Here is a 72,089-nt window from a genome sequence, read left to right on the forward strand (position 1 = left end):
CTAACTGCTTCATCCAATTCAGGGTGGTGGGGGAGTTGGAACCTATCCCGTCGAGGAACAGGCGCAAGGCAGGGTATACCCTGGATAGGACAGACACCATTCCATCGCTGGGCAGACACAGACACAAACACACCCAGGGGCAATTTTCCAAGATGCCACAGTTGTTTATAATAGACCTTAATCATTTGGAGACATTTTATTGGGGGATTACACTTAATATGGGTATCATATTTCCATAGAAGGGCTAAATAAATAATACTCTAAAAATTAATAGTAAGGCACAACTACATGATGCCTAACACTGTTAAGTTTATTATTTCTCTTTTCCTTTTTGCTCCCCCCATCATGGTGACTAGGGAAATATGTTGCCACAGAGCCAAAAGCACTTTGCAGGCCATTCAAAGTTCAGGGAATTAGATTTAGAATTCTATGGAGAGATCATCAAAGAACCTAGACGTTTCATTCTATATTCAAGCATATTCAGACTGTTTATCTAAAAAAATAATAGGTTGTTTTATTCATATTTATGACATCTGAAATTTCTCCTGAGAACAGGTTCTCAGATAACAATGTAACAAAGCACAAAGATTTTTTTTCTCTCCTTAAACAGAAGCAAATACATTGAAGAGTACTTTTGGTACAGACCTGTATTCAGTCTCAAAAACTGTGCCATTTAAATGACAGAGCTTGTGTTTTTTTGGGTTGCCTACCTGTTGTATTATTCCCAGCCTATATAGTTTTGGAAAAAATATCAAGGCAAGGGTGTGTGATATAACCACATAACCTCTGCAACAAGAGGAGGTTAATTCTACACTAAAAAGTGAAAAAAAAAAAGAATCGGTATGCAGTTTTTCAACTGCAGCGTTTTCTCGGGTGCCTGAAGAGAGGGAGGAGGGGTGTGTGGGAGAACCCAAAACACAAAATGGCTGAAATCATATATTTTTATACTTCTGTACCACCAGCACACACATAGACCAGACAAGACAGTTATTTTACACAACATCCCATTCTATTACAGTCTATGAATCTACCCATGACACTGAATACTTGATATAAAACGTATCTCCAAGGGACATCATATGAACAACATGGACCCCAGTTACCCAAAAACTCAGTATCCCAAAGGAGCAGTCGAGCAGAAGAAATTCTGTGCATTTCTCCAGTGGCCTTAGGCATCTTCTTAACCCTGCTGGGTTGCCCAGCATCGAGTAGGGGAAGAGGAAGATGCTGTTGGAGCCTTCCTCTACTCCTCTCTTGGAGCCTTCCTCTACTCCCTCTGATATTCAAGTCCTCCCCTCACTGTAATGCTGCAGTCTGTCTCGCCCCAAATTCTTCTTTCTCTATGTCTGCTGTGTGAGTCCTCTGAGTCGTGCCTTACATCTTGGGTGTGGGGAGAGCTTAAGGCTCGGGGCTAAACTGTAAAGGTGCACTGTCTATTCTCCTCCTTACCTTTGAGCCCTCCGCTGGTCAGTACTGGCTCAGCACCACTACACACCTCAATGTACCTTCCCTTATAGTGTGGTAATTTAGTTATGTCTGAGCAAACAGTGTGTCCTTCAATCTTTGTCAATTGGCACATGCCCCACTGTCTGCTCTAGGAAGACCGCTGACATGGGGGGGAAGCTCAAAGAAGCAAAGGACAGAAACACATTAACCTTTATGGAGACACTGGCCTTTCTATGCAAACTTAAAGTCAATATAGTCTGCGACATCAGTTGTCCTACATAACAGATTTTTCACTCTGTGACATATCCTTCACACACGTTTAGCACAGCTTTCACCTCAGAGAAAAACAGGCCTTGAAAGGTCACGAAAGAGTATTGTCAAAAACTGCTGCTTTGCAGATTACTCTACGCATTTACTTGTGGTGTTATGATTAATCCACATCTAGAAGAGGTGGATTGAATGGCCTCTGAATCGCAAATTGTCTTGTCTCCAAAATAACAATGTTGGGGTGGTTGATTTTGTACAGGAGTAGGCCCTGTTGCGTCACCTTTATATGTCACTTGAAACTTGCCAAAACTACAAAATTGGTATCACTTTGTAAGAGAGATCACTTTGTGGGGAAAATATTACTAAGGAGACTTGCAGTTATGATGAGCTACCTTTCCAGGTTGATCAGTTCCTGTTCACACATATTAGCTTCTCAGCTTAGTCACAGTATCAAAGACCAAAACTAAAAGATACAAAAATTATCTTATCAGATCCCCTGAATAGATAGCAAATATGTGGGCATGCAGCAAAAATGCAACCAACCACAGTGTGTATCTGATCATTTGTAGGGTAGCAATAAGTGGTTACAGCAGGAGAGAAAAAAAAGGGAGGCTTCTGCTTTTCACTAATATGTCACGTCCTTCTCGCTGATACCCATCTTCTGGTACCAAAACTACTAATAGTGACGTAAATGCCACACGCACTACTTCATGCAAAAACTGAAGTTAAAAATCAAAATACAGAAATTAGATAAGTATTTACACGTGTTACTTCTTATCACAGAACTAAATGTGTTTTTCATATTGCTTTACCTGAAAGTAGTGGTTGAAATGGAAACTGTAACACCTCAGAAGCTGAGCAAAGCATGGCCAAATTTGAGATAGAAGTGCTCTTTAAAACGCAGTTTGTTGCTCTCATGACACTGGTGTAAAATTATGTAGTACTCTTCCCTCTGAACACGGATTTCTAAATGTAGTGCGACACTGTGCTGCCCTTCAGATGCAATGTTAGATTGAGGTCTCGACTACTTGGTCATTAAAGATTAGGACATGACCCTGATTGTAAGGTTAGGGATGTTGACCCTGGTGTCCTGGCTGGGTTGCCCTCAAGGGTTGCACAAGCTGGCCTTTCTACAGTTGCCAATTCAGTTGTGAGGCAGTTTCTCCCCGCTCCCCCTGATCTGCTGTACAGTAGTGTTTTCAGTGGTGGGTGAAGTGGGTCCCCTCTGATGTCTAAGTTCTATATAAATGCTGTTACGGTTGACATCCCCCCCCCCCCCAGAAGGCACTCCATTTTACTCCTGTCAGTAGTTCCCTGTGATCATTTGTATGTGTTCCAAGTGTACCTTGTTGTGTCTCCCACTATTTATTCTTAGCTCCACAAGGACTCAGGGCTCAACATTAGGGTACGGGTGTCGTGAGGCCCGGCTAGCACCAGGATACTCTACGTCCGTCTCCTGTGGGCATAGCCCTCATCCCCAACACCTCCCGTGTTCTGAGCCCGGGGTCTGGAGGACCTTGTCTCGTTATCCCGGGATCTCCATGTTGGTTATCTGTTCGTGTTCACCAAATTCCTGGGGATTTTAATCTTGTCACGTCTCAGGATGGATCTATGGTTTGTGGACTCTTGGACTGTGCCCTGACCCTCCTTCGGACCTGCTTGGATTTGGACAGCATTCTTTGTCTCCCCCACTCATTGTCTCACAGACTGTCACTGTTATTTTGTGCACCATTAAACCCCTGTGTGTTTTCCCATACCATGCCTCCTGTTTCCTCCAGCTCTTACCACATCGCATAGGGTCTACTACAAAATCCGACATGGACTGCAGACCCTGTCCGTAACAAACGCAAGGACGTTTTATAATTAGTAATTAGGTACAGTTATCAGATCTGATATAAATATTGTGAACTGTGTGTGAATGGAGGTATATAGATGTAAATTGGTGGCAATCGCAAGAAGAACACAAGAAATATTTCAAATGAGTAGCTATTAACTGACTGATCTTAGAATCAGGTCTTCTGTCTATCCATTTCTTAAAAGATCCCATGGAATTAAATTTAACTAAATCACTTGGTAGTGGGCTTCAAACTCCCCAGCCTCTGTTTTCTGTCTTGAATGTTCTTAAACTTAATTTCCTCTTGTATTCAGGGCCCTTATATTGCTACAGGAGCTGAAGGAACTACATACAGTAAGTTGAGTTAGTTAGTGCCTTACAGGATTTTGAATACATGTTACCTTCTTTATTCCACAATATAAGATTCAGTTCTCTTAGTTTGTCTGAGTGTGGTATACTCTATACACTCTTACCAGGCCATAGAATTGTACTACCCATAGAACAGGAATATCCTTCTTGTTACAATATATCCAATACTTTTTTTCATTTTTTTTTACTACTTCTCCTCGCTGACTAGGTGAAGAAAGTGATTGGCCTATATAAACTCCTAGATCCTTCTCGAATATGGCTTCTCCCAGTTGATTGAAGCTTGCCAAAATCCTCTAGTCCTCATGTGTGCTGATGTAAGGATGTTTGCAGCTTCCCCTCCTTTAGTATAACCTGCAGTTTTAGCGTGTTTTGGTCCTACAACCTATGCCTGTGGTATAGCAGTAAAGAATTCACACCAGTCTGAGTCAACTTGTCAATTATGAACTCCGGGGGTTATTAGCTTAAAGAAATCTAGTTGTTTAGGAGGTATTATCCACCTCTTCTAAATCATTAAGTTTCATTTACAGGCTCTTTTATTTTGGTACAAGATAATAGAAAACAATATTGGGTCATCATTGTTTTCCGTTACCTTAAAACTGTAAATGTAAGGTATGACTAATTGGTCTCTGCTTTGTCCCTTTTCAATGACTAGGTATTACATCACTAGATACAACACCTACTCCTAGAGTTATCTGAACTATCCCGGCAAGTGATCTGTGAATAATGTTATTTATTGTTTTGTCCACAAATGGATAAATATTGTCTGGTCCAGGAGATTGGTTTGTTTGACATTTGTTTGACAAACACTTCATCCTCTGATGTGCTGGAATCATTCAGAGGCGAATGAGAATGTCTTTTAACCTGTGGTGTGTTATGAATTTCCTTCTTTGTGACAGAAAACTTGCCATTTTCGGCCTGCTGCCTGTAATAGGCCCATTGGTATTTCTAAGATGTTTTATTTCTTCCCTTACTGATCCTTTGCTATTGTAATATTGAAAAAGCCCTTGGCATTCATTTTGGCTCCCATTCATCTTTTTGTCTCTCTTTCAGTTATTCTGACATCTTTCTTGGCTTGACTTGTGTTTGCAACTTAGTGTCCTCTCTCTGCTTCCCCTCATCTTATATTCTTGTATCTTCTGTATTAAGTTTTTGATCTTTTTAATGATCCATTTAGGACAACATTTTCTGGACACTATTTTATTAGCTTTTGATATGTTTTTTTCCTGTGCTTTTAGTATCACATTTTTGAATCATTGTCATGCTTTTGTAGCTGCTACCCTATCTACTCAACAATCTATGCTCTGTCTCATTCTCCTGAAGTATGCTTTTCTAAAATCATCTACTTCTTTAGATTAAGCTCATCTAGTTTTAAAATACATCTCAAAAGGGATCATACTCTGGCCAACTCCTCTCATGCTTCTTTTTGTCTTACCATATATGGATCACTCTGACTAATGCAAGCTCTATCTCTGGATTGAACTTAAGTCTGGCATTAAAAAAAAAAATCACTGTATCAAACATTTCAGTTTCAGCATTCTTGCTCTGAACTGGCCTATCCTGGCGTTGGTGAGAAAAACTAAAATTCCTGAGTAAAATTATCTCATCCTTCCTATGCACAGATCTGATCACACTGTTTCGTACAGCATTAAAACATCTAGATTGGGCGGTCTGTAACTCACTCCTCTCACTAAACCTCTTGAAGTTTTTAGCTTGATCCATAAAGATTCAGAAACACTCATTCAGCCCGATTTAAATTCTTCTTCTACGTGCTACTTCTTCAATCTTGTCTGGTTTTCCTGGGCTTTCTCTGCTACTAAGCCACTAATATGAAATTCTCCACCATGACTCTCTGTAAGCCAAGTTTCTGTAACTTCTATAATATCATAATTGCTTGCTAATACTTTTGCTTCTAAATTCAATACTGTATTCCTAATGCTCCTAGCATTGAGGTATAAGCCTCTAAGGATTTAGCTATTTGAGGTTTTTGGTTTCCTAAGTGTGTTTTGCCTGCTTGCTCTTGAACAGGTTCTCTCTTCATCAGCTACATTTCCAGTCCACACTGTCCTCCTTCAAAACTGACTGATATTACTTTCACCCTGGGCCATAGCTAACACAACTGGCTTTCCTTTACTGGGATCCCTTTATCCTTTATCCTGCACCTATGTGCATGTTCTCCATCGCGTTTCAGCTGTAGATTGTCCTGCTCTTACCAGTCCTGTCTGTTTCTAAGGCAAGCCCATTGCCTCACAAACATAAACCCCACATCTCTGCAACAGAAGTTCTACCAAAACTGGGCTCAGCAACAAACAGGGTGGGAGAGGAGGGGGTATGAGGGGGACATGAGGGGGTATGAGCATTGCCATGACTAAGAGGATGCCTCAGAACCAGTGAAGGACCACAGAGTTTCATCCCTTCCTTTGGTGTGGCAGAAGGAGGCAGATCAGGTCACCGATAGGAGCTGGATTTGGAAAACAATGCAGCTGGACTTTGCCTTTGGGATGTTAGTTTTGGTTACTGGAGTCCATGAAGTTCTGGAGCAGGTGTAGAACATGTGTCCCTTGAAGATACCTTTTGTGTCATGAATTTTGTGTGTTAGTTGACAGCATTTAATGTTGTAATTGTCAAAAAAAATTAAAAAGTAGGATGACTGTCCTGTCTGGTCTGTGGGTGCACTGGTAGTTCTGTGAGATATAAAGAACCTGTTGTGGGGAAATAGGGTCCTCAAATCCATTAAAGTTGATAGAGGTTGTAGTAATTTACAAATGCAAATGCATTTAGGGGTCACCATCCATGACATAAGAGCAATCTAAATAACCTCATGATTATTGGTGAGTATGCTACTAGTACACTGCTGAGGGCAACAGCAGACCTGGCTAATATGTCTTTTCAAAAAGCCTCTCAAGAAAAAAACTTGATTTAGGCAACAAAAATCTATTGGACTGCCATCTAGGTTTTATGTGTACCTGCATTAATTGATAAAGCTGTAATTGCTGCTGGACAAGGACCAGACTGTTGTAAAGTTACTCCCTATTTTGGGGGCAAAGTGAACATGTATAGTTTATTACTCTCCATCACTTTGGAATGCGATAAAATAATACCTGGTTATACAGTAGAAAATGTGCAGTACAGAATTAAGGAGTGGATTTCACTTGTAGTCATTTTATGTTGTAAAGAATTATGTAGTTTGCATGACATCCTAAGATGTGATGGTGTGTTAGTATTGATGGTGTAAAGTTATTTTTGGTTATTCAGAAGACTAAGGGTTGAATGCAGTCACAAAGATGATGTTATAGACTTCGCAGATCAATAGTCTATTCTGAAAAAAAGGTGTTGCTAACTCAAAAGTGTTCTCATTTGTTTATGACGGAATGTTATTCACTCCATAACTTTCTTGCATCAAACATAGAAGCTAGTGTGATTAATAAACAAGTTAATAAACACGTTCTAGGATGTTCTTAAGTTTGAATGAAAAATTAGAGATTCATTTCTGAACCAGCTTTACAAAAGGTAAAGTCAAAAACTGCTGCTTTGGATGTTAGATATTTTATTTTTGGTAATGGGTAAAAGGTGTTCATTTAATTTCAAGTGATGCTATGTATGAACAGAGTGTTAATCACCGACCTTATCTCCTCGACGTGCATGTACTATAGATCACCCGTTCGATTTCTATTCCTGTTTTTGTCATGTGAAACACTTCTGAGTTTAGTCACTCGCAGGCAAAACAAGGTAATGTACAATAAGTCATTTCAACGCCTGTGAAACAACTCTTTTCTCTGGTGTTATTGTACAGCTGAAGAAGCAGCTTTGTGCATTGAAGCAAAAGCTCCTTGACAAGAGCAATACTTTAGACAAAGCAAAAATCCCAACTCTGACAAAAAAGGTAGCCGATCTAAACTCCCACAACTGGTAATTAACAGCCAGCAATTAAAATATTAATTATCCTACTATTCATTAAGGCTGTTAAATGCTATTTACAGTTTTATTTGTGCTGCCATTTGGAGGTTTAACTGACAATCCTAATGGGGCCGCTTTTAAAAGATGGTAATTAGATATGACAATTCCATTTACTCTTCAGCCCATACACATAACCATTGCCTATCAATAATTAATTTAATTACTGATATTGAGGTGGAAGTCACTATCAGCTTGAGAGAGGAACATAATTATTTAATAATAAGCCTAAATAAATGCAGTTTCATATGCATTCTTTTTAAAATGTTAATGCCTTATTGCCACAGTTAGAAAAAAAAACACAGAAACAAAACATACTTCTTTGTTTTTGGTTGGTTAAATGTTTACATGCTAATAAAATCCAACAGGAATGTCTCTTTTATTTTGCCAGATGAACATGTTTTGCTGTTTAGCAATAAATGGATATGAGCTAAAACAAAATTATTACTTTAGTTGATTATACGATAGGCACAAGCAATCAGTCAGCTTTCTGTGCTTAATGATCTAAATAAGAATTCCCTAGCAACATTGCTGAATTGCAAAAAAAAATGGTTTTAGTGTGAAGAATCAAAGTGGAAATGTACTGAAAGACAGGAACAGATAAACACTGTGAATACACAAGAGATAAATTAAGCCCTCAGTAGCTAATATTTCAAATGCTTACCTTAACGTAAATTAACTTAATTCTGTGACTGTTAAAGAGCTTGTATGCTCTTTTTAGTTCTTGTGTGTTTAGGCTCTGAGGCAAGGCATTCTGTTATGCAAAGCAAGTTTGGAAGCTGTAATCTACAGTATAATGCGATATATATATATATGTATACTTGTTAGAGAATACTTTGGTTTCACCTCCTTTCAATATTTTTCATTTTTTCAGCTTCCCCTGGAAGAGAAAACCCAGTGGGATGACGTGGGCAGCACCAAGCGTTCTCACAGGCCTCCACTGTCAGGCGATCACGATGACCGTTTTCAAAGAGACATCAGAGTAGCACAGTCTGCTTAAAGAATGGATGCATGGACAGATTAATGACGCCTGGATAAGAACTTAAGAACTTTAGAAATGTTCCAAATGCCAGGAGGTCCTTCAGCCCATCAAGCATATGAAGCTAATTGATCCAAGACTCTAATCCAGCCGTTTCTTAAAAGAAACCTGGATAGCTTGTCTGACACTCCTGCAACCATTTGTGTAAAGAAGTGCCTCCTCTTCTCAGTTTTAAATGCATGTGAATACAGGTTCTACTGTGTGTTTCTCTGGTTCGTGTTTCACTGCTCATTCTTAAGAAGTCTGCTACTGTAGGTTGACTGTATTTGTTTTTGAGGATTTTGGATTCTGATCATCATCTTCTCTTTCCAAGACTAAATAAAAATGAACTGAACTTGAACTTGAACTTTATTGCCATATGTAACCGGTACATGCACTGGTGCAACGGAATTCTTACTTACAGAAAGTCTCTCGATTGTTAAAACAAGTGTTAAAACACAAAGTGCAGACAGTGCATCAAGACAATATACAAACAAACAGTCGACAATGTACAAGTAAACAGTTTAAATGTAAACAATGCAGATGTGTAAACAATGACTGGAGATGTCCAATAAATAAGAAATCATAATGAGGTAGATGGTGTAGGTGTGGTCCTAGGGAAATGGCTAAATGTGTTCGCCAATCGCACTGCTTGTGGATAGAAGCTATTGAAGAATCTAGTGGTCAGTGTCCGTATGCTCTTGATCTAGTGGTCAGCGTCCGTATGCTCTTGGAATAGTTCTGTTCCTCCTGCCTGTTGGCACAGGACATTATCTCGTTGCTCTTTTCTGGACTCATCTCAAAGCAGCAATATCTTTTCTATAATGAAACAATGTGGGGATAGATGTTCCTTGAGGTTTGAGGATTCTAATTTGGCACAGTACGACAGTTTGGAATGCAGGGTCACTTTAAAGATGAGTTCTTGTTTTTTTATATATAACCGTCTACCGTGACACTTACTGTACCTGGAATAAGTCACTTATTATCAAAATTATATCTCATCCTCAATACAAGGGTCAATACAAGGGACCCCCTCCCCTTGTAGAACTTCTTTTTATTAGTTTATTCCTTGATTTCATAAAAAAGAACACAGTCACAGTTGTATTTGTATTATTTTATTTGGAAAATCAATGCAATTGTAAGACCGGGCTAATAAACCTATTCATACCAGTACCTAGTTTGTATCACAAAATTGCCCCCCTAAGACAAATAAAACTAAAACTCTGCTCTTCCAGGGCCAACCCTCATCTCTGTGTAACGATCCATGAAGGGATTATTTAATTAGCCTTGACACAAAGGCTATTTGTACTTTGCTGTCTTACAGTATAATTGAAAAATAACATTTTTGGTCTGTATCGTCATAGTCTTTAGTTTTCTTACAGAATGAAACATAATCTAAAATCATTTGATAATTCATTTGATCCTTCATCAAATTTTAAAAAAGTGTTTGTCATCACATGTAAATAATAATAGTCAATTACATGTATATACAATATTTAATCCCAAAGGGAAACAAGAGATCCCACCCTCTACACCAGAGAAACGCAGGCTTTGTACACAGACATTCTGGTTGAATTAGGGGAGGACAAGCCCAGATTGCTATCTAGCCAGAACCTCTGGGTCCCAGCTATATATACACATGCATTTCCATCAATATTTGTATGAATTTTCCTTCTTTCCTTTTCCTACCTTGAATACAAACAGTTATTAACATTTTTAAATTAAAATTTTGAAAAAGGTTTTTAATTCTCAAATCACAGGTGGTAGGCATTGGGACCAGTGCTCTGTTTATTTATATCACTAATCTGGTTAATGAACTGGTCAAGTCTGCAGATGATAACAAAGGAGGTGAGTTTGCAAACACCATATAAGATGCAAAGAAAATTCAAAAAGATTTTCCTAAATGAATGAAGACAAGAACAGAGTTTTCCACGGGGGTATTAAAAATATAACCTATAAACCTAAAATAGGAGTCCATTCATACAGTACAGGGAATGCTGGCCAGAAAAGAGGAACCACTCTGAAAGAATGGAACAGAAGAACTATGAAAGTTTACAAGTGATAGAATGCCATTTGACCTTTCTGGCCTGTTTGGAACCTTTGAAGATTTGAAGATTACGAGGATACTTCTTCAGAATAAATGGTGAAACATGAACCAGAGGACGAAAATGGAAACTATGTGGAAGTGCATTTAAATCTGAAAACAGAGGCAATCTTTCCACAAAAGGTTGTGGGAGTATGGAACAAGCTACCAATCATTTTTGTTGAAGTCAATGTCCTTTCTAGAAACTTCTTGGATTCTTAGGTCCATAATACACCAATTAGCAAGGTGGCTAGCTGGGCCAGATGGGTTCCTCTCATTTGTAATCTTTATATTAACCTTTATGTTACAAACGAGATTGTAACATACGCTTTTTCTTTAAAGAAATCATCAACATTTAATGAATACAGGCCAAAAGCTAAAAGAGAAGGGTAGGGCACTCGGCATGCAGAGATTCCCAGTGTGCTCCAAGAGGATATTTGTCTTAGAGCCATGAGAGATTTCAAGAAATCTGGAAACCCGGACGTGGCAGTAATCCAGGAAGATCTCATGCTGCGACAAGCCGAGACTTGAGATCTGTGCACACGCACACACCCACAAGCACACAGCTGCGGTTTCTCCTCACTGCCACGCCCCATAGCCTGGGTCAGCGCTACAGCAACCTGATGTGTATCCTGGATTCACAGGGCAGAAGCAGAACTGCACACTTAACAGGTGGCCTGCCCATTACTGGGCACACAAGCTCATAGGGACAGCTCAGACATGCCAAGTAACCTAGCCAGCCTAGCCAGCATGCCTTTCAAAGCTCAGAAGAAACCGGATCAACAGGAGAATAGCCACAGGAACATGTGGAATGCACACAAACTCCACACACTCCCCGGAACTTCTTAAGCATTTTCCCAGAATGTGAGCAATAATTACATTATTTCCTTCTACTCCCAGAGTAGCACACACTGGTTTTCGCAATTGAAAACACCTATAGCACATAGCCGAAACACACCTACATCACTACATGACCTTCCCATCGTATCGTATACATTGTGTGCTCAGCTCAGCAAGCATCTTCATCTTCGTCAACAGGCATCCCATCAGTTTCTCTTGTTTTACCTGAGAATTATTTTTGTGAGCAGCCAGGCTGTCCTTATAAATTGGAGAGGGGGCAGGAAACCTCTAATCAGTGTACATTTTCACCGTCGAACAGTAACGAAAGCAGCAGCACAAATGGAAAGTAAGAGGCTGCACGTTTCAAACTTGAAGCAGGAGGCTCTTAACACAGAGGGTTCTGGGGTCAGGGAACAAAATGCCCGGCCTTGGTGTTGAAAGAGTGTCCTGGGGATACTGCAATACTATCAGCTGCAGCCACCAGAGGAGCATGCTTGGTCTAATGGCCTCTGCTTGTTTATAATGTTTGATATAGTTCTTATTCCTGTGTTAGAACGGACATCTTGCAATAGCTCCTAGGAGGATTTAAAGATATGAGATAAGCAAGCCCCATCATTTAATGATGTATTCTCCTGAAACATTTATTTCTGTAGTGATGTTAGAATATCACCACAATCCCTAAAAGTCTTTTGTTTTGCATTATTGCCATGTTTTGGTATTTACTTGCTTAGCTTGTTAGTTTTAGTTTAACAGTTCACAGTATACTGATATTTCCTATATATATACAATACCAAATTGTAATACCAAAGAGTTTTATTTTTGCAGGACCAAAAGTTTTACAACTATATAAACTGCACTGACATTGAAAAACAAAAAAAATCAAATCGTTTTTACTGCTGATGGGATCGGTCAGGAAATTGGTCAGTCGAGATCTCAAGGCAACAAACCTAAAAGTATGTTTTCCGACTGTGGGAGGAACTGGAGCACACGGAGGATGTAAATAGTTTACTATTTACTGGCATGCAAATGCAGGGAGAACTTACAAGCTCCACACAGACAGCACCCCAGGTCCAGAATTTAATTCAGCAATGCTAACCACTGCTCCACCACGCCGCCTATGCATTCCATTTATCTGGGTTACACATTGTGAAGAATGCCTCACACAGTGTTCTCATCATTTTACATTTCTTCTCTCCCGCTGCATGAACTTCTGCCCATTAGCTCCTCAGTGTGCGATGGAAATGCAATTGCATACAGACATGCTTCCGCTGTCGTTCTCATCTCAGCCTCAACTGGCTGACATTAGGCCACGATTCACTTGGCGATATTTCTGTATGATGTCTGCCACACTGAAGTGGCCTCCTCGCCATCACTGTGCATTGGTATTTGCAGGACTGGAATAAACAGAGGCAAAATGACAGAGTTTCAAATCTTGCAGAGAATCCCGTGTTTCCGAGCTCATGCACACGTGCGGTCGTTGATACGGAGGCAGTCTCAGGACAGTGCTGCCACTCGGGACAGACCACAGATAGGTTGCTTTCAGGGTTGTCAGAAAAAGGCAAAGCGCACGAGAAGGAGGTGATCAGAAACAAAGTGTTTCACACAATTCCTCTCGTTAGACCACACGGAGAGCACCGCGCACACTTCTGCCCTTTCCCGAGTTTGAAGGGGTCACGTAACTTTGAAATCTAGAGAAGAGCTAGAAGGCTCATACCAGGGCCTAAGGAGACGAGCTACAGATGTGAACAGAGCAAAGGAGTATAATCCCTTCCCTCTGAAAAAGATGGCTAAGAGAAGTCTTCAGAATTTTAAAGGGAATTAATAAGGCTGTTCCCAGCAATTATTTCAAGTTACATTCAGTGAACACAACACAGCTCTATTCTTCGTTTATCCTATTGCATAATTTGGGATGTTTATTATAGTCCCAGTGCACACACCTTAGAGATCAACTGATTTCATGATCAACAGGCTGGTAACTGGTGAAAGATTAACTATTTTACTGTAATGTACGGTATGAGTTTGTAGATATATATGTATTAAAAGGATGAGGCCTAATAAAAATATGATTTTGTGTATTTTGCCAAACAAAGTAATGGTTACTAATAATAATTGCATTCTGTAAGAAATAGTGGTATTTTTAAGAGCAGACATTGCTATGAATTTTGGCATATACAAATGTTATCTCTGATAGGTCGACAACGTTAGAAGACAAAAATGACTTCTAATTCTGCTTTGCATATATCTAGCCAAAGTGAGCAGCCACAGACTGCTGTTTCATCCTTATTAGGGCCCATCAGTATGGTTAAGCTCTCACAGGTAGCAGAATGAATATGAATCTTGTAAGAATCTCAGATCAGAAATATAGTGATATGTATGAGTGTAGTGCCTTGCAAAAGTATTAACTCCCTTTCAAAGATATCTACACGTTTTTAAAATAAAATAAAAATCAACAGTTTGAATGCTGAAACTGAATGCTGAAACTGTTTTTGGAAGAAAGCAGCTAAGTGTCAGCTAAAACTGCAAAGTAAAATCAAACCCTGAAACATGTCAGTACTTGGAGGTAGCACCTTTGGAGCAATTACAGACTTTTTGGAAATATTTCTACCAGAATGTGCACAGCAGGATGATGCAATGTGGGCCCAATCTTCTTTGCAGCCCTGCAAAACTTAAATAATCTTTACAAAAGTCCACTGTGGCTGTTGGGATTCTGACACGGAAACTGCTTCCTGATAACAGCAAATCTTTGCAAGTAATTCTTAAGCATTTTATAAAGCTTTTTTGCAACAGGCCATTCCAATTACTATTCCAAATCTTTGCCAAAATGTGCCTTTCTCTGATTGATAATTAAAAATGTAAAATCACTACAGAATTTTCGTTCAGTCAGGGCTTCTTTATCTCAAGGCATGATTATGTGAAATCCAAGTTCATTTTAGTGCATTTTATAGATTCATCTGTCCGCCTTTGACTTGGGGAAAAATGTTCTCTTGGTGCGGACTGGGAAGAAACTGTGATGATGTGCAAAAAGCACTTTAACATTCCTGGCTGTCCTACGATCTGTATTGCTGCACCTGCCTGGGTGTCATGTTAACTGCTGTGTTACATCCTTTCCCGGCCTTCATTTGAAATGGATGCCAGCTCGTACCGCTTTTTCTCTCCCAGCACCACTTCGGAGTTGGTTTCTCCGTTTGAAAGAACAGATGCGTGGGAATTTGCTGCAGTTATGGCAAGGCGTCAGCTGGCATTTAAGCAAACAAGTTGGAGTGCCTGTGGCATTCCTCTAGGATATGTGCGTTCTGACTCACCTGACAGGGGCATGGGGATGTGTTTTATCAGCTCCACACTCCCCACAGAAGAGACGACTTGCTCACAGAGTGATGACATATGGCCGACCCCGCACATGTGAAGTCTGTTGACAGATGTGAGTTGTATCGTGCTCACCCATCTTGAAAATTTCTCCTCATTCATTACCACCAAAATCCTGGAGGGACAGTATGAAGGTGGATCAGTTTAGCACTGAACAGGTATGAACGGTTCTTAGGTGATATGGACTCCAAGAACCCTTTTGAAATGAACATAAGAGCACAAGAAAGCCTGTTTTGCTTTAGTGATTGTTAGCAGTTTGTAGATCTACGGCTCTTGTCAAAGACCCCCAAGGCTCAGCTTCCACAACATGATTGTGTTGTTTGATCTAAACACATAGCTAATGACTGCCCTGCTTTGTCTGGGACAGTCCTCTTTTAAGATGACATATCTTGGTGTCTCTGCAACTTTTGGGAAAAGATAATTTTGTCCTGCTTTGCAGTTGCTGTCCCATTTGTCCTACTTTTCTTGAATATCTGTGTTTAATTTCTGGCTAGATAGCAATGAGACACCACTACAGTGCAAGTAGCATGCTCAGTGTACGCTCTGTGCTCTTTACTAGTACAGATACTAATGCAATGACAGAGACAGCCTGAGACCCCCCTGTATTCATGACCTCCCACTGTGACTTGTCCTAGATTAAGGCTCCTGAAATGTAATAGTCTTAACACCCACAACTCTTTACGTAAAGATATGCCGTTATTTTATATCCTAAATAGACTGTAAAAACATCCATGTAATATATCCATTTTGTTATCTGGTCCTGATTCTTCTTTAATGGAAAAATCCCTTTTTTCATTCCTGAGTCTCATTCTCAGTTCACTTTCCCTTTATCTCCCTCATCAGCTTGAAATGTCTGACCACTTAATCAAATAATTTTATAATTAATAAGTTTTGTTTTTTCCAAAACCACAGCAGAATGTGTGGGGCTGGGGTTAGTAAGCTAGGGCTGCCAGCCACTTGCAAGCTGGCAGCGATGTCACCAAAAGATGCGTCACTCCTTACGCTGAGTTTTAAAACAGCTGGTGAATCTAAATAGGCTGAGATTTCAATACAAAAATAGTCATTCAAAATTGAAAAAAAAACATGACTGGAGTTCTCTAATATACATTTGCACCTAAACATGTTTTCTAACCTTGGTGTAAGAATGCACATATTTGTACATTGTCTACCGTTTGTTTGTATATTGTCTTGATGCACTGTCTGCACTTTGTGTTTTTACACTTGTTTTAACAATCGAGAGACTTTCTGTAAGTAAGAATTCCATTGTACCAGTGCATGTACCGGTTACATATGGCAATAAAGTTCAAGTTCAAGTTCAAGTTAATGTCTTCTTTTTTGAACTGGACCTATCTTCAGGACCTATCTTCTCACTAAAAGAGAGGTTTTGTGTACTTTGTTAACTCTTCAGACAGTACAACAACACAACCCCAGAAGTTTTCCTAATCCTTGAAGAGCAGAAAGCAAAGGTGATCAATGTCGCAGTGCTCAAAACATTTTGTGACAGGGTAGACATGACCAACACACATCTCCCTCCTGTGCAGAGTGCTGTATATCTCTGAAGCAAAGCACGGTTTACATCTACAGACTTCGGACAAGAGTGACTGCCACTACTGCACACACAGACACAAAGAAGCCCTGCCTTGTGACCTCTTCTGATTGACTCCAGAAAGTGGCTGCATGACTCCATCCTCACATAAACTAGAGGTGAGAGCTGAGGTGATGTGTTCGCCAGCGAGAAGCCCTGGCCTTTGCTGGCAGATAAAATGAAAACTGTAAAAGCAGAGGATAACACAGAAATCAAATCATAAGTGGTTCAACATCTGAAGTGAATACAAATGTGTGTTCAGAGGAGTAATCAATAATTTAGGGCCCGCTGAAGAACTGTTTGGAGTGTACTTGAGGAGGAGAGCAGTTATTGTGTTTCATGGTTAATTCTGTGTCAATTAGTTGACTGCTACCTTCCCTCCAGCTAAATCTTGTTCAGCGCAGAGAACAGAAGCCCACAGAATTCCAGCTTTAACAGGCCCAGTGTTCAATCATTTATCTCAGGCCTCAGGCATCGAATCAGTGTCAACAGACATTCCATTGAAATCATATCAGGGCTTCTTTCTTGCTCTCTCTCTTGCTCTCTCCTCCTATCATATTTTTACCAGGGTTTTCATCCTTTAGTTATCACACTTAAGGAAGCAGAACGTGTTCAGCCCTAGATGTGTACTTTGTTAACCATTCCTCTATGCCTTATCCTCAGCTCACTCTGCAACATAAAACTGCCCGATTTCAACTTGGAGTGGATCTGTGAGACCTCCTTGTACATCACCCACCCCATGAACAAACAATATACTCGTTTTTTTCTCTTTTTGGAAGCTTTCATTAGTCAATAGCTTCTGAATTCCTGTACTCATAGGACTAGTGCCAAATATCTGATTTGCATTTTGTGTATTTTACTGTCTTCATTTGTTGTCTACGCCCTGCGCAAAGTAATGATTTGGTTTTATATGGTTGCAAAGAACAAATTGTAGGAAAGAGATACCAGATAGTTTCATCCCTCTCCAAGATTTGGATAGAACCAGCTATTCAATTCATCATCCATCCATTTTCTAACTGCTTTATCCAATTCAGAGTCACAGGGGAGCTGGAGCCTATCCCTCCAAGCAACAGCAGCAAGGCGCGGTACGACCAAATATTCCAGAATTAACCTCACACATTTTGGTTTTGGACTGTGAGACTCTAAAGCCTTGAGAATACAGGGTGAACATACCAACCCCACACAGATAGCACCCCAGTGTCACGATCGCAAACCCCTGCCCTTAAGGGCGCTCCAACCCTTCCTTGTTTGCCTCATTCCCCACACCTGTTCCTTGTGCCAGCCCCTTTTCAGTTCCCCCTTATAAGCCAGACGCAGACGCCAATCCGGGCTCTACATTGGTTACCGTATCATGCGAGCCCGGGTCCTGGATGCGTCTGGCTCCGTCATGGTTTTAAGTTTCTGTTCCTGTTCCCGTTCCCCCTGCCGGTCCCGACCCGGTTCTGGTTTTTAATCTGCTGGCTTGGATGGATCTCCTGTTCATGGACTTTTGCCTTGTTTTTGGACTTCTCTTTGGACTTGTCCCCGGATTGTTTGTCTCGCTACACCTTCCCTGACCACCAGCATTCCTTGGACACACCCCCCTGTTTTTATTCCCATAACCTGCATGACTTTTTCCCAGTATTTCCTCACTCAACCCCGGATTGTGTCGTCCACGTAGGGTCCGGAAAGAACACTTTCGTGACATCCAAGTCCAAACTGAAGGGATCCAGTACCCTGGGTTCACAATTGTTCAATTGGTACAATTGATTGGTGTAGACTTTGAAACAAAAATAAGGCAGGGGTGCACAACCAGGCTGAAGGTTCTTTGAGCAACAAAAATATAAATAACAAAATTTAAATATTAAATGTGAAGGGATGCAGGTACACTGCCAGTGGAGGCAGCAGACTGCTGGCAAGAGAAGAGAAGTCAGATCAGGGGAATTTTAGTACGTCAGGCCAGGAGACTTTCTGTGACAGAATCACGTCTGCTTGAGACACACCCTTGACCATACATGTGCTCATTCTGTAACACAAATACACACACAAAATGTCGCACAAGTAGATCTTTCTCAATTATAATTTACATGACTTACTTCTAATGATCCATCTGTGAAGTCCAAAAGACAGAGTAAAACCACAAAAAAGTCCCAGGTGAATCTACTCTTTTGCAGAGATACAAAATCCACATACAAACTCAATGCACACAACTTTGGTTCAGTTGTGCAAAGTCAGCCTAGTGGACTTTTCCAGAACACACAGTAAAACGCACCACAGGACACAACTGGTGGCTATGAGAAGGTGCATTTAAAAGTGCAGACAGGAGGCACTTCTTTAGTCAAAGGGATGTGGGATTCTGGAATGAGGCACATGGCCACGATTGTGACACCAATACCCTGGTTTCTTTCAAACAAACAACTGGATGAGATGCTCTGATCAATTAGCTACTAATTATTAAATGGACTAAATGAACTGAATGGCTACCTCTCAATGGTAACCTTTATTAAGTCCTAAATATTTGTACGTGAGCAATATGTATTGCTAAATACTAAACATTTTAATGTACCACTCAATTCTGCAACTTTCATTTGTGTGTGAAGAGAGCATGTAAAGAAAGATAAGACAGTGCACCAAAACCCAGTTCAGCAATCAATTCCATGTTTTGACATTGGTCCTGAAATCAGGACTGCAGAAAAACTCAAGGAAACATTTGGAGAAGAAGAAAGTAGGCTTATATAAAGGTAATGGTAAAGCCCAGAAAAAGCCCACGAGACCATGGGTGGTTCACAGAAATAAAAACCAATGGAGACAGTCCACATAAACTGTCACATGAAGACAGTGCCTAACAGTAACAGGCTGCCATGAGATTCATAGAAGTCTTGCCTGACCTATGGCCCAAACACCTGACTCCTTTTTGAAGGGAAGAATTCCATGCTGTCTGGGCTCTTTAAGATTTTCTGTGGTGCTTTTTCTGGCTGAAAACCCCAAGGGGCAATTAAGTCACCTCTGTCTGGGTGGAAACTAATAAATAAATTCATTAAGTTAATTATTAAAACCCCCTGCAACCAAGCAGTTGTCTTAAAAAATGTAGACTTTGAGGCACAGAACCTTTTTATCTATTAACACCGTAGAGCGTTCATTTGTCTAAACTTGTTTTTCAATTGTTTATTTTGCCTGAAGTGGACCAGAAACTCAGGGAGAGAAAAAAATACAGAAAGAAAGGTTGTCTGTGTGTAAGAAAAGGATGTTTTTTTAAAGGAAAACGAAGGGTCACCACCATGGCATGGTAATAAGACATTTAACATATCCTATGACATTGTCTTCATCTTTATTTTCAGCCATTGTCAGTGACCCCTTCTGCTGGAAGACAGAGTTTCATGCTCACCTCTTCAATGAATTCCTTGTGGAGTTTGCACGGCATTGATAGAAAACAAGAAAGGTACTTCCATGACTCTGCTTTGGTCAGTGTGGACGCCCTGTTCTTTATCCATGCTTTCTGTCTCATCTCAGTCTTCTCTGTTTGTCTCAACTTGTCATTGCTCACAGTCCAAATTGCCACCCCTATTCCACTTTGAATTGACACAGGTCCCACCCCATAAAACAAACCCTTCACAGGCTGTTATCATGAATCACTGGTGAAAGACCATAGCTTATAGATTATTTATATTGTACACTTCTCCTCTTCACCTAATGTTTCCTCTAATTTTCTGGCTGCAGACAGGGAAATTATCCACCTATCCATTTTCTAATTGCTTTATTCAATTCAGGGTTGCAGTGGGCATGAGCACCAGCCCATCACCGGACACACACACCAGGGTCAATTTTCCCAGAAGCCAAATTACTCTACCACTACCTTTGGACTGTGGGAGGAAACCAAACCAAATCACCTGGACAAAAACCCATGTGAACACAGGGAGAACATTTAAACTCCACACAGACAGCACCCCCAGGTCTGGAATTGAACCTAGGACCCCAGTGCTGTGAGGCAGCAATTATAACCACTGCACTACCCTACAAGAAAATTAAATGTGCTAGAAAATCATTGTTTTTCTAAAGAGGGTATAAGACGTATTTCAGCATGCATTGTAAAAAAATTAATGTAATTCTGTATTCTTTGTATTTTCTCTGTGGATAATCCCTTGAAGGGTACCTAGCAGTGAACGAGCTCAAACAGCAGATTTTCTGGCACATCATCCATGTTTGTGTTGCCAGAGTCTGATCGTTTGTATTTACCACTGAAAGACACATGGCTAGCCCCATCTTGACAATTTAATTATCTTTTATTGTGATGTAATCATTTTGGCCTTCACACAAAATGACTAGAAAATATTTTAATCATAAGTATTTCACAGCCAATGGAACTATATACAAATAACTGCATTGTGTGCAACTGTTCAAAATATCCAAAGAGTGCTTTATGTATAGAAGATTTACCACTGAAGTTCGCCCCACCAGGGTGACATATTGCACAGCCGCCATTTGGCACCAGCAACTTCATGGCATAGTTAGTCCTATCCTAACAAAGGCGGGAGTCAATTCCCAGAACAATTAGTTTGGGCATCCTGCTTTTTATTCTTTTGTTGACATGAAATTTACTGATTATAGATCTTTTACAATGAAAAGTATCCACTAAACATCCTTGACTTTTGGCACCATAAAGGTCCTGCCGTGCTTCATTTGAGTTTATCATGGCTTCTTCAGTTGTTCTGTGTACACTGTACATATCATCTTCTTGAAATGTTTCTTTCTGATGATCTGATTTAAATGTCGTTTTGATTCTCTATAAAAAGGCTGATATATTTCATGAATGCGTCCTAATTGTTTACTGAAAACTGATGTGGGCAATAATGCACATATTGCAAAGGAAGGAAAAAGTCATGACATGAATATAAATATATATACAAATACATTTTGCTCCTGACATGGTTTGAATAGGATTCCTTCTGCTTTAAGTGGCATCTGTTAGCATATTCATGTTTTTTTTGTGTTTTCCACAGAGTTTTAAGGCAACAGGTTTAATGGACTCTGGGCAACAGTACAGTACATTTATATGTATATACTGTAAATATAGAGTATGCGGTTTTAATGAGGCTGTAGTTCTAATAAAAAGGTTTACTCTGAACTTGAACTTGCAAACTGACCTAATGTACCTAGTGAACAAAGTTCGCGAAGACCTAGGTTTTAAGCAGCAGAGAAACATTGCTTTTACCTCACTAGCTATTTAATGGTGAGACAAAAAGAAAGCTGGACTAAAGTAAGGCAGGCTTTTAGTCTTTGAAGTATGCTAACATGAAAAATAAACCGCACTCTGCCAACCTCCTGGTTAAATAGAGAAGTGTGATGTCCTTTTCCTTAATGCAGCACTCGTGTTTTGTGCCAATGGCCTCCCCTGCCTTGTCTCTTGCTGTAACATGATCTATTATTTTGGACTGCTTTCGGAAGAGTGTGCATCAAAGCATTAGGAGACAAAGGCACAGCAAAAGGACCTCAGGCTCCACTCTAGGCATCTGTGAGTCTCCAAAGGGGCCGTGTAGGCACAGGATATCAGTTCTACATTACAACCTACATACGGCCTTTAAGATCTTGATCTGTTTTTTAAAAAAGTACATTAATATTTAAAATAATTACAGTCTGCCTGAAGGTATACAGGTAAATCATTGATAGTGTTGGAAGTGAAGTACCCAGGGAGACCAGGACACTATGTGCACAGGAAAGCTCTTTTCGGAGAGATGACAGCAATATTGAGGAGAAACTCTCTTCCCCACTTGGATATGAAGGCATGGGTTGAATGAGGTGCTTAATTTGCAGGTCACTGCTGCCCCAAAAACTCAGTTAATTATTACTGGAACTAACATTTGGAGATAGAACATAAGGAAATGCCTCCCCTGAAAAAGCTGGACAGAAGACTGGAGACAGTTCTGTAAGATGGTGAGAAGTTGCAGTGCTGTTTCAGTAGATATCACAGGAATGCTGGGGTCACAGAAGCTGATTCCGCTCAGGAATGCTTGAGGGGGATCAAACTGTACCCTCGTCAGTGAATTTCAAACATGAATTTGAAACTAAATAACAGCCTACATACATTTTGCATTTATTAAGTACCTTCACTCTGTTATTCAATTTGAGTTATGGCTCTGGATTAGAAAAAAGCAAGCCTTTTTATCATTTTTTAACATTTTAAGCAAGTGAATATACTTATTTGCAACAAAAACAATCACACTCGTATTTTAATAAGTGACTTCTAAACAAGCGATAATGGTATGTAAATCTAGTAGTCAGTGGGTTTTTTTTGCTGCATCTTCATATCAGAATATTCTGCGCTCATATCAAGAGTTTCAGAGAATCATTATTATTGCTATGAAGTCATGAAGGCAGTATGGAATATGTGGAACATTTTTTGAAAATGAAAAAGACTCCATTGAGAATTTGCTTTCATAAATGTTTTTGGAAATTTTTCAGAATTGTATCTCATAGCTTTTTTTTATCCAAGTTAAATAGCAATACGATTTGAAAGCAGGCCCATGAAGGGCTTCATTCTGCATACACAGACAAAAAGAGAGAGGAAAGGATGATAAAAGCATTCTGGAATGTTACGGCCACAGAACTGTGTTCCTTATAAACATATTTAGAAGCATGGCTTTGGATTAAACCAAAATATCCTCCCATTCATCGGCCGCCCTAGAATTCAAAGCCATTGCAAGTTTCTGTTTGCCTGAAGCAAAGATCCATGGACAAATCTGCTGCTGGGCAATGCATTTCTTATTTGGCAAGTTGGGAGAAGTTTCATTTTAATCTGGGTTGTAATCTATGAAAAATCTGATATTACTCCTGGCCAATTTAATGGGCCACTTTATCTAAATTTAAAACATGACATGGACAAACTTTATAATGAAGTTAGATAATCTGAACCTTTTAATTGACAGAGCCAATATAGTCATGTCATCTACCTTGTTATATGTTAAAATACCAATAATTACTTTCAGAATAGGTTTTTCATGTTACTCTAGTAATTCTACAAAAATAGATAGCAAAGTCCTGCAGAGACATCACTTGTAATTAATTGACCTCTTTCTTGTTTAAAGAAATCCTCTCAAATTTATTTTTGCTACAGCGTGAAAAAAAACTAAAGATCTTTTTTTCCTAGCTCAGTAGGATTCGGTGCCAGTGTCAATTGAGTGTTAATTGCTTTAACCAGCTAATTAGCCAAAGAACAAATGACTTGTGCAGTGAGTTTGCCACCTAATTATCAGGATAACATATCAAAGTAGAGACAGTTCTACACATGGTGAAACAATGGCTCACTATTAAAGCTTCTACAGGTAGAGTAATGAGTGTATTTTTTTTTTTAAATGGAGTTTTTAATGAAAGTTCGGGAGGAATGAAGGCAGCCGCGCTTATTCAACACAGCTGCTGCAATTCTCACTAATCCCGACGTAAGCAACCGGTCTCCATAAATATCAAACGTCACCCTCTCCTCTTCCTCGTTCGTTTTCTGCATCCCTCCTCCACCCCCTCTCCACCTTTGCAGCTACCCCATTGGTCGCATGGGGGTCCTATCCTCCCCGTCCAACGGCCGGGAGGTTGGCCCTCAGCCAAGCGGGTTACGCCAAATCTCCACATCACAATAAACGATTCAAAATTCTCCCAAGCTTTCAGCTGCTGTCATTCCTCGTGAAATTACATTTTACTGCGGAGTGAGTTATCATTATCTTCAGTTATGGATTTTTACATTGCTGGCTGAGGTGCTTGGCATTCCTATTTGAAATCACCTCCTGATGACCATCAAACAGGATCTTACAAATTAAAGGAATTACTTTTCATGGGTTCAGGAGATGGTATCACCTAGGTGGTGAACAGGCAGAAAGTTCCAGCACCATTTAAAGACGTCTTCCAGGTTACAGCAGCTGCTTCTGATCTTATTTGTGCCATATTCTTCTTATTTACAGCCTTGCCCAGCAGTGTACTGCTTCAGTGGTTTCAGTCAGCACCCTGGACAGGGAATGTTAGCTGAACCTTGTGACATGCCCCTTACTGTTTTCTCAGCATGATCTCCCTTTGCTTAAAACACACAAGGCAGTCTAGGAAAGTAGTGTAACATATCTTTGTGTTGTGTGTTTGTTTTTAGGTGTTTCCTGGGAGGAGAGAGCAGAATGGAATATTCATTCTCACGTTGAAGTTCAAGAGGAACTGCACTCCCAATTTCTGTGAATGGTTATTCAATCTTGGTAACAAAATAAATAAATTGATGGGATCGCAACATTTTCCAAATGTCAAAATAAGCACAAAATCACGAACTTTTGTCGCAAACCCCTGGCCTCTCCACGGGCAAGAGCAAGACTTCGTGCATTTCGCCTCTCACCCTGGTACTGTTCAGAGTACAGTACATGTGATTGAGGACAAAACCCAAAACTTTCCAGAAGTGATGCCAAGTTGATCTAAACAAATTCTCTGTGTGATAAGCGATGGTCCAGTATAGAGCTCATGAATGACCTTGCTGTTATTATGAGTACAATGGTATTCTCACAACAAGATACATCAACGAAGGCTCATGGTCAAAAACATTAGAGGTCCTGGGCTGACCTCTCCCCCAGCCCCACAAAGAAGCAGCCTTGCATCTGTCTTAAACATAATAGGATGATCAGCTGATTTGGATACTAAAGAGTGCTTAATTAAGTGGAATAAACCCAAAGAAACAACAACTATACTGTTTCTTGTGAACATTTTTTTATTTTCATTTTCTTAAACTCAACAATATACAGTACAAAATGGAACAGCCATTCCTCGCCCCACATCCACTCAGTGGTTTTCCCCACCACATGTTCACTTTCCATTAACAAAAGCAAATGGGTTCTGAAGTAATTTATCAATTTAATCTACAGAAGCTGCCAGTTATTGAAAACCACTCATATTGAAAACAAACTTGTATTGAAGCCTTCTCTTGACAATGGAAAGTTCTGGTCAGATAATCCTTGGTCAGGTAAACTTGGGCTAACAAAGATCAGTCCTGTCAGGTATCCATCAGACTGTGCGTGGACTGATCTGTATATAGGAGCTGGTGCGAGTCTTTCTCGTTAGCATACCCAGAGATGAATACAGGCAAGTGCTGTTGAATTTGGACACAAGCACACATACACAAGAGGGCTCAAGCTCAGTCAAATAATAAGATTTAATAAGATAACAAGAACAACTAAGAATAATTTGGAATTTTGTCTTGTACTTTTCACGTGGAGGGCTTATCCTAATCAGCCCATTGTGCTGTGCCACCATTCATACAGTACATCTTTTTCAACCTGATCTCAATGAGCAATCAGTTCATTTGGAAACTGTTTGCCAATAATCAAAGGCATAGTCTTCAAAGGCAGAGCAATATTAAAATAATTAGAATTATATACTCACTTCGTCCTATCTTTTCATTATTAGTTTGAGTGCCAGGGCATCTTTTAATGGTAAGGGTGCACATAACAGAACACACAGAAGCCTGGAGCCAGTGGAACGATTTCTTAGTTCTTCGGCACTGGGCTGATTGGGAAGGCAAACAGCATCAAACCAAAGCGAAGAGCCTGGCTCTGTTTGTGAAGCTCTAGCTGACTTTGTCTGACATTGAAGAATTTTGCCAGCACAAGAATAATAACCTTTATTTATAAAGCACCTTTAAAGGTGGCTTCTCAAAGCGCTTTACAGAATGACAACAACAACAACAAAAACTAAAAATAAACAATAAAAAATACACAAGATAAACACAATGAGAATATGCAGAGGAGACAGTAGATGGTGATACGAAATACAGTAGGAGCAGAGGGGTAAAGAATGGAACCAGTTAAGTAAAGGCTCTTCTAAAGAAGAAGGTTTTGAGTCTGGATTTCATGGAGTTTAGAGAAGCTGACTCTCTAATATCCTTGGGGAGAGACTTCCAGAGTTTAGGGGCTTAACAGGAGAAGGCCCTGTCACCCATAGAGTGTAGACGGGCTTGGGGTACAGTTAAGAGACCAGAATTAGAGGAGCGAAGGTTGCGAGGGGGATAGGGCGATAACAGATCAGACAGGTACTGAGGTGCCAAGCCATGCAGAGACCTATACTGTAGGTGAGCATGAAGATTTTGAAGTCGACGCAAAAATTGACAGGAAGCCAGTAAAAGGACTCCAGTATAGTAATAATGTGATCACTTGCACTAGACCTGGTCAGGATTCTGGCTCATGAATTTTGGATTTTGTTCAGTGTGGATTTAGATAATCCAGAGAGTAGAGCATTCCAGTAGTCAATTCAGGAGAAGACAAATGTGTTGATTAGCTTTTCATCCACAGTTAGTGATAACACAGGGCATAGTCGATTTTTCTGAGGTGAAAGAAAGATGTTTTAACAATATCTTGCACATGTGGGTCGAATGTTAAGCCTGAATCAAATATCACCATCATCAAGGTTTTTCAATTTAGACTCAAGCTCAAGTACAGCACCATCCACAGACAGGGTTAAAGGATTGGCTTAACAAAGGTGCCATGCCAACAAGTGTTAAGGCATTACTCTAAATTAGAGTCTTCCTCCATACAATGGTAAATCATCCAAAACAGCTGCTATTGTTCTCATGAAAGTCCTCATTTCTCTCTCCCCAGCTCCTTGCCCCAGTCCCAACACCCACACCTCAGCTTTTGTTGAAAATGAATTGAATTGCCCCCACACTGTGTCACTATAGATGACGTCATTTACTGACAGTATTTTTACATTTTTTTAATGTTACAGAGGAATTTCCTCACACAGCTTCCAACGATCACAGTGTTTGAAGATAGGAAAATATAAAAAATTGAAGTAGTTTACTATACTTTAGTGTCAGGTCTTTGTTATAAAGTTACAAACTTTATATGCTCCGAACTGTTACCTAATATACCATAAAGCAGATTTGCTGGTTGTTCCTATACCTTAGATTGCAAGGGGCAAACTCCACTCCTGTTGACATCAGAAATACTGACACTTTCAGTTCTTTTAACTTATTGCATTTGCTTTTACATAAATATTGTACATATAATATATAACTATAATATAAATATAACTAAAACCTGCTTAATTGACCTTAGATTGAAAGATCTTATATGGGTTTGGCTGCCAATTGTGTTGTTGGTCCAGAATTGCCAAACCAACGCCCCAGTATGTTAACAGGGGACACTGTCCGATTGAAGGCTCATCTCTTGGGATTAGACATTCATTTCATGTCTTGGCTACTTGGTCATTACAAAATCTCATGCAATCAGCTCCTCTCTTGTGCTTTCTGTCCATCCTAAACTTGCAGTTACTCACTTCTCCACCTGTACTCCTGTACACTGGGGCTCCCGGAGTACAAAGCACATCACCCAGGTTGATGCAGCACTTCAGTGGTACCTAAAGTAGCTCCTGCCTAGCGTAAAGCACTTTGAGATCCCTTTAAGACGGAAGTGTGAAATACAAAAAAAAAATACTATTACAGAAAAAAAATTGAGTTGGATTGTATTTTGTGAAATGTCTTTCCCCCTACAACATCAGAAACACTTCCAGTGCTCATTCATTAAATAAACCCCTGCATGATCACATAGCTCTTGTGTGTCAGTGCATAGGGACATATTGCCTGACTATTTTACTGTATGATGCTCATCCCATGATTTATGTGCTGTTTATGCACTGCTGGCTTTATTGCCTCCCAGGACCTCATTGAAAATGAGACGTTTTCATCTCTGGGGATTTGCTTGTCATTTTTTAAAAAAAATAAACACAGTAAATACATCTGATTTATACATACCTTCATCAGCTGGCTCCCACTTTCAGGAGGAATTCGAGAATTATTGCAGTTTGATGAAACATTTGAACAGTGCTCCCCAGTGGAATCAGCCCACTATGGGAGAGAAAGCCTACAACACAAAAGGCGTCTTAAAGATTTCGTCTCCTGCTCACAAGGTAGGATTCCTAACACAACTGGTTTCCTATGAAAGGCAGAAGGATCACTGGAACATTTTCCTAGCTTTTAACTCTTAGAGCAAAGGGAGAAAATCTGGAGAGAGCTAACAGAAGTATTCAAATACACTAATAAAATGAATGTATTTACAGTATATATGTATTCTATTCAAACTTTGTTTTGGAAAGTCATTTGGAGTTTAATTAGAGCAGGGAAAAGCTGAGTACAATTTTTGACAAAGCAAAAACCTTTTCAGGATGTTAGTGTTTTACAATCTCTCAGCTGGAAATATAACTGGAAAACCTCAACTTTTTACATGCCACTAAATCCATACATTTTGGCAGGTTAATATCAGTTTTATCTGGACTTACACAAATGTATATATATATTGTATAGAGATGATCAAAGATTTCTGTTATAAAACAGTATTGAGAGTCCCAGATTTCAATATACTACAGGAAGCAGAGGTTTGCTAAGTCATTAAAAGTAAGTAAACAACAGTTTGTTTTCACACAAACAAGATGTAAATGTGCTGCAGCAGGAGTGTTATAATAATGTTTGGAAAAGGTATTTGCAGCTCATCACCAGTACAAATATCCAGATTTGTCTGATTGCTAGTAGCTAATTCATCTAAGGGTCTTATCAAACTATTTCAATTTGTTGTACATATGGTAACAGAACCCTGTAACCTTGTAAATTCCTGTCACATGGGAGTGTGCAATTCTGCTAGAAGGAAGTCACAGAAGCAGTGTTGCATGGGAAGTCTTTAAAACTGCCTACTGGATTCTGCTGAGGAGATATAAGGCACCTGGTCAGAAAGAGTATATATCGGTTTATGCATAATTCTTTTGCATAGCTCAGCTTTGGCAGAGCTGTCAACATAATGAAGCTTTCCTGTAGAGCTGGGGCAGCTCAGAATTGGAGGTAAGAGTGAACAGTGGTCACCATGAAAAGTTTTGGCAATGGGCTTCTGAAGAAAACAGTTCACTGCCCCTCTGTGACAAAATATAAAGTCTAGTTTGCTATTTTAATATCCTTTTAATAAAATGACAATTGAGCATTACTTTACCTCAGTCAATTCTGCTGTTCATTGAAAGTCACCTCTATGCCTAACCAAACATTTGATGCAACAAAAGTTAAGACTACACATTTTTAATAATGAAAAAGCATGTCTATTTTCCAGACACCAACAAGCTTGTTTTAAGATGCCATTTTATTTTTTTAAATTCCCACTTAAATGATGAACCGCAGCAATCAAATTTCAAAAAGCTATTTCAATGTCCGAAAAGAAGAGTGTGAGTATGCTTGCTTTGAGACCAGGGCAGCAGTCATTTCCATTTCAATATTAGTTCTTTTAGTTCTCTTCTGGGATCTTGTGTGGTGCGCAGTCTGAGCATTGTATCAGAAGTGCTGTGAATAACACAAGCAATGAATGAACTAGGAACCGAACTCTGTGCCAGCTGGCAAAGTAGCCAGAGAGAATCTTTTCTTTTTGGCCAGGCTTACTTGGAAACCAGCCCAATCCAATCCAAACCCACTCCAATAATGAATTAATCAGTCAATGGCATTTTTGCATACCACAGTTACAAAACAGCATTTACACACCTGATCAGAAATACTACACAGACGTGTCATGGATATTCAAGGAATTACAGAATTCACAGAAAGTTCTTCCCCCTGTCCAGTGCAAACTCACTCAGCCAATGTCTGTTGACTGAAACACTAGCTAAACCTCTGAACAATGCAATGCTGTCCTATGTTTGTGAGTTCATCTTTCATGAAAACATATTTTGAACTTCTGGACTTTCATCTATAGTTTCAGAAGGTGAAAAAAAGATAGTTTTAATAGGTGTTTGCTTTAAGCATTTTAATACTGCCTGAGCTCTCCACATTTTTTATTTTCTAGGCCACCAAGCTAAGAATAGTTTTGTATAAATCAGGAGGATTGAAAACTTCCCTATCTCTCGCATAAGATGGCTGGGTGAGACTGATGCTAAAAACATAAACACAAGCATTTACATTTAGAATGACAAGTTTCACATTGAGTTTACAGAGTTCTGGTATTTGTCGTAACTCTTTCAATATGCAGCTAAAGCCTCAAACACCATCTGATAATTAGAACTTTGTTTTATTCTTGTTCTGAAATACTTAAAAATACAGGAATGGATCAAGACATAAAAATTTGACTGAACAAAGGTATTATGCCACAGAGATTCAGAGCCATATGGCAATAATAATAATAATAATAATAATAATAATAATAATAATAATAATAATAATAATAATAATAATAATAGACTAGAAACATTCCACTGGAAGAAGAGACATTCTAATGACATTGGTTCATAAACAATCAAGTAGTGAAACAGTATCCACATTAAATCATAAACATGAACATTAGTGTAAACTGCATACAAATCAACTAATATTTTCTCAACCCTTACTTAATCACCTAATACTTAATGAAAATCACTACAAAACTTGTATTCATGCTTTGGTGAGTCAAGTTTATGTCCTGCCAGAGAAATGTTTGGGTCAAAATCTGTTAACTTTGAGAGTATATTCTTCTTCATTTTGCATTAATTTATTTATAAGATTCACAAAGATTCCTCAGTGTACCACATAAGAAAAATCAAATATATTTTATTACCATTGATCCTGTGGCTCTATCAACGTATGTGTCTATATCCATCCTGTGGCAATATCTGGTAATACAAAATTAGAATTAAGTGGAAAAGCAGAAAATCGTGGAAACTAAACATGTGGAATATTAACGGATGTCTTCAGGGGCGGTAATGGGGATTTATTCAATGTTATTTTTTCAGACTCCACAGTCTGCATAATTAAGGATACTGTTAACACTATTCCTGATAAAGTCCTGCTAGCCCAATAAACCTTTTTGCCTAATATCATAAAAAAGTTACATACATCAATATTGATACTCACATTTTATGTTACGTGTCTATTTTCTAACCACTTTATCTAATGCAGGGTCACAGGGGAGCCAGAGCCCATCCCAGCAAGCAACAGGTGCAAGACAGGATACACCCTGGACAAGATGCCAGTCCCTCACAGGGCACACACAGATCCAAACATACACTCACTCACACCAGGGCCAATTTTCCCAGAAACCAGTTAACCTACCAGTTAACCTACCAGTATGTCATGAAGGAAACCCAAGCAAATACGTACAATTTCCATTCAGACTACAGCCCAGGTCTGCAAATTGAACTCAGGGCTACAGGGCTGCTCATAAAAATCGTTATTACTCAGAAGTATGAGTAATTATGTAGAAGTAGATGGGTCTGCAGAAATAAGCAAGTATAGTTTATTTACTCATGGCTTATGTCAGTATCATAAGTATAAATTATTAATAATTACATATTTCACTCAATAAAGTAATGGATAATATTTTAAAGTAAACTGCAGTCAGCAGATGAAAGACTTAAAAACAGAAGGAAGTTTTTCTTGATATACACGATGATTAAAAAAAGAATTTGTTTCAGGTAAAAGTCTTTTCCCTAGACTTCAATGCTTTTTCAGTAGGAAACTTCCTGCAATGAATGATTTTTTTCTGTTGAAGCCTCGTGTAAAAACGTCCCTTTATTTGTCAGTGATGAGCAATGTCTTTGGGGATGGAGGGTATCTTTGCTCATGTCGACAACAATAAACTGCAAATAGCAGACAGATCACAAGCAGAACACTCAAAGTCAATTTGAAATTACGAGTCAGCATACATTAATATTTTGCCTAATTTTTAGGAGGTTGCTATCGTTTGAGTAAAAACAAGCACTGAACAGTCAAAAAATCTGTTTTTGAACTAGACACCAACCTGCATTTCTGCACAGTCATTGTGAAAGAAAGAAAAAAACCACAAGTTGGCAAAACTCATAATATCTAGAAAGAGTAATGACTAAGAGAACATGTATTTAAAACCCGGTGAAAGCAGTCTCACACCTACTGATTTTAATTATATCCTTAGAGATTTTGCTATATTTGTAAACAAGTCTAAATATTAGGAGTAAAATATTTATACTAAAGTCTCTTAAAAATATATATTACCATTTCTTTAGTGTTATCATCACTACAAAAGGAAAGGTGTGAGGTAGTGAAGGATATTTTTGAATGTTTTGGGACACCACATACAAAATACCCAACATTCTTCTTATTGCTATTACTGCTAATAATTATGTCACTAACAAAAAAAATCATCTAAAAATATATTTGATAACACTGATGCAAATATGAAAGATTGTTGTGCCAGGTACTGCTTTATGCAATAAAAGTGTGAATATAAAATAGGAGGAGAAAGATACTTGAATAGGTCTTCCATGTTTTCTTTTTGCAACTATTCAATTCAATTCAATGAAGAAAATGGTGTTAGGCATGCTATATTCCGGATCATACAAGGTCAGTGAAAATCATCATGGTGGGCTACTGTCCGCAATCTTCCCACTGGCTGCTGCTGCAATTTGACATTTGAAGCATGTGTGTAGGACCTTGTGAATCTGAATATTTGGTACATAGTCTCCTTTACAATGGCACTTGCATATAACCATCCTTCAATTAGAAAGGGTATAAATATTGGGCCAGATTGGAATGTGGAGACACAAAGCCTCGATTTGGCAACCCTCCAACGATTGCTCATTTCTGTTGGAAAGACTCCAAGGTTATTCTGTCAATCTGCACGGTGACTTCTGCTTCCTCCCTCCATTAACTCTTGAATCTCCAGTAAAACACTTCCTGATCTTCCTTTGAAAAGGTTTTGCTGCTGCATTTCGCCTGCTGTTTTTAGAACTGCTTTCAGGTGAATGTCTGTTTGTGGACTGCACTTGAGTGTTATACAATATAGAAGAAAGTACACTTGGATAGGCATTAGGCAAACAGAAATGACTCATGCTTCCTGACAAGGGCTGTTTCATTAACCTTGTTTTAGTAGAACTGGTACGATATCTCAAGAAAGACAGTGCACATTTTTCAGCCGAGTAAACTGCTTATATGGAGAAAGCACGTGTAGCATGCTAAGCGACTTGTCTTTGCCAAGCAAATGTGTGAAGATGAATTCTGTGGTAGTGCAATAAAAATGATGGGAAAGGTCAGAGAAAAATTGTACCCCAGACTTTGAAAACAATTTTGGTTGTCACTTAGATAGCGTGTCCTCTATGTCTCTGACAGTCTGCAGGAAACACTGCTGGTAGCTTTAATCTCATTACCCTAAACAGAGGCGTTCCTATAAATGTGGTCTCAACACCCTAGCTGTGTATCAGAAAAAAAAAACTTCTTCCTTACTGTAGCAGTCAGCAACACAGTTAGAAATTACAACTCAATATGCTTCCCAAAGTGAAGCGTCTTAAGTGTCTAAAATATTACTGTTCAGAATGTATTAGGCTGTTTTTGCACCTTCTATTCAATAATTATAACATATTTTAAAATGCCTTATCTAGAAAGCAATAGTTTATTTTTGATTTGACGAGACTTACAGTTACTAGGGCTCAAAGCTGTGAAGAGGTTAGTGACATACAGTAAAAGGCATTTTGAATTTGTTCGTTTTATGTGTGGGTAATGTTTTTTAAAATATAATATATATATATATCACAGCACAAAAATATGTAGCTGGGAGGATACACCAAATTTATTATACAGCCCAAGGCAATACAGAGATAAACATTACATACTAAAGTTCACCTGATAATGCTCATTACAGAAATATCTTTGTATATCCAGAATAACTAAAACAAAGTCCCTTGCTGTTTTTGTAAGTTTCACAAAAGGTGTCCACCTTAGACAAACCTTAACTAAAGTACTGTAGAGTGATGAATAAGTTTGAAAAAACGAATTTAATGAATTTTGGTTTAAAAAAGAGTGCTGTAATATACAAAACAGGCTTCACGGGCTCATAACGAATCTTATTTTTCAAAGATGAATTATTTTTTATATGTGCTAATAAAAAAAAAACGTTTTCACATAATGAAAACACAATCTTACATTTTGTCTCCGTGCAGAATTTCTAAATTAAAAAGTGTATGTGGTGGGATTTCTTCAGAGCAATCACAGTAGATATTACAATTACAGTGCTTATGCGTTTTTTCCAGCAAACGGCTATTTAGCGTTTTGTTTTCATTCTCTCTTATTCAGCAATATAGAGTAAAACTGCCTGAACAGCACAATATCGTTATACATTGGACTTCATTCGGGTTTAAGAGTATTATTTGTTTATTATCTACAGTTGTGAAAGTAGTCAGGAAATTTAGTGTCCTACTTGCATTTCTGTATAGAATACCAAGGAAGTATGATCAAAATATTTGTCAAAATCCTGAATTTTCTTTCTTGGATTAAATCTGTATTCCTAGGGTTTGAAGATTTAAACATAATCTGTGCTCATGTACTTTGGTTGATCAATCGAGTTTTATTAAATCTCATTTTTCAAAATGCAGGCAGGGGGGGAAGAACAACTATCATTTGCTCCTGAGGTTATAAAGTATCGGCAGGAAGCCCTTCTCACCTTGGGGAGTAGACTTGAATAAAATAAGCATGTTAAAAGATAAATGATGCGGTCGGCATCCTATACCACTGAGGGTGTTCTCTGTCCTGCTTTAGTATGAATTAGTAACTGTGTTGTATAAGTCTGATGAGCAAAGTACCTCAATAAAGAATGTCCACAGAAAATTGTGGAAACCCAGGCGAGCATTTCATTAAAGCCATGCTTTTGACCCATTTCAAGAAATTTTGCTGGGACATAATAATGACACATCATTTGACAAGTTTTTGGGTGAAGCATACTGTCAGAATTTCCGATATACACCCATTTTGTAATGAGCACTGAACACCGAAGATAGTATGTCATTTAGATATTGCAAAGCAAGCCCTACTTATTCATTTGCTTATTTTCACTGTGAATGCAAAACTGATCTGCTGGCAGATCCTGTATTATTCAATTTCTCGTGCTGAATTTGGAAGGGTCTGGGTAATGACCTCTTTATTTGTCCTGGGTCTGCTGCCTTTGAAACAAAAACATTTCTATGCACTTCATACAAAACTACAAGCCAAATCCTAATCGTAAACCAAAATGCATTAGACGACACATTGTTTTTGTTTTTCGTGCAATCATGTTAAAATATTACAGTACCCTCTTTTTATACATGGTTTACGGAATGTAAAAACACATCGTGAAATGTGACAACATGAATTTCAAGGAACAATCAAAGCACCACGTCGGTGCATCTCTTTCACAAGGCCTCACTATGATTTTAATTCGGTATGTGATGAGTGCTGGTTAACTAGAAATAGAGCACTTTCTGAGTGATGTCAGGGGGAAAACAGCCAGGTTTTCTGTTGTTCCAGTCATCACAGGGCTTCTTTCATCAACACAGAGAGGCTCCGTACTTCACAGATGTGAGGTTGCTGCCGTGAGGAGTGTAAAGTCTGTCACTCTAGCCATGCAGATTTGGCTACACTCTATCAGTCTGCTTAATTTCTTGTGAGATTAAACAGCAATTGCTATTTCAACAGTAATGTTTAATTATATAATATAGAGGGGCTTTTTCTAGACATCTGTAGGCGTGTGTGTGTGTTGGGGGAATGGGAGAGGGTTACAGAAAAGCATTAATATTGTTCTCTTAGATCAGAGGCAATAATTCAGTTTACTGCTGCTGATAATCATTTGTTATCTGGCTACAGTGAGATATAGCTTTGTGCTACAGCTAAGGGATAATTACTTCAGAACCACACTGTGGGAGATATAACCAGTGGTATTTTGCTCCTGGCAAGCACCACATAAGTATTTTAATGTAATGCAGTCATGCTAGCCACCATCACTGCTAAGAAAAGACAAAAAGACAATGATTATGAATGCAGTTTTCCACATAAAATGAATTTCTGCTATTAGTCAAAACAACTGGATACAGATGTTAAAACGTAAGATGATGCACATATATAATTTCCTTTCCTGGCAAAAGAAATGGAATTTAATGATATTGTTCACTCCTCAGAATCCTGTATTTTTATTTAATCCTCTTAACAACAACAATAACAACACACAACAGTAATACAAGAATGGTTTTAAAAGCAACGCTTATTTTTAATTAGTCTAACCTGACATTTAAAAAAAATGTATAAAAAATGCCCCCTACACACACATACACCCACAAAAAATATTAAATCTCCTTCATGAAAAGCAGATGCATATTTAAATGTTTTCTCACCAATCAATGATTTAGTAGCGGACCTGAATTTCCCCAATGCAATAAATATTAGAAAAAAAATAAAAGCATTTGAAAGTCAACACCTGGCCTTGTAGTTGTCTTATACATATTTTACTGCATGGAATTGTGCTAATTCACATTACAACTGATTCTTGTCTTGGTATATATTAATATGATAAACACCATCCCCCTCATCGTAAAATAAACAGTTCTATGTTTGATTTGATGTAAAACGTTGAGGTGCTCCTTTGCCTCGGCCCAAGTTTTATCTTGTCATCTTCCGAGATTTCCCACACCTTCCAAATCACAATCCTCTCCAAGATGTGACACTTAAAAGAAATTCTCAGAGCCTCCGCTTTCTTCATCAAAGTAATGGAAAGCTTAAGAGCTGAGCGCAGGCTGGAAGACATGTATCAACAATGAGGCCAAGAAAGCCTTAATCCCTGCTTGTCTGCACACTGGCTGTGAAAGGGAATATGTCAGTCATTAAAGACTGTGGCTGAGCCTTCTTCGACACTCGTTTGCAGATATATCTTGATCAGGCTTTGGGGTGGGTGAATCAGACATGTCCATTTAGAGGCTGGATAACCCTTTTTATGTTTCAGATACTTCATCAATACTTTTCGAGATGCAAACATTTGAATGATTTGATCGTCTTCATAAAATCCGATGGAAAATAAGATTTTGTGCAGGAGATCTATTCAATAATAGGTCAAACTTTAGTTCAAATTCCATTTATAAATTCTTTGCAACCTGTAAGATAGCATTGCAACACTTGAGTGTTAATAACCTACTGTAGTAGCAACTGATCCATACCAATCAATAACACACTTTATAACAAACACAGGTTGTTCTTGAATTCAAATGTTTTATTGAGTGGTTTTCAACTGTTAATAGTTTGTGTATTATGTCTGTATAAAATATCATTTGCATCCTTTAAACTTGGATGTAACTGAATAAATCCATCCTTCTATTTCACAGCTACTTTATACAATTCAGGGTCGTGCCTGAACCATCTCAGCAATGAACAGGCACAAGGCAGTATGCACCCTGGCTGAGTCCATAGCAGTGATACTGAATAAAATGCAGAGAAAATAAATTAAAGCATGCTGAAGTTCACAACATTACAGAAATAGAAAACCCTTCTGTTGAATTGCTGTTTTTAGAAAAGTAAATATGTTCAAATTGCCTTATGTCAATTTTAAATCCAAAAAGAATACACTTCCTCTGGTCTCTTCTTAAACCATACTCTTTTTCAGCTGAGCCTTTATTATAACAGCTTCACCTCTTACCCCCATCAAGGTTATTTATGTATGTGCAAGATGTAAAAAAATCTTGCAATGTACCTGGTTAATAACTGCTTTCTGCTCACCTCTTCTTTATAAAGAGAATAATGTAAATGTATGAAAAACAGTCATTATAACAGAAGCTTTCAGCCTTATAAATCCCTATATTGCACCCATCCAAGGAGAGGAAGGAATCTCTTGTTTTTATAAGCTCATAGTTGCAGTGTGGTTCCCCTGTTGAGGAAAGAGACAGGGCCTGAGCTGAAGAGAGGTGTCACATACAGTGTGTTGCTTCAGTAAAGCAGATGCACAGGAAATTACAGTGGTGCAAAAGATACTTAAAAGGAACACCAGAGCAGGGACAGTAGAAAGGGATTTATTTTAATTTGTCATCTATGTACTTATTTTTGTAGTTTTAATGGTAAGGATCAGGGTATGCAATTTCTACAAGAAAATAGTGCTTTTCCATTTATAAAAAACATTGCCTGCACTCACCATAGGATCAAGCATTTATACTGTGAACAGCCCAAAAGGTGACGGAATTATTCATTTTCTCTTGAACAGGCTCAGGTGTTGCACCTTATCCGGTAGGTAGAAGTGTTAAAGCTGACAGCTCTTTTATGAAGGTTTCTTCTTTTGAATGGCCACAGGAGACACAGCACAACAATGCCATTCCAAGTTTTTTTTTTTTGTTTTCTTGCCATGAATTTAGAAAAGGGTACTTCAGGACAACTTTCATGACCAACAAAACAAAGCACAGTCACAGTGCAATCTGTGTAGGTTTCACAAAAGCAAAAGCCAGGAAAGCATATTTAAAATATTTCCAATCTGGTTTACCACAATGTCATTTTACACCCCTTCCCCCAACACACAAACAAGCCTCTTTTATCTTGTCACACTTCTCCATTAAATCTGTTTCTAGTAAATTTCAGAAAAGGGGAAAGCCATTTTTGAAAATGGAACATGCATGTATTTGTGGATTTGATTAATAAACCACACATTGAATTCAATACTTCTCACTTGTTCTGTGATTTTTCTCACAGCAGTTAACTACAAGGACTTTTTTCATCTGCTCAGTGTTGCATTTGTGTTTTCTGGGGGGGAAATGTGTTCCATAGGTGACAATCATCATTCACTGTGAGCTGGGAGTCTTTAACCCTTTAAAGCTCTCACGGAAATAAATCAAAACAACTCCCAAGTATTCACCATTTCTGAGTGCTGTCCCTTCATTTGGAAAAAGACATAAAAACAACAATTTTATAATAATGTTCTTATACCGCATTTTGAGAAACTGAATAATACGTTTCAATAAGCCAGGTGAGCAGATAGACAACGGGTTAATTGTTGGAGCTCATCACTTTCACATCTGGAACATTGATGCACATCAGCTTAAGACAAAACACAAAGTGTCAGACATACCATTGGTATATTTTTATTTCTTTTTTTTTCCTATTCTGTCTTAAGATGTTGTACTATTTTTCTCTCCAGAAATAATCGCTTTTATACAGAAAGCAAAGCTTGTAAGTAACAATTGGCAATTCAATGGAATTCAATGAATAGCACCTGAATGTTGCATCCATTTCTCTGGAGTTCGATTTTAAACACATGAATTTAATAGTAAAACCCCTCTCTCCACAGTATCATTGTCAAAAGAGAGATATTAATGAGAAACTCATGAATCCTGTCTTACTAAATCAACACTTTTATAGCAGTAATCCATCCATTCATTTTTAAACTGTTTTATCCAATTCAGAGTCATAGAGGAGCCGGACCCTATCCTGGCAAGCCCCGGGCACAAGTAGGGATACACCCTGGAAGGGACACCAGTCCATCGCAGGGCACACACAGACACAAACAAACACAGACACTCACAAAAGGGCCATCTTTCCCAAAAGTCAATTCACCTACCTGTACCACCTTGTGTTTGGACTGTGGGAGGAAACTGGAGTGCCTGAAGAAATCTACTCAAACACAAGGAATTGAACCCAGGGCCCCAGCACTGCTAGACAACAATGCAGACCACTGCACCACTGTGCTGCCCCGTAGCAGTTATTTTAAAGCAATAAAAATCATTGTAAACTGAATGAGAGAAACGGATTGACAAGCACACAACTTCACTGATGGGAATCTTTGAAAAGGTCTAGTCTGTTTCTCCTGCATGCAGATATAACCTGATTTATAGAATTTATTTAATGAGCTCTGTTTTTGCTTTGTTTGTGCAGAGAGGTTAATAGAAAAGGAAAGACATAATTTCAGAGGAAATAACCATGTTTGCATCCATACACAGCTGTCTTGACACATACAGTATGTGACACAGTTGTCACAAAATGCCAGACATGAAAGAGAGGAGACACAAACACCTTTGGCCTTCCAAACCCTGCAGGACCGTACCTTTGTAATATAGGCATAGGAGTCCTGTGATCATTCACAGTTCTTGATTCAAATTTCCTGTTTTTGCTTTCAATTATTTGTCTAACCCAACAGGACTTTGTGGGCCATGACAAGAGTACAACGGATTGCAGAAATTAAGAAATTAAAATCCCTTAAATCATGTATTTAGAGGGAAACGTTTCTATTATAACTGGATTTAGTTTTCCAAGAGCATTTTAAGCTAGCTTTAAGAGCAAGGAAGCATGGATGTTAAGATGAGCTTTGCTAATGTTGCACAAATATATGTAACAAGGTGGCAGAGTGTTAGAGAGGTCTGTGACAGTGATCACTGCTAACAGGGAGTCCTTTGCCCTCCAGCAATACAGACTGGTCAAGCACACACCAGGAAAAATGCTCTTGGCCATAAACACTTGTTTCTGTGTGTGTGTTTGGTTAACACTTTAGCTCAGATGAAGCAAGTAGAGCTTTGTCTGAAGATACTCCTAAGAGGGAGAGTATTTGTAAAAGAGTATTGTTTAATACTGCAAAATGATTTTTGACCAGATAAATTAAATGTCAAGAGAACTCAAGATGGAAATATTTTCTCCTCTTTCTTCTCAGACAAAAACAGTTGTGCTGTATTTTTGCTGTATTAATTTAAAAATGATCATTTCTGAACAACAAGTGAATTATTCTATTGTAGTGGTGTGTGGCCAATGTTCGGTTTTTTAATAAACATGAAAAAATGAAGCAAACACCTTTGTTGTAGAGCGCCGAAGTATGATAACCTGCAAATTGATTATATTTTGTTTTCTTTAAATTCTGTGGATTTATATTTAAGAGACCAGTAAAAAAGAAATAATTATAATCATTATTTTTAATTTGTATGTTTTGTTACACTGTGCTTATGTTTGATAAAACTCCACCCTTTCACTCCAAGCAAAAATGCAGGGGAGGATAAACTACTGATATTCTGTAAAAATACTGTATATATATTTTGAAGTTCTTACAGTACTTGCTTTAAAGGCAAGTCAACAAAGAAAACTTGAAAGAGAAGTACGCTACAGAAAGGGGGAAGACATTATTAATCACTCCTGTAGTGTACCTCTCCAGGCAACATCTTCAGCAGAGCTGCCTTTAATTGTGAGAAAATTGCCACAAATTATAAAACGGATCTTGGTTGCGAGTCATATAATTTACCATTGCTTAGAGATAACTGTTTTGTAAGCGGTTAAAGTACTTGAATCAAAAGAAGAAACAGATTTCTCAGGGAGAGTTTACAGCAGTGCAGAACATGTTTTGATTTCTATCCTAAAGGATGAGAGATAACAAATGCTAGTGGAAGATCTTGACTCAGTTAAGGCCAGTACTGTTACAATATGACTATGGAGGGAAGGATTAATAATAAGGTCTTTCCAGACAAGAAACAGTAGAATCCAAAAAGAAGTGCTCTTATCTTGAGCTAGTTCCCATCTCTGGTCAAATGTTTTCTTCAGTTTTTACTCCCTATATGGTGTCCCCGACATTTTATCTACTTTTGTTTTACTTTGGCATTTTCAACAAGCCCTGTTTTTGAAAATGTGCTTAAAAATGTTTTATTTTCCCTCTTTCCTTAGTTTCCTTGCTTCTTTAGAACTACTATGGAATCCAATAGCTTTTGCTGTCTCCACTGGCTCTTCTATCAAGCTTGGAGCCAGACAGGTCAATCAGCAATTAGAGCAAAATTGTATACTAGCTTGATTTTTGAACATATTTAATGTTTTTTTTTAAACATCGAAGTCCCTTTGGAACATGCAACAAAGTGGGATTTGTGTGGGGCAACAGGCATATACCTTGTTTGTTCTTTCTAGCTGTTTTTTTAAATGGAAGCTCTCCTGTAATAAAATTCAAGGCATGCAAGTTTTAAAGGGATACTACAAGTTTTCCACTTCTAGTGGTAAACACTTAAATGCTTAATAAGATGTAACAGCAGATAAGACCCCCTAATATGATATAAATACACATTCAGTGACCGAAGGGGATAATTTTGCACGATTAGGCATGCATTAACATGAATTACTTTCTAATTATAATTAAATAACTCATTAATAACTTTGTGGAAAGCCACTGTAAGCTATGTGTGAACCACAAATTAATAAATTATTACAAGCTGAAGTGTTTATTCAACTGTTAGAGTACACAGAAACTGTTTTGGTCCTTTGCAGAAGAAGAAGAGGTTTATGGGTTGAGTGGATCTAAGGTTAAGTGAGCCTCTCTTTTTCTCACTTCTCTCTGTAGAGTTGGGTACATTGTTATACTGTGCTTACGTTTGCTTTACCTGAGCACTGCACAGTTTATATACTGACATCTATGCTTTTTAAAAGGTATGAGCCAAAGACATCACTAAATATCACATCTCCTGGGTTGCAAATATTACTAGTTCATGCTAACTAGCAAGCAGCTGAAGTTTCACATTCACAATTGTGTGTTTTTAATTAAATTCAACATTGTATTTTATTAGGTTAGATAGTAAGAGAAAACCAAATTTAAAAAAATGTTCTAATGTGAGACTGTTGTAATAATAAAGTATATCATTTTTGGTTCTGTAATTTCTTGTGTCAAAAATTAAATAACCAAAAGGAGGAGGTCTCATTTTGCTGAAGATTTATTTTATGTTGAGGTTTACCTGTAAAGGACAAAAAGGACAATAATGAGAGGAGAAGAACAGAACTTTCAAAGCTGTCTGGAAGTAGTTCTAACATTGTGGATCTCTGACAGGTGGAGTTGCGTGAGGCTCAGAAAATATTTAATGTCTTTCAGACTATAATGGTGCAGTAACTTTGAAGTGGCCTAGGATTATATATTTTAAAACATAAATAACTAAAAGCTCTCTCTGGTGATGGATGTGCTGCCTTCTGAATATAATTCCCAAACATTATGCACTTTATTGATTTTTATTGTGGGCCATTAGGGTCAAAAACAGGCCGTAGGTTCTGCACCCTCACAGCAGCCCCCTCTGCTCTGTAGCTGGGTGGTAAACACACACGATTTATCAGTGAGAGAAATCCTGAGCTCCGCGCAGTGATGAGGGTTTGACCTTTATTATGGTAACAGACAAAGAAAAATGTTTGGAGGAGGTGGAAAAGACATGCCAGCTCACTGCATACATCTCTCTCACTGCACGATAAACACACACACACACACAAAACATTTAGAAAAAAACTTTTAAAGGCTGATACTTGTATGTCAGGAGAGGTGTTCCACATTGCAAACACCAGGCTAAGTCAACTTTCTCCTAGAGATGGGGGTGCACATCAGTGTGGGGTGAATGTGTCCAATATTATGCATCGTGCTTTCAGATTCATTATCATTCATTAGCTCGGCTTCCTTCCTGAAATCTCAGTGTGCGTCGCGTCAGTGAAATGCAGGAGCTGCTTTAAAAAGCATGACCTGATGGGGTTCCCATTTCATACTCATACTCTGTCTTACCGATCTGCTCCGTCAGTTTCTGAGCTTGATCGTGTCTCTTGGCATGTGTTCGGTTTTTTTTATTCCTTAATTTAACCAGTTAGGTCAGTTGAAAACTAATTCTCATTTCCAGTAACGACTTGGAGACCTACTGGGACAGCAGGGTATTTAAAGGTATAGTGAAGTAACGTGCCCAAGGGTACATCAGAGGCACCTCACCTGGGATTTGAACCTGTGACTCCCCAGGAGCTCCTACCACACCTCCACACTGCTGCCATCAGGTATAATAACCGTTTCCTGTTATTGAAGTTAAAAAGATGCAATTTGCCTGAATCCACTAACTTTATTTTGCTTTCTCGTTGAAAAGGAATAAAATCATCCTCCACCTTCAGTTCTAGTTTTTGTTTTAGGAGTGGGGGCAGCATTATGTAAAACACCATTTCAGGCATCTTGGTTTTCTGTGGGAATGAATTTCAGCAGAAAAATAACTTTTTATGCCCTCACCCTGACGCTGAAACAGCACATGTTTATCTATGGCCACCATGGCACCTTCTCACTAAGACGCCAGCCCAACCTGGAGTAAGACTGTCATTAAATATTTTGAGTCACAAAGTCTTCCAGGCGCCCCAACTGGTTTGGGAATAGACGGACTGGAATGTGAGATGAGAAACAGAATTCCCACCTCTGCTCTTGTCGTGGATGGTTAGGGAGATCCATCATGTTACTTTAAAGGTCACGGGTCTCCTGTGTTTGGTATACACTCTGCAAATTGCAACGCTCTCTGTAATCATTAAATGTAGTTTACATTGGGGAATGTGATTCACAGAATCAAGCCCTGAATGTAACAGTGTGACATTATTTGTAGGCAATGGAGTTTTTAATTTTCGCTCTTTTGTTTTGGAGGGCAGTGTTCTGACATGATATTAAAACAATATATACCTCAACGAAAATCCTTAACGTGACTGCAACATACCAGTATCAGTTTTGGTAGTCCAAGCTCCCCTAGGCATATGGAAAATCCCTTCATTTTGCTTTTTTTGCCATGTTTACAAAGTGTTTAAAAGTAATAAAGAAAATAACAACTTACTCATATGTAGGATCAGTTATTGCCACAACTAGCTTCTGCTCTGCCTCTGCTTCATTCCTGTTGAAGCTGTCAAGAGAGAGACACATTTCACACAGGCATTACGCCAACATAAATAAGGTTACTCCATTACAAACTGGGGGCAAAATCTACAAGGCATTTACATATGAATTTACCACTAGTCTAAGTGAACACGCTATAGAACACCTGCAATTAAACTAGGCTGATGATTCAGTGTCTGTGGATATTTTTCCTTGCTAATACTCTACAGTAACAACAAGATATTAATATACAGTACAACTATGTGACAATTGCTCTACCAGACAATTTGAATGTGACACATTTTTATAGCTGTAATGGGTATGAAAAATGATATAATTGATAAGTACTTTTTGAAAGAAAGTTGCATAAATGATCTAAAACAAAAACTTTTAGGAGAAGTTGCCTGAGTATACAAAGTCTCCCTTTAATAAAATTAATGTTCTCACCAAATAGCTAAATAATTAATGACTCTTTTAATTGGTCTGTACATTTTAAGCAAGGTTAAACATTTACATGTACATTTTGGTTTCATGGTGCTATTTAAAGTCTTCAAAAAAATCCCTTCTCTACTTCCAGGGGCAAAACATATTACAGAATTCTTATGGAAATATTTTCCTGAATACTATTAACTTGTAATTTAATCGATTTAGTATTAAGGAGATTGATTTTGTTTTACACTTCTTGGACATTTGCAAAGATGCCTTTTACCCAGTTTTGACCCTAGTTTTTTCACCGACTTGAACTGGCAGCCAGTGAAAGAAGTTTAGAGCCTCTCTCCTACTTTTACTTTCAAAATGACTTTTAACAGGCTGGCAGGCTCCCCATTTTGTACTTTTTACAATGTCAGTTTAATACCCTAAATCAGATATTTCCATTGCCTCTTAATCCCATTTGATCTTTTTAAGTTCTACCTTTTTGAGTGCTGTTTTCTGACTTTACCGGATGACTGTTGTCAGAGTGGTGATTTATACTTAAAGACCAGCTACATGTTCTATAATTATCTGGAGTAAAGAGAGAAGAAGGACAGCCCACAGGCATCATTCCCAAGGTAGTTTCCAGATACATGATTTGGTTTTCAAATACAATAAGCATTTGGCATTGCAGTGGTGCTTCTTCTCACACTGCTCTTAATTCATGGATGGTCTGTGATTTGATCTCTCCTTTTCAATTTATTTTTTCTGAGTCAATGACCCTTCAGACCCCGGAAGAAGCTTGCTGAGGTGTGCAAGTTCATCACCAAAAAAAAGTCAAACAAAAACTTCACAGGTGAATAACGGCATGCTTAAAAGAATACTCCCTTATTTTAATGTCTTATTCATGAGTACGTATGCTGCAGAGCACCACTTAGCTGCGCTGAGCAGTGATAAATTGGAACACTAGAACTGTTTTGCTGAATTCACTAGTATTTGTTGTAATTTCTATGCATTTTGCAACTTTTTGTTTTTTGAAGAACGTAAACTGCAATTTCCATGCATTTTGTGCATTGCTTTTTAAGAAAAGGAAAAGAACAGTTAAATGAGCTCTCTGAACACAGTATGCACACTGTTCTATAAGCCTCCTCTGCACAGATTACCAAATCTTCTATAACAGAAGAACAATCTATAAACAGCCTATCCATATTCAGATAACAAAAGGCTGGAGCTTATCTCTCAGACCCTCTAAAAACGTCTCATGTTTTACCCAAACATGAATAAATATGTCTTCATGTACAGTAGCTGGTCACCACAGCCATGGATAGGATCACCCTGAATGCAAAGCAGGGGATTGGATCGAGCCCTACCTAACATACAGGCAGTGCAAGCAAACTGAAAGAGGGGCTGTGAAAATGGCGCCATATGTGAGGATGAGGTGTCACCAGTTCATTAGGTAAAAAACGTGCCTTCAGGATAAAAGATCACAGGTTAGAATCCTATTTAAAATCACCTCTTCCTGCTCCTGTCTACCAAACACCCCAGCGTGGTGTGTGTTGGTGTGCTGTGTTGTTGATTCGTCTTCCTTCTGATGAGTTGTTAAAGATCCCCAAGGCATTTCTGTGAGGAGTGCAAGCTTAGTTTGGTACTGCTCTGACTCAATGCTTTCAAGAAGCTTCTCCTCTGATTAGCAATGAGACACACTAAAGGACTTGATTTTGCAGCCTTTAGCACATCAGAACATGTACAAGGCTGCAAAGGACAATGATGCTTTATGACCTTATACCACTATAAACGCTATTTTTCTACTTGTTCCTTCAAAGGAACATTCACCATTTCACATTATAGGTATTTTTGTTTCTTCTTTTTTTATTATATACACTTTACAATCACTGCCAATGATCAGTTACGCTTGTAATATGTTTCTCCTAGGGTGGCAGATCAGCCCGATGATACCACAAGTCAAATCAACTCTCATCTTTGAAACTAAAAGTCAGCAATTAACTTCCTAATGCAGGCAGATAGAAAGTACAGTATGAAAAAACAAAACAAAAATGTCTGAAGCCTGTTAGAAGTTCAAATACAGACACAATATGTAAAGGTGTAATTAGCCATGCTTTTATCCATATAGTGTGATAAACAGAAAAGGTTAGTCCTTTCCTTACAATACAAGGAAACAGACTTTTAAAGTTACAGATCTCGTGTGTTTTTATAATCACACTAAAATGGCCGCAACAATCAGATGCAAAATTCTGAGTTCCTGCAGGCATTGTGGTGTACCAAAAGTATACTTTAACTGTACACATACGTTAGTGCTTGCACATTTAAAAGATAAGTGCATGTCATTGGATTTGTTCTTTTTGAAACTATTCAGGGTTCTGCTATTTTAATAGAAAGCAAATGCCAAAATAGCCTTACTTGTAAGATATGATAGCTGGACCTTGAAAAAATCTGAGCTAATTGTTATCTGAGGTTGTACAATAAACCTCAAACTCAATTTCAGACAAAGATTCTTATAGCTGCTCTGATTCCCTTAGAGTAAAATCATGACAACGCTGTTAGTCACAGTTCTTACAGATTGTGAACATTTTGCCCTGTTTAACGAAACAGAGAGATGCAAATGAATGTGGATTTTCATGGGATGTATGTAAAGAAAGCAAAGCCGCAAAACATTACAAACAATCAACACTTCTCTAAAAAGTATGAATGCCTGTCATTGTTTGCAGATTAAAACCCTCTGAATTTGGTCATCATCCTACAAGCCACCCCTGGCATTTGCATTTTAAATTTGGTAAGGATAAGTTTTTATGTTTTTGTTGTTTTTTTTAGGATTGCTGTTTATCATATTACAGAATTAGGAGCCAGTTTTTAAAAACATTAACTGTATGTATTTGTCTTTTTAAAAAAGGCTTTTGGAAGGAGCTTTCACACCATTTATTCCCTGGCTCCACACAAGATATCTTAGCCTAGAGGGAATGACAGTTTCATCTCCAGCTCTCTTCTTTAGCCAGGGTTTGAAGTTAGAATATACTACTGCTAATTGTGTGGTTGTGTGTAACAGTTTCTGATGAATATTCATGAATGTTCAGAGCCCCGCCTCATTACTCGAGAGATAGAAGGATCCTTCCACGTTCTAGCGGATGAAGATTTGCCAGTCTCGAGGGGATAGGAAAGGAAGGACCCACGTTTTAAAAAGAAACACCTGAAAAGTATGAGCGACGCGCAACGCCGTTATTGTAGTTCTACTAAGTGGCCATTATGCATGTCTGTCATAAAACTCAAAGAATACTAATAATAGAGATTTCATTGGAAAAGATTCAGAAGGAAATCCGTTCTGTAGCCAGCTTTTGGAATGAGGCTGATTACGGCCTCGTTCGTGTGTTTTTTTAGAACAAAAAAAAAGAGCTGGCGAGCTGCTCAGTAATAAGAAAACCATTCACTTAATGCAGTGAACTGCGATCACCCCCTCCTCCCTGGGGCTGCTTCTGAGACTGATGGGCTCTTGGGAATGTTTTCCGTCTCCCTGCTACTTTTTTTTCCATTTCCTACCGTTTCCAGGTTGTTTTTTTTTTTCTGAAGAAACAGAAAATAAAGTTTGTGTAACGTGTCAAATAGTCAGAAACGGTGTGAACAGCGCACTGACCGCGACCGCTCCACTCTCTCCAGCAGCAGTTATGCACAATTAGGCCCTTGAAATTTGTTACCTCAGTGATGAAATCCCTTCTGGAGATCAGCTGTCCGTTTCTGAAAAGCCGGTCTTTTCTTTGTGCGACCAGTAATGGATCCGTATGAATGAGCAAAAGTTGTTACCATCGTCCTCTTCAGCTCACCGGTCGCAGAAGAATCGCAGCCACTGATAAGGATGATTTCTCCCCCCTGCCATATTATTCCTGTATTGTCAATCCTGCTTATTATGATGATCAAAAATACTCGTTCGTTTTTTTTCTTAAAATACTGAAACAACTGAGTGCTCTGAAAACGCCAATAGGAGTGATTCCATGCAAGAGTAAAAAGAGCCTGTATTCGAGTTTAATCACAGCCATAAGCTTAATACGACTCTTTTAAAAGAAACTGAATAACTTTCAATTCTTTACAGATTGGTGTAGACCGTCCAGTACATTTCCGTGCTTTCTTAAAACAACCGGGTTAACATTGGTAAAAAGTTGTCTACTGTATTGGAATACTTCCATATTGGCACAAAGCAGTTTTTATCATTTGTTTTTTCAGATGATAACAACTGTATAGACATTGAGTAATTGTATTAACATGAATTGAAATTAGATTTGTTTTAGTACATATTGACCGAAGTAAACACCCTGTTAAAGTGTCGAGACCGTAAAAACATAATTCGTTTTCTGCATCGGCTTTCTGGTGTTGAGGGATGATGTTTTATTAAGTTTATTTGCAAAAGCACTGAGTTTGGTTATTACTTTGTTTGAATGTTTTGGACCATGTGAACAGTTCACATATGGGCTTTCTGGTATGAGCTATGGTCAGATTTTAGTAGATTCTGAGTTTTAGAAAATAATACAAATAACGATTACGGTTACAAGAGCAACTTTCGCATTTTGTGTTGCACACTTTTTGTGTCGCGATTTGCTAGAGAAGCAAAAGTTAATAAGGACAGGAAAGTTATATCAAAATCTTAAGTGCTGGTTATTTTGTTAAAATATTTGACGGTGTACGCATCGTAGCAGGCGAGACATTAACACGTGACATACAGTACGCAGCACCGACCATTAGTCGTCATAAAGAAGAATGACCTCATAAGAGGAATTAGTGTCTACACCGATGCACGCCAATAACTGATTAGCGTTTGATCGACTAAGAAAAGTTGACGCAATGACTTGCACTGTTGAGTTTCTCTGTGTGTTATTCCAGTGAATACATTACATAAATTAATTATTGTTATGTATTAAAGTATCTAGTACAATTGTCATAGGTTTAGTTGTTGCGTTTGGTGTTCTTAGATTGCTAGATTTCAAGAGGAGACATGTTTACTTACTACTGACTTATGGAAATCGATCGTGAGAGTTACAGTAGCTGTGACCCTTCCCATTTGCGTGCTGGAGTGTTTGTTGATTAAGGCTCAAATGTAAGAGTTAGGAAAACAATTTATAGATGCATGTTTCCAATTAAAAAAAAACCTAGGCCTACCTTTCTCGTTTAGGGGTAAACAAGGCAGACGAGGTAAACAAATGGGAGCATCATGTACGGTATATGCTAACTTTAAAAACGAAAACCTGCCGTTTTATTGAAACAGAAATAACCCTTTATTAGACACTATAAAGTTTGTTTAAATTCCTGACTAATACAGCTGTACGCCCGGTTATGTTTTACTGTACTGTATGTCTGGATACATACTTTGGCCCAGTACTGTCTTATATTTAATAGCTGCTTGTGTTTTGTCTTTAAAAGCCGAAATAGAGGCCCTTTTTCCTTAGAGGAATGACCTATCCTTCAGCGCGAGATCTGTGATCCCTTTCAATCTGCTCTCCATGGTAACCCCCAACATCCTTGTAAAAATCCACCTCGTTCAGACAAGGCCATATTCTTCACAAAAAAAGAGAGAGCATCTGGCCACTTTTAGCGAACTCTTCACTCTGACTGGCACAGTACAACAGATACTCTGTTTGTCGGGGCCATGGTCCCTCACCATACCAGAAAGCCTGACTTCTTTATAGCCTGCAAAATGGGAAATTACTAAATATTAAAGCAGCTTTATTAAGTCCATCGGAAACTGACTCCTGAATTGCATGTCATAACCCGGGGCCTCCAGACGTTTGCGTCATCTTCATTGTTAAATGCTGAACATTCGGGGGGTAAAATCGCCCACACAAAAAAAAAAACTAATAACAGTTAAATAAACGATAGAACTTACCAATCCTCGTATTGTAAAAAAATGCTTGCCTGCAAAAGAGCTTATCCGTTTCAAACAAAAGCATATCCTTTATATTGTGAGATCTTATGGTGGTGTAGTGTGCAGTTTTTGCGTTATCGTGTTGCATTTTTTAGCTTGTTATACACTGTTTCGCTGGATTCTTTTTTGCGGACATCTCCCATCTAAGGCAACATTAAAGAAATCTTATTACTGAATAAGATCAATAATAAATATACTGTATTTTAGTGACAATTCGCTTTTCGCTTTAGCTTATTTTAGAACTACCATTGGGTTTTTTAAAATATATATATATGTGTTATTTTAAACAAAGGAGAGCGTGGTTTCGTGTGTCCAGTTTCTTTCTTAATTAAAAGGGCTTTCTTACCTTTTCTTCTGAGTATGTATACATCTAAGTAAAGCCTACTCTGCTGGCTAAGGCCGACACTTGCTCCTGGAGATGGCGTGTTTATGCGGAATTCGCAATATCCCCTTTTCTGAGGGCTAAGTGAGTTTGACTCAAACTTCTCAGGGTCTGAAGCCAGACGAACACAGGCAAGGTATTCGAGCTTGATACATAATTATAAAGGGTACACTTCTCACTCTGCCGTCTCCCTTCTCCTCCATGTCCTACCTGATTTGTAGTGAGTTGAAGTTAAGGTGTGCGCCCATTAATTTGGATACATTGACATAATAGCAAAATAAATACAATTCTTTATTTGCAATATCGGGAATCTAAATGCCTAAACATCATTCCGATTTATAATCAACACTACTGTGTTTTATTTACCATTAGAAGTCTTGATCTTTCCACAACCAATTATTATTTATCATTGCTTTGTAATTATAACAATATGTAGTTTACTCTTTTTTTTATTTAACTATGCCGTTACAGGGGAGTCATACTTTATAGAATTCAAATGGCAACGTGATGTTTACTCACAATTTTAATTTTTGTCCAGAGCGGACATGCTTTGATGTCATTTGTGGGGGTTTCTAGATGATTGTAATGTTGAAATGATCTTATAAGGCTGTGTAATAAAACATTAGAATGAAACCTACTGGTTACTTATTAACTGTTATTAACACTATTTTGTTGTTGTTACCAATAATTAAGTTAATTATGACCAATTTCCTTACCTCTAGAATGAGCTTTCCAGATAATTTAGGAAAAGGTGTCACTTATTTGCATTACCAATTGCATCGTAATACCATAGATTAGTTTTGTCGATACTCAAGCCACTAATCGGCTGGTCCACTGCAAGGCCAAACGCTAAATTATAAAACGTTTTTTAACACGTTTAGCCAATACACGCTAAGGTTTGGTAACACCGATACAGTTTTCTTCCAACAGGTGATTAAAGCTTTAGCCGTGAATGAATGAAAGAATGAATGAATAAATAAAGACCACGCCTTCCTCGAGATGATGAAAATCACCTGTGACCTCAAAGCGGAGATTATGAGACACTTCCTCAAACTCGTCTGGTGTCAGTATCTACTTGTTGTGGAAAAAAAAGAGCAGAAAATCATAAAGGAAGAAACAGAAACTCACCGGCTGTCGCTTTAAATCCAGATCAGGGATTAGATATCTGTACGCCTTTCCTTGTAAATCTGATCTAAAACACTCAAAAATAGGACCGTTGCCTAAAACTCAGCTAAAACGCTGGGATTTTATAGCAGGTCGAACATGTCTCTGATTGCAGAGTTTTGGAAGACTGGAAAGAGGGAGATGTAAGATTTGTTTAAAGCCTCTGAATTTCCATTTAAGAACGTGATTGTGTTTGCAAAAGATCCCTTTCAATCTTCCCATCTCTTCCCCCACCCCTCTGCCTCTCTGCAGCTGCTTTGCAATTCATAGAATTGGTAATTTGCTATTGGGACAAAACGTGAAGGGAAAAATAATCAGACAAACTGCAAAGGGGGAAAAAAACTCGGGAGGGAGAAACACCAGCCTGTTTCTGAACAGCTCTTTGCAGCTTGCTGGCCCGGGTGGCTGAGGTGCCCCGTGTCTTGCGGACTTTGCTTTGTCACGGGAGAAAAAATCAATTTAACCCTCATTGCAAGGATTGCAATTAGACGACGGGATGCGACATTTAAGATGTGCAGCGATGTACCTATTGTATAAAAAGGGGCTAAAACACACCGAAACACATAACACAATTAAATACTATGCTATGAGTTTACGGTTTATTTTAAGCGCAGCTCAAACTTTATAGACCTGGTGGCTTATTGCAGGGAATTTCAAAATACAAAAATGTTAATGGTATGTCACGCAGGCTTGATCGCGGATTTGTTTTTTAGCCGGAATTAAAACTTTGGTTGAAATCTTACAAAACATTTTTAATGGCCTGTGAAGAATACCATCTTAAATAACAACAAAGACGATTTTTTCGGATTAACCGGTTTCAAAAACGTTTTTTTTTCCGCATGGTAAACCAATTTCAACCATTGTCGCAATAGAGAAAGAAGTTGAAGTCAACGATTTGGTACTTTCATCTTTCCAATTTCAAACGCACTTTACAGCCTTAAATACTTTTTTATACTTTTGTTTGTAGAATTTAACCCCAAACATTTCACAGTTAATGCGAATATTGAATTTTAAAAAGAAGCTGGAACGTACTAGTTGACGTTCTCTGCAATATTGTAAGCAAAATGAAACAGGGACAGTTGTTTATTCCGAAGCGATGAATAACACAATAAAACTCCACAGAAAATCGAATAGGAGTGTTGATATAATAATAATAATAATTATTATTATTATTATTATTATTATTATTATTATTATTATTATTATTATTATTATTATTATTATAAGCTGGTCTTCAGAAAATACTAATGAAAACATTGGTAATGTTTACTTTTTGGCTGTAGCCAAAGTTTTGTGAGCGGTTCCCTCACAACCAGTTAATTAAAACGGCAATCTGCGTATTTCATATTTTGATGGTTAAGACATTCTCCTATTCCGCCAGCTACTTACTAACCACTGTTATATCCGAGCAATATAATCTGGTAGTGACTTAATACGAGTTTACCCAAAGCAGTTTTGATGTGGATACGCGTACAGTATATAGAGCCACGGGGCAAAATAAGAACGAGGTCTAGGAGTGATTTTTTGCAATTTGATTCGGATCATCCCCTAATTACTAGTGTGACTAGTGTTCAGAAATGTGTACAAAATGCACTGTGTAGTGACTTTAATAACATTTGCAATATTGAAAACAAGTTATTCATTACTTCAAGTAATCAAAGTGATAATTTCTGTTTTGTTGCTACTGAAAACGGTACTGTTAACGGTACGTTTCATATGCGCAAGAGGGATGAAAGGGGTAGTTCCGTTGGCCACTCTAACACAGTGCAAAACTTAACGTTCATTATCTACCTTTATCCAGCTGCAAGTGCAGTGATTAAATATTGGTGGTTTGGAGACCAATAACACTAAGGCGCCCGTTCATTAATTTCTAGCTAATAATTCATAGAACAAGAGTTTGTACTCAGCCAAACCCAGGTGATATTCTAAAGTATGTTTAAATGTATTTATTTACATACTGCTCGTTTTGTGGGTGGTGTTATCATGGGGGAAAATGGAATAAGAATGGAAATACGGCTTAATAGGCAGAGCTCAGATTAGGCTGACAAAAGAGAAATAAAAAAGGGTAATATTTTTTTTCACCCCTCGCAAAGATCTCTTTACTCCCCCACGTGGTTATTTGCAAAACAACCAGGCTGAAACCCTTCCAGACTGCACTCGTTCCCTGCCGTTTCCCTACACCGGCTTGGCCCGACTCGTGGAAAAAACAAAAAAAACAACACAACTGGCCAATCGCGCATTGGCGAGCTCCGGCGCAGACAGCCAATCAGAGCGCCGTGCGAGTGTGGACGCACAGCATTCGGGCAAATTAATCAGCCAAGAACCAATGCAAATAGCAGGGGGAGTGACCTAAATAGCACAACCCCTCCCAAAGCAAGTTGTGCTTCTTGGCTCTAAAGCCTTGAGATCTCTCCAGTGCTGTCAGTTTCGAAGTAGGAGCCATGGCTACAACAGCTCAGTATATTCCAAGGAATAACTCTTTGCCTTCCAACCCGCTAATGCACCCTGACTCAGACAGGATGCATCAGGGGACGACCTACAGAGAGGTGCAGAAAATGATGCACCACGAGTACTTACAAGGACTTGCTACCAACACGGGACATCCGATGAGCTTAACCCATCACCAGTGGCTGCCCACGTCAAACAGTGACTGGACCAGTGCAACCCACATTGGACAGCCCGACCACAGCAAAACTAGCGTCCAGGCCAGCCGGGAAGACCTGGGCAACGGTTTTCATCACAGATCTCACCTGGTTCACCAACAGACACAAAACAGCCACCACGGATCATGGGCACCCACCACCACGCATCACCTGTCTCCCTTATCGCCCGCTTCCAATGGGCACCAGTCTCTGGTCTATTCCCAGTCGGGCTACACGAATCTCAACGCCATGCTGAGCCCGCAACCTTCCTCGCTCCACCACAGCATGAGGGACCCCCTCCATGAAGACGCAGGTAGCCATGACAACCAGATGGAGTCCCCACAACAGCCCTTCAGCCACCACCAGGACCACTCGGATGAAGACGCGCCCAGCTCCGACGACCTCGAACAGTTCGCCAAACAGTTCAAGCAGCGGCGAATCAAACTGGGTTTCACGCAAGCAGACGTGGGCTTAGCACTGGGCACCCTTTACGGTAATGTTTTTTCGCAGACCACCATCTGCAGGTTCGAAGCGTTACAGCTGAGTTTCAAGAACATGTGCAAACTTAAGCCGCTGTTAAACAAGTGGCTGGAGGAGACCGACTCCAACACGGGGAGTCCCACGAATTTGGACAAAATAGCCGCCCAAGGGAGGAAACGAAAGAAGAGAACCTCGATTGAAGTCGGGGTCAAGGGGGCTTTAGAGAACCATTTCTTAAAATGCCCCAAACCTTCTGCGCATGAAATCACCAGCCTAGCAGGCACTCTCCAGTTGGAAAAAGAAGTTGTCAGAGTTTGGTTTTGCAACAGAAGACAGAAAGAGAAAAGAATGACTCCCGCCGGTGTCCCTCACCCTAGCATGGAGGATGTATATTCACAAGCAGAAACCCCACCTCTCCGCCACACACTGCAGACCTCAGTACAGTGACTGATTTCTTGAACTATTGTTTTAAAAAAGAAAAGAATTAAAAAAAAGAACAAGACTATGGGAATTTACAAATTTTTAAAAGGGACAGAGAGACTGCAAAGTGAGTATCGCCAGTGACCGGAGATGTGATGTTAGCTGTGTTGGGCACGCGTAAAAAAGGAAAATACTCAGAATTCACGTGCGTTCAAGTAAAACAAAGATCTCTTTATTTACCAAAATGATCAAATACAATAGGGAATTCGACCTTGCTCGTGTGTTAAAGGGAAACAAGCGCCGCAGCCGGGCAGTTCTTCTTGAGGCGTCTAAACCTGCTAAGACTCACCTCAACCTCATTTTCAATCAAAAACCTATCGCACACAAGGCGCTTCTATTGCCAGTCTAGCAGACAGTGGATAGATTTTTTTTCCTATTCCTCAAATTCGAAATTGATATTTCTTTTGTATGAATTATTGTGATACTTTGCTTTGTGTTGTTTGAACTAATCGTGTCCCTGCTTTACTGAAAAAAAAGTACGACTTTAAATCTATAATTTAACAAATCTTTATAAAACACTATACGTTACCGAGAATGAAGACTACTGCCGTGCGTATAAATGTCGGGAAAACGTGTAAGAAAGGTTGAAACTGCAGGTACATCTCATGCCATTATGTCGGAAGTATAACATTGTAATTTCTTAACAGATATCACAGTTTTGGCAGTGCCCCAATAAACTCGGCGTCGCAGCTGGCAAACTGGAAAGTTTCGTATCAAGACAGGCTGCGTATCGCCTAAATAGAACACTACACGAATGACTTTTCCAGTAATCACATTTTTATTTCCTGGTTTGTTTGGTTGGTTTTCATTTATTTGCATGAAGCACTTAAATTTCTTGTCTAACTTAACCCTCCCCTTCATTGTGCACGTATTTCTTTGTAATTGTGCGGATGAACTTCATGTTTACAACATTTTTTGAACTAGTTGCGCTGTCTACTGATTCACTGGCTTTTGGACTATTCCAGCCAAACCCTAAGAAAGGTTTTGGTGTAACACGAAAAGAAAAAAGAAAACTCAGGTATCAAACTAAAAAATGCCCAGGTCCAAGTCCAACCCCGCTCATAAAACAAATGAGAACATTAACAGATTTTTCTCCACATATGTCGTTAAATCATTCCACTGCTTACATATTCGGAGGATTGGGTGTGACAACGTTAATGAAGGGATCCGTTTCAAAATACATGTATTTATTGTTTGTTTTTAAAAAGGGAAAATCGTAGGTGATAACCAATCTCCTTATATTGTGCGTTTTGCTGTTTACAATTTGGTTGCATAGAGAATTTGATTTAACAGGGGGAAGTAATGGGCAATTATATTCAGCAACGTTAAAGGATAAATACATGAAAATGTTTAGTTTTCCGAGAACAGATTTAAAACAATTGCCAATTTTATTTCTTTCCAGTATGTAAATATGTCGAATATGTAAACATATGTATTTGTTTGGGAATTTATTGTTTCGTTTTCATTTTGTTTTGTTTTCTTTCTGGACAGTTTTGTACACTTACTAATTCCAAGAAGATATTTTAATATGATTTCATTTATGAATTTGACCATTTATATATTTATTTCCTAAGTGTGTTGGAGCTTTCTTTGTTTAGCTCTTTTAATGATTATGTTGCAGTGGATTTCAAATTATTTGTTAACTACATTTGTTGTATGTTTGTTGCAAAATGTAGACTGCAAAGTCGCATTTATATTTATGTTATAGTAATATTTTATTACTTACATAAAACATATATACAAGAAAAAGTCTTCTGTCTTTTATGAAGTGTGAGATGACACCTGCTTCGTCGTTTTCAGATTATATATATTTTTCCAGATCTTTAATGCGAACATTACTCAAAATATCCATCTGCACTACATTACAGTAGCTATACTATTACACCACAGCTCAACGGAAGCTAATGGACACGTGTGATAGTTTAGGACGTTTTTATATTATCAGAATATGTAAAAAAACAAAACGAAACGTGTTCGAGTAAACAGTAGAATAGTTTGTAATATTTTCTAGTTAGCTATGTCTTTGGCATTTGGCATAAAAAAATCCATTAAGGTCGTATTGCCCCGAGGATACTCAGCAATGTTGAGTTGTCACAGTATTTATCTGAGTATTAGAAAAATGTGAACATTACTTTCACAGACACAGTTTTTTTTTCAGCCATGTCTTGTCTTTTTCAATATCGATAACACAGATGGATTGGTCCATATTTTGACCAACAAAACTTTTTTGTTAACGTTATGACACATTTTACATCTGATCTGTAGTATCTGCTATTAGTGGGGGGGTCTGAAATATCAGCAATCAAAATGTTATATGAATTATATCCGATATACCGACATCAAAAGAGCCACACAGTACAATAAGGGTTATAGATTAGAGGAGACCATGTGGCCCATGTCACCCGTTTGGTAGTATCTGACCCAAGGATTTCATCAAGATCTTTCTTGAAAAAAGTCAGGTTATAGGCTTCAACAACAGGGCTTAATAGCTTGCCCTAGACCCCCACAACCCTTTGTGTAAAGAAGTAGCTCCTTTTATTCTTTAAAAGCGTTTCCTAGCAGGTGCCACTTGTTTCGGTGCTGATATTGTCCGTAGTTTGAATTCCATAGGAACTGTACGATTCTTTCATGATGTTACAAGGGAATCTTCTGACCGTCTGGTATGCCTTTTGTATCCATAAACGTTGCAGGTCTATCTTCCATTAATTTAACATTTTATTAAACATGGATATAGAAGTGCTTTGAAATAGATGACGCCAAAGTGGTTTTACAAAATACTTGATGGCGAAAGTACGGTTTACGTTCTTTTTTCATTTTAGGAAATTCGTGGTGTCAAAGGATGGGTATAATTCTGAAGTGGTACCAGAGAATTATTACAATTCTGTGAAGCAGTGTCTGAGCTGCACATGTTCATGTAGTTCAGATTTGAACGCTAAATTGTAATGATATCCATCAAGCGAAGATGGTGGTGAACGGCATTCCGGACCGTTGGCCTAAGCTTAGCTTTGTTTAAAGCCAGTAACACAAAAACGACTGAAGTGGACACCTGTATCGGACTAGATGTTTGTTTATTTTGTCAATGCATTTCGACTTCGGTTGAAATATTAAATGCAGCATTTGTTCCATCCCTCAGAACGTCCAATACAAAAACTAGAAAATGTACTTTCACTCTAGGTTTACAAGTAGCCAAAAAGTATCTGAAAAAGAACAGTCCGACCGACTTCCCGGAGTGCACATTTTGTTTTTGTTTGGTACAATATAACGGTATTAATATAATGGTAATAATATAATGGTATATTTGAGCGCTCTAAAGAGTAGAAAATCTTAATAACTGCATATTATTATTATTATTATTATTATTATTATTATTATTATTATTATTATTATTGCTGTCGTTGTTGTTTCACAGGTTGTTGCATTTTATGCCTTCCTATAATAATGTTAAAAAGATTAAACTAGTATTTGAAGAACTGACTTATGTTTTATGTGAGCTTGGCTGTTTTGTTGTTGATGATTTTCCTCTTAAATGTGATGTATTTTAGGACCAAATTATGTTGAATTTTCACCGAAATATTTGTGTAAGCAATAGACCCAATAGACAGTCACAAAAGTGCAAAGAAGCCTCGTGTTTGTATTTATTTCAAATAATTTATGGGAAGTTTGAGAACAAAATGAAATACCTGAGACAGTGAGTTTCACCTTCTTAACGTCGTTATTAAGACACGAAGCTATTAAGAGCTCTTATTGCGCTTTGCAAGATGTTACTTCACAGCTGTTGAGGAGCTAAATAATAAAAATGAATCGTGTCATTACACCTGCCTTCATTGCATTTTACTACAGGGATTTATAAGTGGTACCATAAAAATGGATGATTTGGCTAACAAAGGAGTGTTGCATATCACAATATATCGTTTAATTCTGTCGTAACTGAATCAATATCTTTGCGTTTTTTTAACGCAATGAGCCTGCCAAGAATACCGAAACAGATATGTCTATCTGCTTTCTTCAGCTTTGGAGAGAATGGGCTGTAGCCTTTAGATGTGCGCATTATTCATTGTGCACAAATGTGCGTTGTTCATTTCTGCATTCCATTTTAATTGCAGAGGCGGCTTGTGATGGCAACCAGTTTTAATGAAACAAAAACTAAATTGATCTGAAAGAGACTTCGTCAAACTTCTGTCCATAATTACGGTTGTACTGAACCGCTAAGCACTGTCCTGACTGTATCATTGGTCTGCCGCGCCTTCTGCTGGTGAAGTCTGAGAAACTAACAGGAGCCAGAATTAACTGGACACCCGGCAACAGCGTCATGTGCTTCAATCCTAAATTACTCGTAGTTCAATACCACTTGCGGGAAATTCAGCTTTAGAACAATGATATGTAATTAACACCACAACAAATATCACTACAACACTTTCTAGTGTTCATCAAAAGCGGTTAGAAGAAAGTACAGTTTTCTGTTTGTTATCGTGATCTGCCGGTAAACTCTTTCACTCTGAGGCGTGAGTGTAATGTGGTTTTTAAGTGCTAGAGTTAAATAAAGGTAATTGTCTACAGTTTGGTTGCTCTACAACATATCCTGCAAACGAAGCATAATAAAATACACAAAATACGGATTAGCCGTGATTAGTGAGGATTAGGCTGGTTAATGGTAGAAAAATACCGTGGAAATAAATGGCTCAAGGGATTCCGCTTTGAATAAACACAGCGGGATTTAGTTCATGTCTTGTAAATAAATTAGGATAAACGAGATATGTTTACCAAGATACGAATAAAATGATGATTATAACTATTACTAACATATACTAAATATACTTATATATATATAGTATATTTACAGGTGACTGGATTAGATAGATTTAACAAAATTTAACAATTTAACAAAACGGTGGTGTGAACAAAATAGCCATTCGATAGGAGTTTACGAAAGCCTTCTGGTCACTGCAATTAAAAACCCAAATAAAAACGCGACACCTCAACAGAGCTCAGCATTGGCCCGATATTTTATTGCGAAGCTTTAAAAAACTATCAAGACATCTCACGTCGCTGTTTATAACCGTGTTCTGACTCTCTCGCACATGATGGCAGATCGTTAGTGTTTTGTCGTAGCCCCTATTGAACATTCTCTTTTGCCTTACCGTATATTTTATAAATAAATGCTTGATACTGAAGGAGAAAAAGAATAATCTATTATTAATTATTTTCATTAAATATTCCTTTTCTCCAAAAGTTAACTTTTCCTCTCGGTAGCTTGAAAGGTTGGCAACAATACGGACACAGTGTGAACACCTACTTATCATATGAAAAGGTTTAGCAGAGCACTGGAAAAGAAAAAAAAACTATTGTGTTATTTATGAAACCATACATTAGAGTTATACTGTATGTTTCATGTAGATAAACATAAGGCTTGGTTGCAGCAGCTGGGAATTTTCGGTTTTGTTTTGTTTTGTTTTGTTTCTTTCAGGTTTTAAGTTGGGAATCCAGTAGAAGATACTGTAAATATCACACAACAACGGTCAACAATTTTATTTTTTTGTTTCCTTTTTCCTCGTGAATGAATTACCGACTTGGAGAGTCTATATGGAGGCCCAGTGATCTACTGGGTAAGGAGACGGGCTTGTTCCTTGTTTAACCCACGGCTCTGTCAATGACTGACCATGTGTGGCCCTGGCCAAGTAACTTAGCCTCAAATTTGATGTAAAGCCAAAAACTTGATGCGAGCACTTCTACAGCATCAGTTGTTAAAATCCATCTCTTCTGTATCTTCAAAAAAGCATATTATCATTCCTTTTTTTTTGTTCAATTTAAATCTTTCAGCTCCTTCTCAGGATTTAGTGAGGTGCTAGACCCTGTGCCCAGTGACTCTGCAACAGTGCAGCCCTGTATGACCACAATGCATTTTGTTCTTTCTGAAGATAACGTTGCTGAGATGTACGCTGTGCACCTCTGAGTCTTGCATGACTGTAGCGCACCTACTTTTCACCACAAGATCTTCAGGAGAAACTTGAAATACCACAGTAAAAGTCAGATCTCCCTGGTTTTATGCAAATAGTGGATTAAAAAAAACGGTACACTTTGATCACAGTGGGAATGTGTTGCAAACAAGAAGAAACGAAATGGAGGCCTTCAAAGGTAGAGAAATGCGTTCTGGGTAAGGTTTATTTTCTTTTAATTGGCATCTACAAGTCTGTTCTCTGGGTTTTCATGGCAGAATGATTAGCTTGCCAGCAGTCAGAGCAGAAGAAGCTGGAGGCTGAACTGACTTGCTTACAGGTAGAACCCAGAGATGTGTTGTCCCTGGGACCGAGGCATCAGCTTAACTCTCTAATCTCTTTTGAAAAGCAACCTTTTCCAGAGATGTCAAAATGAGCTCTTCCCCCACTGGCTGGTATCGTAACTGCATGCTTTCCTGTCCGATTTGGCTTCTCTACTGTTGTTTTTCCTAAAAGTAATCCAAAAATATTAGGACATCATGATTCCCTTTTTGTCTTGTTAGTATGGTACAGTTTGCTAAAGACTGAAGAAGACTAGCTGAGGAAGAAACCATAAACAGTACTGCCTTCAGATGTAGATTTCAAATATTTTGATTATCAGGATTAAAGAAAAAAGCCACAGAAAGATGACATAGAACATGCTAGAATTACACATTTCCGCCAGAAGCAGTAGGTATTTCATTTTTTGCTTTAAGCATGGCATCAACAGGTTTCTGACTGACAGCACGGTCAGAGCTGAATGGCTTTTGCCACTTAAATTCCCTTATTGCAGTGATGAACGATCAATTAAGAAGCCCATGTCATGACAATAACCACCCTGAAAGAAAAGGATTTCCCTTCTGAGACAACAACTCTATTTTCACTGTACGTATCGAAAAAATATTTTTCAATCCCTTTATACCTTACAAAAATATGGAAAGAAAAAAATGCATTACTCAAATTTGGTTTTCATTTGCTTAACATAATAGAAATCAGCTAATACAGAGTCCCATTAAGTTTAAGTTCTGTGTGGTGAAATGTAGAATCGTTTTGTGCAGTTTTTAAGTGAGACTGAATATGGTTCCTCACATTCATATACACTGAAAGGATACATGTATCAGTTTAATGATACTTTATTTTTCTTAGCAGAAGGCTTTGCACACACATTTGTTCAGTCAAGGTTCTTATTTTTAATATTTTAAGATTGCTAAGTTATGGACCTTCTTCCATTATGTTACACTTAAAAATGAAAAACAGTCACTGGGGAAAAGACATCAATTAATGTAGTTAAGAAAGTCAACAGAACTAATTGCATCTTTATACAAATGGTTGAGGGAATGTGGGACAGGCTACCCAGCCATGTTGTTAAAGCCGAAACTTGTTTAATTCAACAAGAAACAAGATCAGACTTTTGAGCTAATTCGCTGCTAACGTCCAAATAGGCTAGATGCATCGATTTGCTTTCCTGTCTTTGATAAACCTTAATAAATAGTGTGCCCTTTTTGATGTCGATATGGTCTCTTCTCGTTTGTGACCTTTCCTGTATAGTTTTGTGTATAATTGCACGAATAGATGAAACACTTAACAAAACGTAATCACGCATATTTGGTGTTTAAGAACTTTAATACTATTAGATAGGCTGCATATTTTGTTAAACACGTTGAATATATATTTAATAATCCCTTAAAAATAAAACATGTTCTTCACCATTTGTTCTCCGTGATGCTGATGAGTATGTTTTTGCGTTCTTTGTTATTTGTTATCCTTAGTGTAATATTCTGTTAAAATCAACGCAACTTCATTGAAAACAATATCACGTCTTCTAGACAACGCACAAAACATGCCTTTTGTGGCTGTAGGTTTCTTTAATGCTTAAAATCGTGCATTACTTTCAAAACCCATTTTTAACATAGTGTTACAGATCCAGCAAAGTTAATACCTTATTATAGAAAAATACCCCTATTTGTTCCCCGTCTTTTAATAAGCTTGACGAAGACGATTGCCGAAACTTTTTCTCTCGCTGTATTGGATCCACACTCAGTTTGCCCATTGATGAAATACAGTGTCTAATGCTGTCTGACTCCGTCTCAATGGATATTGTAGCAGTATTCACAGGACGGACTTTTGTCTCGGCTTGTGAAGTCCGACTGCCCTCTGTCGGTTTATTTGAGAAAAAAAGTAGATTAATTCGCTTCGGTGCTGAGAAAAGAACAGCTGCCACTGCTTTCAAGGACAACACGATTCACCTAGTAATTAGAGATGGACACAAATACTTTAGACGGCGCGGTAGCATTCTGCAGAAGCCACCAACTCATGAGGAAGACTCATTAAAGAGCCTTGAAGTCTCCTTTTTAGTATGCAGTCGAAACGAGGTTTCGGACCGTCTAGTGGAAGCACATCACGAGACTTCAAAAGCATTTCCATTGCCAGGCACTTTAAACCAGGTGGACCACTAGAGCTAATAACCAGCTTGTTTTCTTCTGGATCAGGCTCAGCTGACAGTTGTCAAGTGAGCTGTCTCGGCGGTTTAGTTCACCTGCCTGCAAAGTGCCGGCCTTTGGGGAATAAACTTCCAAAGAAATTGCATATTAGTTTTATCGGACGTTAATTATCATAGCTTGAAAAAACGAGGAGAAAACATGGATGACGCAGATAGCATAGAGATGGTTCTGTGAATTGTATCGAGGTAAGCTGTGTTCCGAAGACTTCTTCTTGTCGTTATTTGCTCATAAACCGCTCCAGTTTTGCCCATACACCGTGCTGTCACCTGGTGCGTGTTTTCCAGGAGAGAAGAAGAATTGTAACAACTCACGTAGCTAGGGGAGGCGAATAGAAATGTGGACACTCATGAGCGGAAGAAATCTACAACCTTGAGAAAAAAGTCGACATATTAATAGAAATCACCAAAACGTAGAGTTGGAATAACATCCGTACCTTTCATGCACCCCATACGAGCCATCTTACTACGTATATTGTTAATCACACAATTATTAAGTATAAACATAGTTTTTGATATCACACACTCATGATAATACTGAGTTAGATGATTAACACATCCACACTTTTTATTTTTTTCGCCAGACACCGCCTAGACACCTGAAATATGTTAACATGATAACCTCAAACAACTAAATGACCACAGAACTGTAAAACACTGCAAGGCATTAGAGAAGAGCAATTTAAATGGAGGGTCAGACAGAAATTGCCGTCCCTACTAATCCCCACCATACTGTAGTTATTTCCTAAAGTCAAAACCGTTTATTTGAGGAATATAACATTTGTGTAATGTATGTTTTGGAAGAATACCAAAGCAATAAGCCATTTTTATTTTGTAAATGTTGTAGGTGGGATTAATACAAAATATTTAATATTAAATTTTTTTAACACGATTTTGTCCTTTTTACTACAAGGAAGTTTTGTTTGCACAAAAAGAATGGCTTCTTGTTGTTGTTTTTTTCCAGAAATAAAAAAGCTCCTAAATTTTAAAAATAATCTGTAAATAATGTATTCACTGATTCCCATTTATTAAGCTTTTTAGATCTTGGTTTGTTTTTTGTCTTGTTTTGTTGTTGTTTTTTTTTTTTTGGCAATGACTTTGCATTCTGGCTGAGGTAAATAGAAGAAACAAGAGCCTGTCATTGTGTTTGTGTCAGTGTTTAATGAGGGTTTACTAAGCTGTGATTGTTAAGTGAATCAATCATAGAGACGGTTTCGATGAATAAACATCAGCACTACTCAAATTATACTCACTCCAATCATTGTTGCTTTATGGTTCCTCAAAGTCTACTAATCAGATGACAAATCCCATTATAAAATACGTCTTAAAGTCGTTCATGTGAGGCTTGCATGCTATGAAAATATCTTAATTAAATTAATGGCATGTCTGTTCCTCTTCTGTATTTTTATAAACAGCTTTCAGCTAGTGTTACTTTTAAAGGGAAGAATGGACCCGATTGTAAGACTGAATTAAAATAAAATAATGTCAATACGTGGTGTGAGTCTTTGACAAATGTGATCACGCACCTTGACAAACTGCTTTCACATTTTATTCTGACAATTTGAGGTTCATGGACAGAAACACTCATGAATAATCCTTGTATACACACCTATAGCTCCAGAAGCACCTTTCAAGAGTAACCAGTCCAAATAGTAATCACACTTTACACCTTAATTCCCCCTAAAATTGTGTTTTAAGTCTTTTCATTCAGACTTTCCAGTAGTAGTATTCTCTTTGTTAAAACCCCTGCACTCCTTACAGATTACAAGTCAGTGCTTATGTATTATTTATAACAATTTACTCTCTGTGAAGGATTGGTTTAATTAAATTTTGCATTGTAATGTTCGGGAAAAAAGCACTTAAAAGGTATAATAACCGTATCCAGCAATAATTTGGAATCACATGCTTCAGACTATGAATTGCATATACTTAAAACTATATGAGCATTTTGTTGAATTTTGAATTATTAATCTTACAGCAATCCCAGCATTTAATTAATATGATCATTTCCAGGAAACAAGCATATTGCACATACCAACAAAGATGATGCCAGATACCCCTAAGGGAGACATTTATTTATCATTCTCTCAATAAATTGGCTCTATATTCATTTACCTTCAGAAGATTGAGCTGCCACCATGAAACCTTTGCTAAGTAAGTAAACCAGGAGCCGAAAAATAATTATTTTGTTTCGACCAAAAATGTTAAAGTAAACTTTTCTAAAGCTGCATATTTTTATTTGTTAGGAGAGAGGCCAAGCTGATTATTTCCATGTAAAAAAACAGGTTATCTAACTGTGCTACAGGACAGATTGATACAGATTTGTGTGAACAGGAGCCAGATGCTTTATGTTAAGAAGGACACTTGAGCATAAGTGGTGTAAACAACAGAGTTAACACCAGAATCAGTAGTAGTAGTTGTAGTAATAATAATAATAATAATAATAATAATAGATTCAAATTTAATTTACTAAACATTTTCAGCAATAAATGGGGAAATGTATAAATGGGGAAAAGTATAATCATCCCTGGAGGCCTATTGCATTAGAAGATCCAGTGCACATTCCTAAATTTGTAAAGATGCACTTTGTTTCAAATCTACCACCGTATTTCACCACGTACCCATGTAAAAAGACACGACTCTTCCTATGACCACCCTTAAAAAGAGATATATGGATTTTATGCTTGGCGTCATTTACGGCAGAAAATGTAGATATATACCATGTGTACGTACTGTAGATTTGTAGGAATTTGGGACCACCTGCCAAACCACATTGTTGAGCCTATGAGATTCTTTATGAAATGGCTTGGCAGAATTTAAGCATACGCTGCTTGTGGCCTGACAAGGAAAATGTTTCCCAAATATTGAGCCCTGGATCACGAGGTAATCAATAACATGTAAAAGAGTAATGCTACAGTTACCCCCACAATTAGGTTCTCCATCCATCTATTTTTAACTACTCCTTCCAGTTCAGGGTTGCAGGGGAGCCAAAACCTATTTCTATAAGCAATTTGCACAAGGCAAGGTACACCCTGGATGGGACGCCAGTCTATCACAGGGCACACACAGACTCACACTTACACTAGGGCCAATTTGTTTCATTTGTGCTACATACCAGTGTTCGAACTGAAAGACCCAGCTGTCAAAAATAATGAATGAATAGAGGCAAGAAAGACCCTGGATATCTGCTTTCTTTCCCCTAGCAGCTAGTATTTGGATTCCACAACCATGGTTTATGAGTCAACGTGACCACACAAAGGTTATGACCAGAGACATTTCCTCAGGAACAAGTCAGATTCCTACAGCATCTTTCACCTGGATGTCTGATCCTAATGATGCAGGAGCACATCTGCCTGAGTAACACCAGAGTTGTAATAAAGCTGCAAAGAGGAGGACATTTCAAATGCAGTAAACCTTTGACCATGCAGAGAGCTGCGGATTTTCAACACCAAATTGTACCGTTTGACAGAAGTGGATGTGACGCACACAAAGACCCTCTCTCCCTCCCCCCACCTCTGTGCAGCTCCAAACCCAATTATTCCTGACTTGGACTTACACTGAAACACTCAAAAAAGTTGGGGGAAACTGGTTCAGTGCCCTGCTGGTTTGTGCAGGCTGAACCCCCCCTCTCTTGGCGGTGTGCCAAAGCAGCAAAAAGGATACTACAGTCTCAGTTTGGAAATGTACAGTGTCTGCTGTAAATTTGACTGCTTTACTCAGTGTCTGAGTTCACTCGAGCATCTGTTAACAGCTCTCTCTACCTAGGGTTTGGATGTAAATTTTTACTGTATCTATTTTTGTGTGAAGTAACCTTTTAAAAAGAGGTTTTAACCCTCTTGAAATCATACAAATACTGCTAATTGAATTGGCCACAGCTTATGTAAGATGAAGGTCTAATCTGGTCCATAGAAAAGAATTTGAGAGGAAAATAATGGCAAATTCGCTACAAAAATCAAATGTGAACCCATGTTAATACTGATAATATGTAATTTAGAACGAAATGTTCAAAATGTTAAACATATTCATTGTTTTACTCTCTGGTATAAAATGAAAATGGGTGAACATCAATCCATCCATTTTCTGTTTTATCCAATACACGTCTAAGCAGAGCAGAAGCCTATCCTGCCAAGCAACAGGCACAAGGTGGGTAAACCCTGGACAGGATGCTAGTCCACTGCAGCAGATGAGTGAATGAATGAACAAATGATGCAATAAATCTAATGGATAAACGGCAACCAAAATGTTTATTTTATATGAGCATATACAAAAAGCTAAAACTGACATTAAGGACAGCTTGTCATCCTGTATTACTAGTAGTTTATGTTAAAATAACTTTAGAAGAATGGTTTATTTCCTTTAAAGATGTATTTTAAAATAAATGTTTCATTGCACTGTATGTGTGTAACACAAATTTACAGCATGCCTGTCTTCTGACTTTTCCCTAGTTGTGTGCTTATATCTTTATATAAACACACATTTTGTATCATCTGCAAGAGAAATACCTGTTTGTATACATGGGTATTCAAGTACTGTGAAGTTAAAAATGGCTTTGGGGGTCTTTATAGCGGCCGAAATGGGGATGCATTATTCATCCAGCGCGTGCCAATTAACTCAGAGCTTCCAATCAATAGCTATGGCATTTGGTTACCAGCTGGCCTCAGCGAATGTGGCGCTGTTAATTGCCGAGGCTAGTGCATGGAGGAGCGGAGAAGGCCGGGCCCAGAAACAAGGAGTGAGGAAAGATCAATTAAGCATGAAACCCTTGTTATTGATCACCTTTAACCTCTGCTTTCACTGATGTCAAAACTACCATTTAACTGTCCCCAAGGCTTGGCTCTCATCAATTGTGCCAGTGCCACATAAATCATTATGGGTCACAACGCATTGCAGTTTGGGCCAGCAACTGATGAGACTGACATTCAGGGCTCCTGGCTCCCAGATTTCCTTCTGCTTACAGAGGTCACTTAGGGGGCTATAGATTATAGCTCTCCGACACCCTGTGTCGCAGAGCAGGCTGGTGTTTGCACCACAGACACCCTTTTGATTTTTAAATAAGGAAAGGTCATACAGCACATTCTTGTCAGCTCAATGACTTTCTTTTTCTTTTTCTTTTTCTTTTTTAAGCAGTGCATGCTTTCATTTAAACACTAAAAGCTATCTCCGATACCAAATCCTGCTCAAGTGTTCGACTGCGCTCTGGATAGGACTGATTAGAATACCTGTTTTTCAAGAAAGCAGCTTCTGTCTTTGTGGATGGCTTATATAAACACAGCAGTAAATGTATAGCTAAGCATAGTCACGTTGTTCACTCCGAAACACAAGTCACCACTAGGCAAATCATTTGGAATCCAGCAGAACGAACTCTTCATGTTTAATTAGCTGTGGGCGATACTGTAAGTGATACACAACGGATGTAGAAAAATGCTTTTGCGCAAAGTCGAACAAATTTAAAATAACCTTCTCGTCTGATACATGATAAGAACAAAAGAAAGGTTCCAAACCACAACTGTCAATTGGGCTGTGTGGATGCTAAACAATTATCTTGCTAACAACACCTCCAGCTGTTTCTTGAAAGAAACTGGGATATTAGCATCAACTATATGGCTGGCTTGCCCAGACTCCCACTACCCTTTGTATAGGTGTCTCCAGATAATTTTTAAATAATTCCTCATTATTTCCACTTGTCTCAGTGTAATATTGGCATGTGTTTGAATTGCATGAGAACTGTCTGTTAACCATATGTTAAACAGATTGATGTCACAGCCATTTAATACCATAAACTGTTTTAAATTGAAGGTTTATTACAGTATCTATACATTTGAATGTTTTATATAAATATAAAATAAAAGTGCTTTGAAATAATTCATGTAAAAGTGGTATTACAAATTACGAAGACACATTTGAATTCCTTTTTCACTCAAAGGACATTAATAAAGTAAAGAGAATTGTTACATAACTGTTGAACTAAGATCTGAGCTGTAAACAATTACATATGGAACAAGTAATAGGTTTATTCCATGCTGAAAAAAAGAAGAAAGAAAACACAACATTGTGTTTTCTTCTTTTTTTCAGCATGGAATAAACCTATTACTTGTTTTTTTTGGAGCCTATGCATGCTGACACAGCTACCCACCTAAAAATTGCATCTTATTCCTCAAGCAAAGCTAGTAGGTGAACAGTTCTCTTTGTTCAATTCTTTGTTTATGTTTGTTGCTTTTCATACAAAAAAAAAACCTGAAGTTGACGTAGTATCAGTCTAGGTTTTTGTAATTTTTAATTTTGTAAAGTTGTGTAGTATTAATTTTATCCATCAGAGTTCAAGGAGATCAAGGAGATTTAGTTTCACAGAAGCTTTGCAAGTGGCTAGTGTTTCAAAAATGTTTATAATGCAGTGCCCACAATTCTACACAATATTTTTAAATATTTAAAATGTTTTAGTACAAAATAAAAAGTTTTTATAATTTTATTATACCATCAATTTAAATCTTATATATTTAACTGCAAATCTTATTTTTTTGTTTGTTTTTATTCTGTTTCAAATTTCTCTAGAAGATTAAGATGCATCCACTTAGACACTTACTGTCATAGTTCTGCAGATTTTTTTAAAGCTCTGTGATTCCCATCTTACCTATATTTTTCATTATTTACATTTTTCTATGTATTTCTATTCATTTTGCATGTAATACTCTAGACATTTATAATAAATATAATTTGCTAGGTGTCAGCCTGTTCTTGAATTTTATATATATCTTGTTGAATTTCCTGAGCAATGCGTACAGATTTTTTCAATCTTCCTATTATCTGCAAAGAGCTTCTGCAAACTAACTGCTAACTGACAGAATCACAATCATCAAATTAGAATCTTTACTAATATACATTCAGAAGAAATGATCCTAAAATAGATCTCTGTGGTACCCCACTAATTACATTACTCTTAACTCTACCCTTAGTTTTCTTTTCATTCCCAATAACCATTGTTCTAGATTAATACATGTGCATTATCTAGAATACCTACACTCTGTGAATTGAGAATGAATCTTTTATGAGGAACTCTGTCAAAGGCCTT

At 38.2% G+C, this 72,089-nt stretch overlaps 1 protein-coding gene and 1 long non-coding RNA gene across 2 annotated transcripts; one reads left to right on the top strand and one right to left on the bottom strand.

Moving 5' to 3' along the window:
* Nucleotides 1-10,035: 10,035 nt before the first annotated feature.
* On the bottom strand, nucleotides 10,036-53,194 carry LOC107077543 (uncharacterized). Its single transcript, XR_001478570.2, has 4 exons — nucleotides 52,917-53,194; nucleotides 45,038-45,103; nucleotides 15,111-15,286; nucleotides 10,036-13,202 (listed from the first exon to the last, which is right to left on the bottom strand). It is a non-coding gene; the product is annotated as an uncharacterized lncRNA (long non-coding RNA).
* Nucleotides 53,195-55,358: 2,164 nt separating this feature from the next.
* Nucleotides 55,359-58,261, top strand: pou3f1 (POU class 3 homeobox 1). Its single transcript, XM_015348905.2, has one exon. The coding sequence runs from the start codon at nucleotides 55,394-55,396 to the stop codon at nucleotides 56,519-56,521; it is 1,128 nt and encodes a 375-aa protein (XP_015204391.1). The 5' UTR covers nucleotides 55,359-55,393; the 3' UTR covers nucleotides 56,522-58,261.
* Nucleotides 58,262-72,089: the final 13,828 nt, after the last annotated feature.

This window comes from Lepisosteus oculatus, chromosome 11, assembly GCF_040954835.1.
Source record: "Lepisosteus oculatus isolate fLepOcu1 chromosome 11, fLepOcu1.hap2, whole genome shotgun sequence".
Taxonomy (NCBI): domain Eukaryota; kingdom Metazoa; phylum Chordata; class Actinopteri; order Semionotiformes; family Lepisosteidae; genus Lepisosteus; species Lepisosteus oculatus.

What these genes read in the sequence shown, in the direction of transcription:
- pou3f1 (XM_015348905.2), top strand. Translation starts at nt 55,394, where the DNA reads ATGGCTACAACAGCTCAGTATATTCCAAGGAATAACTCTTTGCCTTCC.